Genomic DNA, 72,089 nt, shown 5'->3' with positions numbered 1-72,089 from the left:
TCAAAAAACTGGAAATAGAACTGCCATATGATCCAGCAATCGCACTCCTGGGCATACACACCGAGGAAACCAGAATTGAAAGAGACACATGTACTCCAACGTTCATTGCAGCACTGTTTATAATAGCGAGGACATGGAAGCAACCTAGATGTCCATCTGCAGACGAATGGATAAGAAAGCTTTGGTACATATACACAGTGGAGTATTATTCAGCCATTAAAAAGCATACATTTGAATCAGTTCTAATGAGGTGGATGAAATTGGAGCCAATTATACAGAGTGAAGTAAGCCAGAAAGAAAAACACCAATACAGTATACTAACGCATTTATATGGAATTTAGAAAGATGGAAATGATAACCCTGTATATGAGACAGCAAAAGAGACACAGATGTATAGAGCAGTCTTTTGGACTCTGAGGGAGAGGGTGAGGGTGGGATGATTTGGGAGAATGGCATTGAAACATGTATGTTGTCATATGTGGGAAAAAAAAAAGAGATGTACAATATAAAAAAAAAAACAAAAAAACAGACATTACTTTGCCAACCAAGGTCCATCTAGTCAAGGCTATGGCTTTTCCCATGGTCATGTATGGATGTGAGAGTTGGACTGTGAAGAAAACTGAGTGCGGAAGAATTGATGCTTTCGAACTGTGGTGTTGGAGAAGACTCTTGAGAGTCCCTTGGACTGCAAGGAGATCCAAGCAGTCCATTCCAAAGGAGATCATTGGGTGTTCATTGGGAGGGCTGATGCTAAAGCTGAAACTGCAATACTTTGGCCACCTCATGCGAAGAGTTGACTCACTGGAAAAGACTCTGATGCTGGGAAGGTTTGGAGGTGGGAGGAGAAGGGGACGACAGAGAGTGAGATGGCTGGATGGCATCATCGACTTGATGGACATGAGTTTGAGTGAACTCAGGGATTTGGTGATGGACAGGGAGGCCTGGCGTGCTGTGATTCATGGGGTCGCAAAGAGTCGGACACGACTGAGCGACTGAACTGAACTGATGAGTCACTCTTTTTGTGAGGTTCTAAATAAGTAGACTTATTTTTTTCCTTATCTTTAGTGACAGAAGAATAAAACTGGTGGACTATGTCCCATTGTATGTCAATGTGAAAAAAACATTTTCTGGTCAATGATTTTGACTTCGTAGTTACAGAAAATCTTCAGAATCATCGCACAGTTGTTCTTCCTTGCTAGACTTGCATTTGACCCAAGATAAACATAGTTAGTATTCCTTGAGTATAAAACACATCTCAGAAGGGATGTTTAGGATCTTGGCTCTGGAAAAGTAGAATTAAACACATTTCCCTTTGCCTTTTCCGTTAAATGCACCAATGAACCAGGAACAAATTTCTGAATCAGCTCTTTGAGGACTCGATAAAGTAAACCGTAGTAAGTAACTTGAAGAAGAAGGCCAGAATCGGAAGTCCCACTGAGTTGGTGTTGAGTGTAAAGTTTTATTTTTCTTTTTGGATTTTCTAGCTGGGAATAGAGGCACCTAGAAACCCAGAAGTGGGCACTGATGGAGAAAGAGCCCAGTGGGGAGAGCCCCCTGGGTGTGAGGAGTGGGAAGGTGACTTCTTGGCAGGGCCAGCTGCCTGGGGGTGGGGTGCAAGTAAGTGAGACACAGAGGGAGGGCAGCCTCCTCTGCAAGGGAGGGGCACGGTACCAGAGAGGGGGCGACGGTCTCCGTGTTTCCATTGCTCAGTGCCAAAAGAATATGTAGTTTTGGGTCATTTATTTTTCTGGAATTGAGCTGCAGGAGCTGCTTGTATATTTTGGAGATTAATCCTTTATCAGTTGCTTCATTTGCTATTATTTTCTCCCATTCTGAAGGCTGTCTTTTCACCTTGCTTAGAGTTTCCTTTGCTGTGCAGAAGCTTTTGATTTTAATTAGGTCCCATTTGTTTATTTTTGCTTTTATTTCCAATATTCTGGGAGGTGGATCATGGAGGATCCTGCTGTGATTTATGTCGGAGAGTGTTTTGCCTACGTTCTCCTCTAGGAGTTTTATAGTTTCTGGTCTTACATTTAGCTCTCTAATCCATTTTGACTTTATTTTGGTGTATGGTGTTAGGAAGTGTTCTAGTTTCATTCTTTTACAAGTGGCTGACCAGTTTTCCCAGCACTACTTGTTAAAGAGACTGTCTTTTCTCCATTTTATATTCTTGCCTCCTTTGTCAAAGATGAGGTGTCCATAGGTGCGTGGATTTATCTCTGGGCTTTCTATTTTGTTCCATTGATCTATATTTCTGTCTTTATGCCAGTACTATACTGTCATGATGACTGTGGCTTTGTAGTAGAGCCTGAAGTCTGGCAGGTTAATTCCCCCAGTTCCATTTTTCTTCCTCAATATTGCTTTGGCTATTTGAGGTTTTTTGTATTTCCATACAAATTGTGAGATTATTTGTTCCAGTTCTGTGAAAAATATCGTTGGTAGCTTGATAGGGATTGCATTGAATGTATAAATTACTTTGGGTAGTATACTCATTTTTACAATATTTATTCTTCCAATCCATGAGCATGGTATATTTCTCCATCTATTAGTGTCCTCTTTGATTGCTTTCAGTAGTGTTTTATAGTTTTCTATGTACAAGTCTTTTGTTATGGGCCAAAGAACTAAACAGACATTTCTCCAAAGAAGACATACAGATGGCTAACAAACACATGAAAAAAATGCTCAACATCCCTCATAGTCAGAGAGATGCAAATCAAAACCACAATGAGATACCATTTCACACCTGTCAGAATGGCTGCTATCCAAAAGTCTACATGCAATAAATGCTGGAGAGGATGTGGAGAGAAAGGAACCCTCTTACACTGTTGGTGGGAATGCAAACTAGTACAGCCACTATGGAGAACAGTGTGGAGATTCCTCAAAAAACTGGAAATAGAACTGCCATATGATCCAGCAATCGCACTCCTGGGCATACACACCGAGGAAACCAGAATTGAAAGAGACACATGTACTCCAACGTTCATTGCAGCACTGTTTATAATAGCGAGGACATGGAAGCAACCTAGATGTCCATCTGCAGACGAATGGATAAGAAAGCTTTGGTACATATACACAGTGGAGTATTATTCAGCCATTAAAAAGCATACATTTGAATCAGTTCTAATGAGGTGGATGAAATTGGAGCCAATTATACAGAGTGAAGTAAGCCAGAAAGAAAAACACCAATACAGTATACTAACGCATTTATATGGAATTTAGAAAGATGGAAATGATAACCCTGTATATGAGACAGCAAAAGAGACACAGATGTATAGAGCAGTCTTTTGGACTCTGAGGGAGAGGGTGAGGGTGGGATGATTTGGGAGAATGGCATTGAAACATGTATGTTGTCATATGTGGGAAAAAAAAAAGAGATGTACAATATAAAAAAAAAAACAAAAAAACAGACATTACTTTGCCAACCAAGGTCCATCTAGTCAAGGCTATGGCTTTTCCCATGGTCATGTATGGATGTGAGAGTTGGACTGTGAAGAAAACTGAGTGCGGAAGAATTGATGCTTTCGAACTGTGGTGTTGGAGAAGACTCTTGAGAGTCCCTTGGACTGCAAGGAGATCCAAGCAGTCCATTCCAAAGGAGATCATTGGGTGTTCATTGGGAGGGCTGATGCTAAAGCTGAAACTGCAATACTTTGGCCACCTCATGCGAAGAGTTGACTCACTGGAAAAGACTCTGATGCTGGGAAGGTTTGGAGGTGGGAGGAGAAGGGGACGACAGAGAGTGAGATGGCTGGATGGCATCATCGACTTGATGGACATGAGTTTGAGTGAACTCAGGGATTTGGTGATGGACAGGGAGGCCTGGCGTGCTGTGATTCATGGGGTCGCAAAGAGTCGGACACGACTGAGCGACTGAACTGAACTGATGAGTCACTCTTTTTGTGAGGTTCTAAATAAGTAGACTTATTTTTTTCCTTATCTTTAGTGACAGAAGAATAAAACTGGTGGACTATGTCCCATTGTATGTCAATGTGAAAAAAACATTTTCTGGTCAATGATTTTGACTTCGTAGTTACAGAAAATCTTCAGAATCATCGCACAGTTGTTCTTCCTTGCTAGACTTGCATTTGACCCAAGATAAACATAGTTAGTATTCCTTGAGTATAAAACACATCTCAGAAGGGATGTTTAGGATCTTGGCTCTGGAAAAGTAGAATTAAACACATTTCCCTTTGCCTTTTCCGTTAAATGCACCAATGAACCAGGAACAAATTTCTGAATCAGCTCTTTGAGGACTCGATAAAGTAAACCGTAGTAAGTAACTTGAAGAAGAAGGCCAGAATCGGAAGTCCCACTGAGTTGGTGTTGAGTGTAAAGTTTTATTTTTCTTTTTGGATTTTCTAGCTGGGAATAGAGGCACCTAGAAACCCAGAAGTGGGCACTGATGGAGAAAGAGCCCAGTGGGGAGAGCCCCCTGGGTGTGAGGAGTGGGAAGGTGACTTCTTGGCAGGGCCAGCTGCCTGGGGGTGGGGTGCAAGTAAGTGAGACACAGAGGGAGGGCAGCCTCCTCTGCAAGGGAGGGGCACGGTACCAGAGAGGGGGCGACGGTCTCCGTGTTTCCATTGCTCAGTGCCAAAAGAATATGTAGTTTTGGGTCATTTATTTTTCTGGAATTGAGCTGCAGGAGCTGCTTGTATATTTTGGAGATTAATCCTTTATCAGTTGCTTCATTTGCTATTATTTTCTCCCATTCTGAAGGCTGTCTTTTCACCTTGCTTAGAGTTTCCTTTGCTGTGCAGAAGCTTTTGATTTTAATTAGGTCCCATTTGTTTATTTTTGCTTTTATTTCCAATATTCTGGGAGGTGGATCATGGAGGATCCTGCTGTGATTTATGTCGGAGAGTGTTTTGCCTACGTTCTCCTCTAGGAGTTTTATAGTTTCTGGTCTTACATTTAGCTCTCTAATCCATTTTGACTTTATTTTGGTGTATGGTGTTAGGAAGTGTTCTAGTTTCATTCTTTTACAAGTGGCTGACCAGTTTTCCCAGCACTACTTGTTAAAGAGACTGTCTTTTCTCCATTTTATATTCTTGCCTCCTTTGTCAAAGATGAGGTGTCCATAGGTGCGTGGATTTATCTCTGGGCTTTCTATTTTGTTCCATTGATCTATATTTCTGTCTTTATGCCAGTACTATACTGTCATGATGACTGTGGCTTTGTAGTAGAGCCTGAAGTCTGGCAGGTTAATTCCCCCAGTTCCATTTTTCTTCCTCAATATTGCTTTGGCTATTTGAGGTTTTTTGTATTTCCATACAAATTGTGAGATTATTTGTTCCAGTTCTGTGAAAAATATCGTTGGTAGCTTGATAGGGATTGCATTGAATGTATAAATTACTTTGGGTAGTATACTCATTTTTACAATATTTATTCTTCCAATCCATGAGCATGGTATATTTCTCCATCTATTAGTGTCCTCTTTGATTGCTTTCAGTAGTGTTTTATAGTTTTCTATGTACAAGTCTTTTGTTATGGGCCAAAGAACTAAACAGACATTTCTCCAAAGAAGACATACAGATGGCTAACAAACACATGAAAAAAATGCTCAACATCCCTCATAGTCAGAGAGATGCAAATCAAAACCACAATGAGATACCATTTCACACCTGTCAGAATGGCTGCTATCCAAAAGTCTACATGCAATAAATGCTGGAGAGGATGTGGAGAGAAAGGAACCCTCTTACACTGTTGGTGGGAATGCAAACTAGTACAGCCACTATGGAGAACAGTGTGGAGATTCCTCAAAAAACTGGAAATAGAACTGCCATATGATCCAGCAATCGCACTCCTGGGCATACACACCGAGGAAACCAGAATTGAAAGAGACACATGTACTCCAACGTTCATTGCAGCACTGTTTATAATAGCGAGGACATGGAAGCAACCTAGATGTCCATCTGCAGACGAATGGATAAGAAAGCTTTGGTACATATACACAGTGGAGTATTATTCAGCCATTAAAAAGCATACATTTGAATCAGTTCTAATGAGGTGGATGAAATTGGAGCCAATTATACAGAGTGAAGTAAGCCAGAAAGAAAAACACCAATACAGTATACTAACGCATTTATATGGAATTTAGAAAGATGGAAATGATAACCCTGTATATGAGACAGCAAAAGAGACACAGATGTATAGAGCAGTCTTTTGGACTCTGAGGGAGAGGGTGAGGGTGGGATGATTTGGGAGAATGGCATTGAAACATGTATGTTGTCATATGTGGGAAAAAAAAAAGAGATGTACAATATAAAAAAAAAAACAAAAAAACAGACATTACTTTGCCAACCAAGGTCCATCTAGTCAAGGCTATGGCTTTTCCCATGGTCATGTATGGATGTGAGAGTTGGACTGTGAAGAAAACTGAGTGCGGAAGAATTGATGCTTTCGAACTGTGGTGTTGGAGAAGACTCTTGAGAGTCCCTTGGACTGCAAGGAGATCCAAGCAGTCCATTCCAAAGGAGATCATTGGGTGTTCATTGGGAGGGCTGATGCTAAAGCTGAAACTGCAATACTTTGGCCACCTCATGCGAAGAGTTGACTCACTGGAAAAGACTCTGATGCTGGGAAGGTTTGGAGGTGGGAGGAGAAGGGGACGACAGAGAGTGAGATGGCTGGATGGCATCATCGACTTGATGGACATGAGTTTGAGTGAACTCAGGGATTTGGTGATGGACAGGGAGGCCTGGCGTGCTGTGATTCATGGGGTCGCAAAGAGTCGGACACGACTGAGCGACTGAACTGAACTGATGAGTCACTCTTTTTGTGAGGTTCTAAATAAGTAGACTTATTTTTTTCCTTATCTTTAGTGACAGAAGAATAAAACTGGTGGACTATGTCCCATTGTATGTCAATGTGAAAAAAACATTTTCTGGTCAATGATTTTGACTTCGTAGTTACAGAAAATCTTCAGAATCATCGCACAGTTGTTCTTCCTTGCTAGACTTGCATTTGACCCAAGATAAACATAGTTAGTATTCCTTGAGTATAAAACACATCTCAGAAGGGATGTTTAGGATCTTGGCTCTGGAAAAGTAGAATTAAACACATTTCCCTTTGCCTTTTCCGTTAAATGCACCAATGAACCAGGAACAAATTTCTGAATCAGCTCTTTGAGGACTCGATAAAGTAAACCGTAGTAAGTAACTTGAAGAAGAAGGCCAGAATCGGAAGTCCCACTGAGTTGGTGTTGAGTGTAAAGTTTTATTTTTCTTTTTGGATTTTCTAGCTGGGAATAGAGGCACCTAGAAACCCAGAAGTGGGCACTGATGGAGAAAGAGCCCAGTGGGGAGAGCCCCCTGGGTGTGAGGAGTGGGAAGGTGACTTCTTGGCAGGGCCAGCTGCCTGGGGGTGGGGTGCAAGTAAGTGAGACACAGAGGGAGGGCAGCCTCCTCTGCAAGGGAGGGGCACGGTACCAGAGAGGGGGCGACGGTCTCCGTGTTTCCATTGCTCAGTGCCAAAAGAATATGTAGTTTTGGGTCATTTATTTTTCTGGAATTGAGCTGCAGGAGCTGCTTGTATATTTTGGAGATTAATCCTTTATCAGTTGCTTCATTTGCTATTATTTTCTCCCATTCTGAAGGCTGTCTTTTCACCTTGCTTAGAGTTTCCTTTGCTGTGCAGAAGCTTTTGATTTTAATTAGGTCCCATTTGTTTATTTTTGCTTTTATTTCCAATATTCTGGGAGGTGGATCATGGAGGATCCTGCTGTGATTTATGTCGGAGAGTGTTTTGCCTACGTTCTCCTCTAGGAGTTTTATAGTTTCTGGTCTTACATTTAGCTCTCTAATCCATTTTGACTTTATTTTGGTGTATGGTGTTAGGAAGTGTTCTAGTTTCATTCTTTTACAAGTGGCTGACCAGTTTTCCCAGCACTACTTGTTAAAGAGACTGTCTTTTCTCCATTTTATATTCTTGCCTCCTTTGTCAAAGATGAGGTGTCCATAGGTGCGTGGATTTATCTCTGGGCTTTCTATTTTGTTCCATTGATCTATATTTCTGTCTTTATGCCAGTACTATACTGTCATGATGACTGTGGCTTTGTAGTAGAGCCTGAAGTCTGGCAGGTTAATTCCCCCAGTTCCATTTTTCTTCCTCAATATTGCTTTGGCTATTTGAGGTTTTTTGTATTTCCATACAAATTGTGAGATTATTTGTTCCAGTTCTGTGAAAAATATCGTTGGTAGCTTGATAGGGATTGCATTGAATGTATAAATTACTTTGGGTAGTATACTCATTTTTACAATATTTATTCTTCCAATCCATGAGCATGGTATATTTCTCCATCTATTAGTGTCCTCTTTGATTGCTTTCAGTAGTGTTTTATAGTTTTCTATGTACAAGTCTTTTGTTATGGGCCAAAGAACTAAACAGACATTTCTCCAAAGAAGACATACAGATGGCTAACAAACACATGAAAAAAATGCTCAACATCCCTCATAGTCAGAGAGATGCAAATCAAAACCACAATGAGATACCATTTCACACCTGTCAGAATGGCTGCTATCCAAAAGTCTACATGCAATAAATGCTGGAGAGGATGTGGAGAGAAAGGAACCCTCTTACACTGTTGGTGGGAATGCAAACTAGTACAGCCACTATGGAGAACAGTGTGGAGATTCCTCAAAAAACTGGAAATAGAACTGCCATATGATCCAGCAATCGCACTCCTGGGCATACACACCGAGGAAACCAGAATTGAAAGAGACACATGTACTCCAACGTTCACTGCAGCACTGTTTATAATAGCCAGGACATGGAAGCAACCTAGATGTCCATCTGCAGACGAATGGATAAGAAAGCTTTGGTACATATACACAGTGGAGTATTATTCAGCCATTAAAAAGCATACATTTGAATCAGTTCTAATGAGGTGGATGAAACTGGAGCCTATTATACAGAGTGAAGTAAGCCAGAAAGAAAAACACCAATACAGCATACTAACGCATATATATGGAATTTAGAAAGATGCAAATGATAACCCTGTATATGAGACAGCAAAAGAGACACAGATGTATAGATCAGTCTTTGGGACTCTGTGGGAGAGGGTGAGGGTGGGATGATCTGGGAGAATGGCATTGAAACACGTATGTTGTCATATGTGAAATGAATCACTAGTTCAGGGTCAATGCATGTTATAGGATGCTCGGGGCTGGCATGCGGGGATGACCCAGAAGGAGGATAAAGGGAGGAGGGAGGTGGGAGGGGGGTTCAGGAAGGGGAACTTATGTAAACCCGGGGCAAATTCATGTCAATGTATGGCAAAACCAACCAATATAATATTGTAAAATTAAAAAAAAAAGAAAAAAAAATAAACTAAAAAAAAAATTAAAAAAAAAAAAGAATATGTAGTTTTGAGAAAGGAGGCAGCACAGGATAAGTAAAGTTCCCAGTTTATAGGAGCAGCGGGGGAGCCCCAGGAAATGAGAAGGAGCCAGAGAGGGCATGGATGTTTTAGCCCCTGGCAGTCACCCTGAAACACTGTGTATGATCATCGGGGCTCATCAGAATGACACAGGCAGGAATGTGATCCTAGCTCGCAGTCCAACGACCCTGAGGAATGAGCTCTAGGGCAGCTTCCAGATCCTACAGCAAACCCTCGGAGATGCACCTCTGGGAAGATCTGAAAGGCACTGAAAAAACTTTGAAAACTGAACACAACTTTGGAACCTGAAGTTACCTCAGTTGGTGCCTGACTAAACCAAAACTACCCTCATTAAACAAGTTTCAGATTATACAGGATACAAGCTAAAGGTACTCATCGTAGGAAAAAACACAAATACTTCAGTTAGTTAAAAAAAAAAAAGAAAGAAAAAGTCAACTGACAGATCCCAATTAGCAGATGATACAGATGTTGCAATGATGGAACAAAGACTTTAAACCAGTTGTTATAAGAGTGTTAAAACAGCTACTGGAACATGATTGAAACAACATTAATTTAGAAAGCTTTGTCAAAAAAAATTTAAAGAAGATATCACAAATATGCAATTGCAATTTGGATATATAAAATGTGATAACAAAAATGGGATGAAATTGATAGAATATGTAAAAGGAAGGAAAAAACTAATAGAAATATTTTCAGTGTGAACAATTCTTGCCTTTCTGTTTAGCTCTATGATATTTCTCAAGAATACTGGTGCAGGTGCATTGCAAGCTGCCAGTAAGATATCATGAGCCTAACCCCCATATGTGAGGGTCTGAGTGATTTTGTCTTTATTACAAATCAATAATATGACACATTATTTTATAAAGTTAGAAAATGTACTGCAATTTCAGAGAAAATATTTCAAATACTGGTGCACAGTGAATGATCTTTCCTTTAAAAATATCACGACATCTCTAGGGAACAAATAAAATTTTATGCATACTTTCTGGACTTTTATAATCTCATAATCAATACTAGTTTGGGGCTGATGAATTCAGGATTAATCAAAAGGAAACAGATTATTAATGTCAGACATTCACCTTAGCCTCATAGTCCAACAGGATTCATTTTTGAGATGAGCAAATTAAAGATTAATTCCTATGGCAGTGAAATACCCAGTGAGGAGCCACGATCTATTTATATAGTGCACCTTTCCCTTTAGTCCAAAAGGCATGTAGATTAGCTAATGCCTTCAAGCATAGACCAAAAAGTCAAGTATCTAACTGCACCTTTTCCAATAACTCACTGGTATTCTATTATTTATCCTGGGCTAAATCTCACCAGTGGTAAAATATAGACCTAACAGTTCCCTTCTTATCCAGGGAAATATAGAGATAAGCAATTTTAGAAATTCCTATCTAAATGATGTACAAAATATATTCCTGTTTCCATTGTTCTAGCTCTTTGACTAGTGAGATGAACAGAATATTTTCAAAAGGACAGGATTAACATGTGCACTCAACAGGCTCTTTAAGACAATTTGTAATGTACTTAAGAGATGAACTAAATTTATTCTAATGAGACAGAATAGTTGGATAAATAGTGTATTGATCACAGTTCTCCAGAGAAATAGAACCAATAGGACATATATCCTCATATATATGAGGAGATTTATTATAGAAATTGGGTCACACAATTCTGGAGGCCAGGAAGTCCCATGGCCTGCCATCTGCAAGCTGAAGAACCAGAAAAGCTGGTGAAGTAATTCAATGAAACCCTCAGGCTAGTGACTTGGTGTGGGAAGTGGGTGGGCAATGACCTAAGTCTCAGTTTAAGTCTGAAGGCCCAGGACCCAGAATCACCTAAGCCTGAGGGCAGAAGAAGATGAACGTTGCAACTCAAGCAGAGAGCAAATCCATCCTCCATTTTTTTGTTCTATTCCCAAGATCACTGTATTGGCTGATGCCCACTTGCACGAGTGAGGACCATCTTCTTTACTTAGTTTACCAGCTCAGATGATGATCTCCCCCAGAAACACCCTCACAGACACATCCAGAAGTGATGTTTTACTGGCTGTCTAGATATTACTTAGCTAGATGGACAGAGAGTCACCCGGCTGTACACTGTGAGCTTCCATCCTTCCTAAAGCACTGGCAGTTACTGGTGGTCAGTGGTGGCTTTGAGAGGAAAGAACAACACTTATTACAGTCTTCATGGTTGCTGGGTACTTCCAACTCCATCACATCCTCTAACACATAACTCTAATGAGTTGACAGGTATCAATGATTTGGAAGAACTAATGCTGAAGCTGAAGCTCCAGTACTTTGGCTGCCTGATGAGAAAAGCCAACTCATTGGAAAAGACCCTGATGCTGGGAAAGACTGAGGGCAGGATAAGAAAGGGGCAACAGAGGATTAGTTGGTTGAATGGCATCACTGACTCAATGGACATGAGTTTGAGTAAACTCAGAGATAGTGAAAGACTGGGAAGCCTGGCATGCTCCAGTTCATGGGGTCACAAAGAGCTGGACACAACTTAGCAACTGAACAACAATAAAGAAAGGTCACACAATCCATCTAAGGTCACACTTGCAGTTGAGTGATCAGGTCTGGAACCTGTTTAAACCCCATCAGAAAGCTGTTGCTCCTTCTGCCCTATGGAATCATCTCTGTCTATTTGAGCAGATGACCCACCTGTATGACACAAAATCCAAGAGGTACAGTAAAATATAGGGAAAAAAACCTTTCCTTCCATGGCCCTATTCTCTCTGTTCCCTTCCCAGAGTTATACAATATTAATCAGTTGATTTTATATGTTACAGATACAAATCATGCAGGTATATTTACAAGTGTACTGACATACATAGGTTTTTTTTCCCCCCAAGCACAGTGAATCCAAACAATGACTCTTTTTCAAAATATCTTAGAGCTCAGGTCCATATATCAACAATTACGGAATTTTCTTGTTGCTCTTAATAGAGGGATAGAATTTCATTACAGAGATAGACCATAATTATTTAACTAGCTACTATAAATTTCTACTTGTTTCCAACTTTCCCTCTCTTTCTTTGAGTAAAAACAAAAAGAACTGCCTTTTAAACTTACCATTATGATGTGGTTGGAGGATAGAAGCAAAGGGGAGATAGAATAAGAGAGGCAATACCACCACTCATGACCTCCTCTGTGTGTATGTGTGTGTGTCTGTTAGTCGCTCAGTTGTGTCTGACCTTTGCAACTCCATGGACTGTAGCCTACCAGGCTCCTCTATCCATGGGATTCTCCAAGCAAGAATACTGGAGTGGGTTACCATTCCCTTCTCTACTTGATCTTCCCAGGGACTGAACCCACATCTCCTGCATTGGTAGGCAGATTCTTTACCACTGAGCCACCAGGGAAACCCTTATCTATGTGCGGTGGACATAAAAGTGTCAATAATATCCAGATGAATATTATTTTAAAAATGATTAATCAGAAGAAGCATCTGCATTCTGAGACATGTGACACAATGAAGGGGAGTAATGGTCTGAATAAAATGCATTAAAAAAGAGATAGAATGATTTAGGTGACACCTGGCTAAAATGTGTTCTTTTATTCAAGAGATAGGCTGTTTTGTTTTGCTTTTAATCGCATCTGAGTCAGTCACAATTAATTTGCAAGAAATATTTACACATTTATTTTTAAAGAAAATTATGCAATCCAAATTTCAGGATTTCACTCCCTAAGACAGTAGCAGTCAAGAAAGGAAATAGACAAATTACGGCATCTTTAGGGCTATCTGTGTAGTTAAGATAAAAGTCTGCATAGTTTAATCTTTGAGGAGGTGAGAGTTGGAGAGAGAAAGAGACAGAGATGAAGATGCAGATGGAAAGAAATAGGGAGGGCAAGGAACACCCAAGTAAGAAAATCATTCTGTTAACGTGGTCATCCACTTACCACTTGTGTTTATTTTGTAATGAATGTGTAGCACTCAGCTAGTTAGATTTCACTCTGGCTGTTGTTCCGTTCCTAAGTCATATCAGCTCTTTGTGATCCCATGGACTGTGGCCTGCCAGGCTCTTCTGTCCTCTACTGTTTCCCAACGTGTGCGTTATATCACTTTAGTCGTGTCTGATTCTGTGCGATGACCCCATGGACTGAAGCCCACCAGGCTCCTCTGTCCATGGGATTCTCCAGGCAAGAATACTGGAGTGGGTTGCCATGCCCTCCTCCAGGAGATCTTCCCGACCCAGGCATCGAACCCATGTTTCTTACATCGGCAAGTAGGTTCTTTACCACGAGCACCACCTACGAAGCCAAAGTTTGCTGGGATTCACGTTCATCAAGTCAGTAATGATATCTAACCATCTCATCCTCTGCTGCTCCCTTCTTATTTTGCCCTCAATCTTTCCCAGCATCAGCATCTTTTTCCAATGAGTCAGCTGTTCAGACCAAAGTATTGGAGCTTCAGCTTCAACCCTCTAATGAATATCCAGGGTTGATTTCCTTAAAGATTGACTGGTTTGATCTCCTTGCTGTCCAAGGGATTCTCAAGAGTCTTTTCCAGCACCACAATTCAAAAGCATCAATTCTCCAGTATTCAGCCTTCTCTATGGGCCAACTCTCATCCTACTCCCTGAAAGACAGTCACTCTGATGAGCTCTGTGTTTTTCCATGGAAATACTCACCATCATATAGGAAAGTATCATACAGTGAAGTATAGCATATGACTGTCAAGTGACTATTCCTGCTTAACATAATTTCTGTGCATAAACACTGCCTGATGCTGCTAGCCAGTAGGACCAGTTAATCCTAATAGCAGACTTTAGTGAATTCAGCTGTAGCCACAGAGCTATAATTATTTACGGCACAGAGGAAATTAGAAGATCAGTTGAGAAAGTGAAAGTACAGGAAAATATCCAGCATATTTCACCAATGAACAAGAAAACAATCTTTTTTTTTCTACATTACTATTGGTCACTGTGTTTTACATACACATTATTTCTTTGAGAGACTGCAAATGAACACTGCCCTGAAGATATAGCATTGCAGAGATGTAGCTAACATAATTCTCTGGCAACAAATTTAATTCAAAAGGATTAAGTATATTCATAGAATTTAAACCAATCAAATCACAAAGCCAATTTCTGAATTCATTTTCCAGCTAGCTTAATTATACAGCCCCAAGCTCTGACTTCTCATCAATTACCCGAGTTGTAAAAATCCAAGCCCAGTTCTACAAAGTATTAATCAACACACCTGATATAGGAAAGCAGACTTTACTATGGTCTCTGTGCTGAAAATCAAAGCAGTCACTACTGTTGATTTAGCCATAGTCAACTTAAAGAAGCATTAATACATAGATTACATACTTCTTCAAAGTTGCACTGGTTGAGCAGACGAAACAGCAAAGCAGTTAAGAAGCAAAAAATAAAATGTGCTAGTGACTGAGCACCCAACGAGACAATTTTTAAGAGCAAAAGCAAAATGTCAAGTAGAGGTTGCAATTAGAAGAGCTGTTTAAACGTGGTAAAGAAGATGTAAAGCCACAGTGGTTCATTAGGGACCCTCTCAAGAAAGACTCCACGAGGCCCCCTCCCCTGCCTCAGGTGATCTCAGAGCATTTGGTGCTCAGATGGAGTTAGACTAAACGTCAAAAGCTGGTCCAGTGTCAAGTGTCTATGTCATCTCATTAGGGAAATTTCCCACCAAATAGCTGAATGACCATGTGTTACGTGTGGATGTCAACCATACCTTCAGTCAGTTCAGTTCAGTCGCTCAGTCGTGTCCGACTCTTTGCGACCCCATGAATCCCAGCACACCAGGCCTCCCTGTCCATTACCAACTCCCGGAGTTCACTCAAACTCATGTCCATCAAGCCGGTGACGCCATCCAGCCATCTCATTCTCTGTCGTCCCCTTCTCCTCCTGCCTCCAATCCCTCCCAGCATCAGAGTCTTTTCCAGTGAGTCAACTCCTCGCATAAGGTGGCCAAAGTATTGCAGTTTCAGCTTTAGCATCAGTCCTTCCAATGAACATCCAGGATTGATCTCCTTTGGAATGGACTGGTTGGATCTCCTTGCAGTCCAAGGGACTCTCAGGAGTCTTCTCCAGCACCACAGTTCAAAAGCATCAATTCTTCGGCGATCAGCTTTCTTCACGGTCCAACTCTCACATCCATACATGACCACTGGAAAAACCATAGCCTTGACTAGACGGACCTTTGTTGGCAAAGTAATGTCTCTGCTTTTTAATATGCATCTAGGTTGGTCATAACTTTCCTTCCAAGGTTATTTCCTCTCATTATCATCTGAACGGTGCTTTAGGGAAGGCAGAATTCTGTTAGTACTAGAAAAACAATTTTTAAAAATGCGAACATTGGCGAGTGGGTACGCATGCGTGCTCAGTTGCTGTCATGTCCGACTCTTTGCAACCATGGGCTGTAGCCCACCAGGCTCCTCTGTCCATGGGATTCTCCAGCAAGAGTACCAGGGTGGGTTGCCCTTCCCCGTTCTAGGGGATCTTCTCCATCCAGGGATTGAACCCTCATCTCCTGCATGGGCAGGCAGATTCTTTACCACTGATCCACCCGGGGAGCCCCAGACATTTGTATATAACTATAAGTAATTTTGGAATTTAAATGATACATTATTAAATAAACGTATCTGATTACATAGTTGATAGGTTATGAAGGATACAGTTTATACCTTTCTTGTATTTTATAACTTACAAAAAGCATGAATGATTTTACTAGGAACTGAGAAAACATTATTTTTTAAAACATAGCTGTCTTGAAGGGCAAATTGTTCACTTTCTTAGTTGGTTCAAATCAAATCGAAGCTTTAGAATACACTTTTTAGTTGAAAAATTATTAAACTTTAATATTATGTATGAATATAAGTATGTCTGTTAAATTCAAAGAGATTTGAATGACTTTATCATATAGAATTTATACAGTGAATAATATGAAGGACTATAAGTATCTTCAGACAACGATCTTTCACTTAATGTCAGCAATAGCTACTCACTGTTAGTTCCTTTATCTATAAAATGGAAATAATAAATCCTCATAAGATTACTGGGATAATTCAGTGACTTTAACAGAGGTAATATGAGTGAAGAGATTAGTCAAGTATTTGGCATATTATAAACACTTATCATACAGAAGCTATTATTTTATAAAAAGTGAAAAAGCATTAGAGAAAGTTCTTCATTTATGAATATTATGGAATAGCTCTATAAGTCATCCAGTGATCTTTGCACAGGTTTCAGAAGAGTGAGTTAATTTTGGAGTATATAATTTCAGGGCTGGAAAAGACCCTGGAGATAGACTTTGGTAATTTCCAGTATATACGTGTGAGCCAATGGCTAGGCAGGTGATCATGGCCTCATACCAGAGAATCAAAACGTTTTGGGGTGGATACTTGCAATTTGAAAAGTATCTTCAATTTACTTACAGTTTATAAGAAATGATAGACTTAGAAGAGTCCCCATCACTTCCTACTCTTGTGTGTAAATGAGAAGCCCAAACAGACATGTGTGTTACAACCCAGGAATGGTAAGCAATGTATGTGCAGCCCCAGAACTCATTACAGGAACACGGAAAGAGCCCACTGGACTTAGGACTTGCGGTCTCCTCTGTCCCTCCGTCCTTTTAAAAGGACCAATGCATGACAGACTGTGATCACTTCCTTTTACTATCCACCGACACTGTTTGCACTACTCTTGCCAAGGGTTTATAGATGGCTTTGAAAAAAGATGGTTTTTACACAAAATTTGGCTTAAATGAGCCCACAGTACACCCTTTGCTCTGCTTTTCTAGGGTCGTGGCTGCGTCCTGACAACCACAGCGAAGACCTTGGTTCAACAGAGAAGAAGGACCATCTCTGATCTCAATGGGGAAGGTTCTTTCTAATCACCACTGGGAGTGATTTCAAACAGCAGGTATTTTTAGCTTTATCTGAAAGCTAGAAGTGTGTGCTGCATGCCTGTGTGTAGGTGGGGTATATGTGTGTGTGTGTGTATCTGCGTAGGTGGGGTGTGTGTGTGTGTCTATGTGCATGTAAGTGTGTATCGTGTATGAGAGAGAGAGAGAAGGACCTGGGTATTATATGTGTTTACTTCACTTGATCTATTTTTATGCATCTGTATCCTATAGTCTGGACTTTCCAGGTGGTGTTAGCCATAAGGAAGTTGCCTGCAGTGCAGGAGACAGAGATGCAGGTTTGATTCCTGGGTAGGAAAGATCCCCCTGAGGAGGGCATTGCAACCCACTCCAGTGTTCTCACTTGGAGAATCCCATGGACAGGGGAGCCTGACAGGCTACAGTTCACAGGGTCGCAGAGTCGGATATGACTGAAGTGACTGAGCACGCACACACATATTGTATAATCTGCCAGATTACACAACAAATAGTGCAGGAGGTAAACAACGGAGAAAACTAAAATAGCCTTTTTATTAATTAAGGTGATTGCTTCAATGTATCCTCTTAGGTTGGAGAAGGAAATGGCAACCCACTCCAGTGTTCTTGCCTGGAGAATCCCAGGGACGGGGGAGCCTGGTGGGCTGCCGTCTATGGGGTCACACAGAGTCGGACACGACTGAAGTGACTTAGCAGCAGTAGCAGCAGCATCCTCTTAGGTATTAACACGAGATAATATGAAAAAAAACTATCAGGGGAAAAAACTTGTGAACTGAATTCAAGCTATATGTCTGCTCTGGGAAAAGATTGTCTTTTCCAAATTAGATTAACTACCAGTAAATGCTCTTTTTATTCAAATAACACTTGAATACTTTTCTGTTTCCTCATTTCCTGAAAAATAGATTTTAAAAATGCATTAGGCTCCCTTCCAGCAACAGGAACTCATAGGAAGAGAAACAGTCCCAGTAATAAACTGGTTGGAAAAGTGACCGCTCTGCAAGGGGCTGCCTTCTGGTGCAAAGCTCCCCTCCCCATAGGCAGGTAGAACAGAGCAGGTGGAGCTGGCTCTGTACTCAGGGAGGAGGGACAGAGTCCTGTTACCTCTGTGCAGACGCTCACCTCTCAGGACTCACCGACTCTTCCACTGTGCAGTTAGTATTTAATTGGATTTCTAAGAAGTTGTGAGTATCTCACCCATAAGACTGCATGATTTTATTAACAAGAAGAGACAACCTTTAAGGAAAATGAAACAAAAAGTAAAAAAGCAGAACAAACAAAAAACACATACACTTTACCCACTGGGTGAGAGAGGAAACTCCTCTTGTTTGACCCTTTAGTAATCTGCTGATAAAAATATAGAAGAAAAATCTCCTTGCTGCAGTTTACAAAAGCTTGCTGCTTCTGCTGCTAAGTCGCTTCAGTCGTGTACAACTCTGTGTGACGCTATGGACAGAAGCCCACCAGGCTCCTCTGTCCACGGGATTTTCTAGGCAAGAATACTGGAGTGGGTTGCCATTTCCTTCTCCCTTCAGTTCAGTTCAGTTCAGTTCAGTCGCTCAGTCGTGTCCGACTCTTTGCAACCCCATGAATCCCAGCACACAAGGCCTCCCTGTCCATCACCAACTCCCAGAGCTCACCCAAACTCATGTCCATCAAGTCAGTGATGCCATCCAGCCATCTCATTCTCTGTCATCCCCTTCTCCTCCTGCCCCAAATCCCTACCAGCATCAGAGTCTTTTCCAGTGAGTCAACTCGTTGCATGAGGTGGCCAAAGTATTGGAGTTTCAGCTTTAGCATCTGTCCTTCCAATGAACACCCAGGACTGATCTCCTTTAGAATGGACTGGTTGGATATCCTTGTAGTCCAAGGGACTCTCAAGAGTCTTCTCCAGCACCACAGTTCAAAAGCATCAATTCTTTGGCACTCAGTTTTCTTCACAGTCCAACTCTCACATCCATATGTGACCATGGGAAAAACCATAGCCTTGACTAGACGGATATTTGTTGGCAAAGTAATGTCTCTGCTTTTTAATATACTATCTAGGTTGGTCATAACTTTCCTTCCAATGAGTAAGCTCTTTTAATTTCATGGCTGCAATCAGCATCTGCAGGGAACATTTCATGCAAAGATGGGCTCGATAAAGGACAGAAATGGTATGGACCTAACAGAAGCAGAAGATATTAAGAAGAGGTGGTAAGAATACACAGAAGAACTGTACAAAAAAGATCTTCACGACCAAGATAATCACGATAGTGTGATCACTCACCTAGAGCCAGACATCCTGGAATGTGAAGTCAAGTGGGTCTTAGAAAGCATCACTACGAACAAAGCTAGTGGAGGTGATGGAATTCCAATTAAGCTCTTTCAAATCCTGAAAGATGATGCTGTGAAAGTGCTGCACTCAATATGCCAGCAAATTTGGAAAACTCAGCAGTGGCCACAGGACTGGAAAAGGTCAGTTTTCATTCCAGTCCCAAAGAAAGGCAATGCCAAAGAATGCTCAAACTGCCTCACCTTCTCCCTCACAACAGCTTAATTGTCCGCAAAGCTGTTTAAAAGGGATTGGGATCAGTCCTTGTTTCCATCCCCAGCAAAGCTACTTTCTAACAAGCGATCTGGGATGAGTTGCTGGATGTTTCAAGGTTCAGTTTCTTCATCTGTGTAACAGAGTGATTTGCAGGAATGACTTTCCAGGCAGTGTTTTGCTGGAGTCCAGCTTCTGGATGTTCCCAGAGCCACCATGAGCATCTCTTCCAGACTGCCTTCAGTGGTGTCACACCAGGGAACTCTGCCTTTGGTTGGGATTTTCATACCATAGAAATTGGCAGATACCAATTTTTTTCTAAAGATCTGTAGTTAAACATTTGCCTGATTTAAAGGTTGTGATAAGTTATAAATGATGAAAATTTAGCATAGGTTTAATGATTTATGTGCCTAGTTACTCAGTCGTGTCCAGCTGTTTGCGACCCCACGGATTATAGCCCGCCAGGCTCCACAGTCCATGGGGATTCTCCAGGCAAGAATACTGGAGTGAGTTGCCATGCTCTCCTCCAGGGGATTTTCCCAACCCAGGGATCAAACCCAGGTCTCTCACATAGTAGGCGGATTCTTTACCAGCTGAGCTACAACTGCCACTTTTTGCCCTGATGAAATTAGCACTCATTCTCTCTCCTCTTCTCTAAACAACCTTCAGGTTTTAATCTGATGGCTATATAGCTATCACTACAGAGAAACTAAAAGGATTTGAGTCAAGGGGGAAAGGGGTACAAGAAAAATCTCAGGTACACACTTAAGGTGTATATGATGTGACCACAAAAAATTTTCGCCCTGCTGAATCTGTGTTTCCTCATCTGAGAAATAAATAGGTAAATACTTCCTCGCAAAATTTCTGTAAAGAAAACTGAAAAGCAAAATTAAAGGTCCTAGAATGCAAAGCATTTAAGGAAAACAATTTAATTTCCCTGCCTTTTTGACCTGGAGATTCCAGGAACTTCAAATAACTATAATGACAAAACACAATGCATTCCTTCGTACTCAATCCCGGAGATGCCTGTTAGGATGCTATGTGTGTGTGCTCAGTCACTAAGTTATATCCTACTCTTTGCTATGCCATGGACTGTAGTCCACCAGGCTCCTCTGTTCACGAGATTTCCAGGCAAGAATACTGGAGTGGGTTGCCATTTCTTCCTCTAGGGGATCTTCCCGACCCGAGGATAGAACCCCGGTCTCCAGGAAACATCACAGCTCTCAGGTAACTCTTGTTCAGGTAAGTACTCTGTTCACCTGTTCAGTTCAGTTCAGTCACTCAGTTGTGTCTGATTCTTTGTGACCCCATGAATCCCAGCACGCAAGGCCTCCCTGTCCATCACCAATTCCCAGAATTTACCCAAACTCATGTCCATCGAGTCGGTGATGCCATCCAGCCATCTCATTCTCTGTCGTCCTGGTCTCCTCCTGCCCCCAATCCCTCCCAGCATCTGGGTCTTTTCCAGTGGGTCAACTCTTCGCATGAGATGGCCAAAGTATTGGAGTTTCAGCTTTAGCATCAGTCCTTCCAATGAACACCCAGGATTGATCCCCTTTAGAATGGACTGGTTGGATCTCCTTGCAGTCCAAGGGACTCTCAAGAGTCTTCTCCAGCACCACAGTTCAAAAACATTAATTCTTTGGCGCTCAGCTTTCTTCACAGTCCAACTCTCACATCCATACATGACCATGGGAAAAACCATAGCCTTGACTAGATGGACCTTGGTTGGCAAAGTAATGTCTCTGCTTTTTAATATGTTATCGAGGTTGGTCATAACTTTCCTTCCAAGGAGTAAGCATCTTTTAATTTCGTGGCTGCAATCAGCATCTGCAGTGATTTTGGAGCCCCCCAAAATAAAGTCTGACACTGTTTCCACTGTTTCCCCATCTATTTCCCATGAAGTGATGGGACCAGATGCCATGATCTTAGTTTTCTGAATGTTGAGCTTTAAGCCAACTTTTTCACTCTCCTCTTTCACTTTCATCAAGAGGCTTTTTAGTTCCTCTTCACTTTCTGCCATAAAGGTGGTGTCATCTGCATATCTGAGGTTATTGATATTTCTCCCAGCAATCTTGATTCCAGCTTGTGCTTCTTCCAGCCCAGCGTTCCTCATGATGTACTCTGCATATAAGTTAAATAAGCAAGATGACAATATACAGCCTTGACGTACTCCTTTTCCTATTTGGAACCAGTCTGTTGTTCCATGTCCAGTTCTAACTGTTGCTTCCTGACCTGCATATAGTTTTCTCAAGAGGCAGGTCAGGTGGTCTGGGATTCCCATCTCTTTCAGAATTTTCCACAGTTTATTGTGATCCACACAGTCAAAGGCTTTGGCATAGTCAATAAAGCAGAAATAGATGTTTTTCTGGAACTTTCTTGCTTTTTCCATGATCCAGCGAATGCTGGCAATTTGACCTCTGGTTCCTCTGCCTTTTCTAAAACCAGCTTGAACATCTGGAATTTCACGTTTCACGTATTGCTGAAGCCTGGCTTGGAGAATTTTAAGCATTACTTTACTAGAGTGTGAGATGAGTGCAATTGTGCGGTAGTTTGAGCAATCTTTGGCATTGCCTTTCTTTGATATTGGATTGAAAACTGACCTTTTCCAGTCCTGTGGCCACTGCTGAGTTTTCCAAATTTGCTGGCATATTGAGTGCAGCACTTTCACAGCATCATCTTTCAGGATTTGAAAGAGCCCAACTGGAATTCCATCACCTCCACTAGCTTTGTTCATAGTGATGCTTTCTAAGGCCCACTTGACTTCACATTCCAGGATGTCTGGCTCTAGGTGAGTGATCACACCATCGTGATTATCTTGGTCATGTTGTACAGTTCTTCTGTGTATTCTTGCCACCTCTTCTTAATATCTTCTGCTTCTGTTAGGTCCATACCATTTCTGTCCTTTATCAAGCCAATCTTTGCATGAAATATTCCCTTGCTATCTCTAATTTTCTTGAAGAGATCTCTAGTCTTTCCCATTCTGTTGTTTTCCTTTATTTCTTGTTCACCTGAGCACTCTGCAAATATGAGGAAGTGCTAAGCAGACAAAACATCAGTTAAGACTTCCCTGAAGGGAGGAAGTGTTTGCAGAAAAATTTAACTCTTAACCTGCCGAATATCCACTTTACACACAGTAATAAAGAAAAGCAATCAAATACTGGCTATTATGACTTAATTACAATAGAAAGAAATTTAAATTTGCTTCTCAGTGATGCAAAAGATCGTGTTATGGTCTTTGGTAAATAAAACTCCATACATCAGAAGAATATGCTCTGTAAATACTGAATGGAAACTAATCAGTGATTTCTGGGGTACACGTTGCTTTAGGTTAAATATCTTTCATAATAGTAATTTGAGCTTATAATTTTTTTGCCCCGACTTGCAAAATATGTGTTCTGTTTGCAGATGAAGTCCTAGATGTGCACAGAAGTCATCTTATGTACAATTCCCGGACTGTTTTAAATTTTAGTTTGGGTCTTATGTGCTGTCACCCAGCCCACTCACTGCTTATTCGTCAAGAACTATTTACAGAAAAATAAGGGGCTACAGAGAATATACATCCTATTGGAAATTTGTAATAAAACAATCTAATTTACAAAGTCTTTTTCTCTTATGAAGGCATTTGGGGTGCAACATAATGAAAAGACTGCATTAAAATAAGAGTATGTATTCTAATCTCATTTGAAAAGTTAGCTGAGATCTTAACATAATAGCTGTGTTATTTTTATAGTTTTTCTATTCTTGTTTTTCTTCATACATTCTATAGTCTCCTCAATGATTTCTAGTCATTTCTTTGTACTGTTAAATGTAGAGTGTTTCTCAATGTCTACATAAAGGACTGTTTGAGAAGGGTCATGCCGTGCAGTAAATGACCATGCATGTGTCAAGTAAGGATTGAAACGAACCCTACTGCTTAACTTGAACAACCATCAAGAGAGGTTTTTTATTTTTTTCATTTTGCCCAAACAAGTTGAAAAAAGAAAAAATCAAATTGTTTTATATCAATCCTAAATAGTCACTCATTTATTTCCCATTGTATATACCAGTAACTGAGCCCCACCCCCACTCCCAATTCCCAAAGGACAGCATCCAGCAGATTCATGACCTCTTTCTGAGTCCCAGGAAGAATCCAGTGCAGGCACATAACATCACGGTAACCGTTACAAGGAAAAACTATGGAAGATATTGTTTAAAGTCATATTAAATAAAAACATGTTATTTAAAATTAGAAGTCACTTAGGAAGCTGCACAAGAAATAGAAAACACTACAGGGATTTAAATAGAAAATAATGATCTTAGAAAAAATTTGGTGGTTCAAAAAACGTTTTGCAAAAAAGTTTGGTGAGTTTCCAGGAATGAATTTCAGAGTGAGAAACACACCAGTGATCTCATTCAGGGAGACCACTACAAGAACTGTCATGTTCAAAGACCCAATCAGAACTCTGATCTAGGAAACAGGGCAGCTAGACACCAGCAGTGCGCACCGCAGGGGTCACTGCAGCAGCTGCCTCTGGTCACTCGGATGCTTGAATGTGACATTGCATGCCCTGCAGAAAGAATACTCACCTTGACAATGCTGCTAAAATCTCAGAAGCAGCTCAAGGCGGCAGGTAGACACCTCCACTTCTTTATTTCTGTGTTCACATCGTGACAGCATCCAGAACTCAGTTGCAAAGGGAACTGAGTCCAGTTTTGGCTTTCTAATCTTCGCAGTAACCAGTAGGATGGGGATGGAAGGGATTGGAATTGATCAGCTGAGGCATAGCATCCACACACCCTTTCCCTGGTTCAGCACAAGAGCGTTCACATGTATCAGATCTAATCTTCACAGACCTCCCTGTACTTGGAAACATCCCCTAGATATTCAGTTCAGTTTAGTCGCTCAGTCGTTTCTGACTCTTTGTGACTCTGTGGGCTGCAGCACAGCAGGCTTCCCTGTCCATCACCAATGCCCGGACTTTTCCCAGATACTGGGAATGAGGAAATGAGATTTGGCAAAAAAGATGGCGGGCAGATTATGTTTACTGAACACTTACCTATGCCAGACACAGTTCTAGATGCTTTATATCCATTATAAATCACAAGGATTTCCTTAATCCTTCTAATAGTTTAATAGTTATAAAATAGCAAGATTATACAGACGATACTGAGGCTGAAAGAGGTAAAATATAATTACCTGTGTAACACACAATCAAATGTTTGTTGTCTGACAGTAAAACCCATAATCTTTTCATCAATACATTTTTAAAGATACTTTAAAAAATGCTATTGGTGTTCCTTTGTTGTTAAGCATACCATGAAGTGATCAAAATAACACATCGATTTATTGATAATAACTTCCTGAATAACTGCTCTTGAGTAAGAACATGGCTTTGTTCACTGTGTGTTAGAAAACACACTGTCTAAATAAATTGTGTGTGTGGGATTGTAATTTTTATACAAATACACACATGTTGCAGTATGTGCTCTCCTGCCATTTTATCTTATACTCTGAGAATTGTTGTTGTTGTTTAGTCACTAAATTGTGTCCAACTCTTTTTTGACCCATGGACTGCAGCCCACCAAGCTCCTCTGTCCATGGGATTCCCAAAACCACTGGCATAGGTAACCATTTTCTTCTCCAGGGGATCTTCCCAACCCAGGGATCAAACCGGCATCTCCAGCTTTGTAGGCAGGGTCTTTATGAGCTACCTAGGAAGCCCATACACTGAGAACTTTTAAAATATTGCCTTTATTTTACCAATAATTCTCAATTTTTTACAGCAACTAAATAGAGTTAGATTATTGAAGTCCAGGAAAATATGTGCCAGATTTTATGTAGCCAAAGAATAATTTTATTTCAGCAGCATCACTCTTACAGTGAGAAATGACTCTTCCAACCCTGATGGCAGAAGACTGAGAATGAGGAGATGTGACTTTATCTTGAAAACACACGTCTGACTTACAGAGAGAACAACATAGGTCCCTAAGTACCTCTTCCTCTAAGAAAGCATCAGCATCATTTCCTCTCTGGCCTTTGTGCGCTCAGCACACAGGTTTTGTGGTGAAACAAGTGTGTGTGTGTGTGTGTGTGTGTGTGGTCATGTCTGACACTTTGTGACCCCGTGGACTGAGGCTCACCAGATTCCTCTGTCCATGGGATTTTCCAGGCAAGAATACTGGCGTGGGTTGCCATTTCCTTATCTAGGTGATCTTCCTGATGCAGGGATCGAACCTGCATCTCCTGCATTGACAGGCGGGTTTTTTACCACTGAGCCACCACAGAAGGTCTTCAAAAGAATATAGATGAGATTAATGGATTGAGACATTTAGCCTCTATAAAAAATTTAAACAAACAAATAAACCAAAAGCAAACTTTGACAACTGACTGGGGATTTTATCTGGAAGGCCAGGACCCACAAACACGATATTCTGACAAGACAGTATTTTTGTGAAAGAACAAAGGTGAATGACCCATGAAATACGCAATCTGGACTGCCAGGAGCCCAGAGACCTGGCTGAGAAGATATTAACACCCTTTCCCAGGCAAGCTGCCAACTGAGTCTAACAAGGAGAACCTTTTTTTCTTTTCAGTTTCATCATAGAGCAGAACTATTAACCACATTGACAACTAGAAACAGTCTGTTTTCCTGATAACTAGCCTAGGTGTTAAGTTAGAGATGTCTAATCATAAAAGCAGGTAGTTGTGTCACGGGAGAAAGATGGGCAAGATCTGTAGCTGCACAGGAAGTGGTACCAGACCACTCCCGGTTACAGAGAACAGAAGCAGCCTGAGTTCTAATCCCAAGCACCTTTCCTTGCGCAAAGATTGGAGATCTGTTTTTCCTTGGAAGAAGCTTTCTTTTATGTTTTTCTGTTCCATACCACCACCCACCTCAGCCCCACAGCATGCTCCAAAAAAATTCTTTGCCATAAGAAGTTCAGTGTTCTTCTTATGCATGCAGTTTTGGAAATAATTAAGTCATATTATCTTAAGGTTCTCCAGAGACATGAAAGCTTGAACTTACGTATATATGTGAAGAGGGGGCTCCCAGGTGGTATAGTAGTAAAGAATCCATCTGCCAATGCAGGACACCCAGGTTCAGTCCCTGGGTTGGGAAGATCTCCTGGAGAAGGAAATGGCAACCCACTCCAGTATTCTTGCCTGGAGAATCCCACAGACAGAGGAGCCTGGTGGGCTACAGTCCATGGGGCCACAAAGAGTCGGACACGACTGAGCGACTAAGTGTACACACACAAATGTATGTGAGTGAAGGGGAGGGGCTGACTCTAAGAAACTGGCTCACATGATTATGGAGACGGGCAAATCCAAGTTCTGCAGGGTGTCCAGCAGATTGGAAACTCCGGACAGCAGTGATCTGTCGATGTTTCAGGCAGGCAGAAGCCCCCCTTGCTGGTGGGAGAAGGGGGTCAGTCTGTTCTCTTTGAGCCCATAACTGATTGGATGGGTCCCCCGACACACCATAGAGTACAATCTGCTTTACACAAAGCTCACCAATTTAAATGTTAATCATGTTCAAAACATCCTCGCAGAAATGTCCAGACTAATGTTTTACCAAATGTCTGGGCACTGTGGCCCAGCCAAGCTGACACATAAAATTACCCACCACACATGCTACCAATAAGAATATTTTTGATAGCAAAACTGGGTTAGAGTAATATTTGCATGAAAAAGTAGCTACTTTAGGGTAAAATGAAAATATATGCAAAAGGAATTAGCACATTTCTTAGATTACTGAACCCAGTGAGGAATAGAGCAGTGGTTGGTAGCTGGGTCACCATGCTGGCAAGCAAAATCGGTCCCATGTTCATCGAGCTGTTGACTGGCAAAAATGAAGAAAAAATCATGAAATACTATATAAAAATAGTTAATTTTTTTAAAAGAGCTCATTAGGCAAGAATGCTTTGTTTAAATAGAAAAGATTAAAATCTTGTTTCTTTAAACCCTTTTCAAACTGCCCTGAACTTTTTTGGACCTTCTGTAACTGAAGCTATTTTTATAGACTCATTCCACAGAGCCAGCAGAAGAGAAATACAGTTATGTAAATATAGATCAAGGTAGTGAAAATTGTTGACTGTGAACATTGGAACAGCCTTACATAATACATAAGCTGAATCCCTTCTTCTTATAAATGAAGAGTAAAAAGTCCATACAGGTGAAATGACTTATTGTAGGTTATATAACCAGATAATTTTAATTATACTGATTCCTAGTTTGTACTTTCTTCATTAAACCTGAGTTTTTACAAATAAATCTCCAAATGGAGTATTTTAAAATAATAATTCAGACACTATTCCAGGTAAATTGATTGAAGGAACCTGTATCATTGCCTCTCCTTCCCTGATACCTGACAAAATGAACAAAAATCAAACCAATAGGATCCAGTAAAATACTATAAGAAAATGAAGGGAGTGGAAATCAATGATCTTTAGAAAACTCTGCCAAAGAAGAAACAATTTTGATGTGGCTCAGTATTATTTCTTCCTTCTCCCATTTTAAAATCTATTCTGTTGGAAAGATAAAATGTGAAAAATCTTGAACTTTGAAAGACAGGGGGAAGGAAGAGCAGGAAAGGGAGGAAGAAGAGGAAGAAGCAAAAGAAGGGAAACAGGGAGGGGAAGAAGAAGGGAGAGGGGAGGGGGAGGGGAGGGGGAGGGGAGAGGGAGGGGAGGGAGAGGGGAGGGGAGGGGAGGGGGAGGGGAGGGGGAGGGGAAGAAGAGGAAGATTCCAAGCTCCAAAGTTTTCCCTTGAGAAGTTCAGATGAGGCAGGGACTACCTGAGAGCCTTATTCCTTGCCAGGTCATCTAGCTGAAATGGGAAATAATCAAAACTCTGAAGGTATTCTCATGGGCTTAGGTGAGGCTCACAGCTCTGAGGATTGAATTTTGACAAAATGTATTGAAAAGAATCTCAGAGGGAGAAAGTAAACTATATACTATCAAGAGCTGCTGCTCAGATTGCCAACCTCAACCCCTTCAAGTGTGTATTGAGAGGGAACCAGAAAATGATGCGGAAAAAAACTGCACCATATCAAAGAATGGCTGGAGAAGGCTAGACAAATGAAATGACCATATGCACACTGGCCAGAGAGGAACAGAGTGTATTTGTTTTATTCAGCTAAATGCCTGGAGTCTCTCCCAATTGATCCTTTTAATTTGGTTCCCACTCCTGTAGTTCTTATACTGTCAGAATTTTTCCTCTAAACATTTAAATTATTAGGTGCTTTGCTATCATAGACTTACAATCTTCAATCAGCAAGTCAGACCCCAAATAACCCAGATGGGGACTACAGAGGAGATGATCAGATGGCATCACCGACTCAAGGGACGTGAGTTTGAGTAAATTCCAGGGGTTGGTGATGGATAGGAAGGCCTGGCGTGCTGCAGTCCATGGGGTTGCAAAGTCGGACACAACTGAGCGACTGAACTGACTGAAAATCTTCATACATTTTTCTGGTAAAGTTTTAAGCCCCTACGACTCCAACACACATAAATATACACTTATACATAACACACATACACTCACAAATACACACATATATACACTCATGCATAACACACACATGCACACACATACACACATACATGCACATGCACACACACAGACTCGCACATACACACTCACACACTCCCACTCCCATCATGGTCACATGTATTGGCAGTGCCTTCAGGACAGGAAACCACAGCTTCATAATTGTTACCTTTTCTACTTGGTTTTTCAAATTATGCCTTCCTCTATCTTGGGTATGCTTTTGGAATTTTACCAGTTACTGTAAATCAGCAGGTTGGAATTTTTTTAATACACTTGGAAAATTCCAGCCAAGATTCTTTCAATCATTTTTATGCCCCATTTCTCTAGGATGGTAATTTGAATTTTTTAGGCAACTTCCAATTCTTTCTTGAAGTTCTCCATTTCTTCACTCATTTTACCTATCTTTTTAACATCTGGGTTACTTGGGGTCTGACTTGCTGATTCACTGATTTTTCTCTTAGCTAGGAGCTACATTGTATTTCTTCTTCATATTTCTCAAAAGTCTTGATCGCATGCTGGGCCTTATCTCTGAAAGCACAGTAGAATTAGCAGCAGAAAAAAGCATTGAAATCATTAGCAATATGCATATTTTAATGATCTTTATCATTCATTCAATGGATATTTATTTAAACCTCATGATGTGAAGTTCCCTTCATATAACAACATTCCAGCTATTCAATGTCCGTTGTCAGAAATAAGAGTCTCAGGACTCCCCTAGTGGTCCTGTGGTTACAAATCCGCCTGCCAATGCAGGAGACACGAGTTCAATTCCTGGTCCAGGAAGATCCCACCTGCCTCGGGGCAATTAAGCCTGTGCATCATAGCTACTGACTCCACATGCCCCAGAGCCTGTTCTCCACGACAAGAGAAGCCACCACAATGAGAATCCCTTGCACCGCAACAAGGAATATTCCCTGCTCTCCATAACTAGAGAGAGCCCACACACAGCAGCGAAGACCCAACACAGCCAAAAATAAATAAATAAAACTGCTTTTTTTAAAAAAAGGAACGTTGGACTCCAAAGAAATATTAAAAAGGAAAGAAATGTGTGTTTCCAGTGTAGGTGAACAAGGAGCTGCAAATGCCTTAGAGGGGACTTCAGAGACTCAGAGGAAATTGTGTGGCACTTATTTAAGTGCATCAACATTCCTGTGTATCATCACCAGCTTACTCATGTCCAACTCTTTGCAATACCATGGACTGTAGCCCACCAGGCTCCTCCATCCTCGGGGATTCTTCAGGCAAGAATACTGGAGTGGGTTGCCATGCCCTCCTCCAGGGGAATCTTCCCCACCCAGGCATCAAACTCAGGTCTCCTGCATTGCAGGTGGATTCTTTACTGTCTGAACCACCAAGAAAGCCCAAAAACACTGGAGTGGGTAGTCTGTCCCTTCTCCAGGGGATCTTCCCCACCGAGGAATCAACGCGGGGTCTCCTGCATTGCAGGTGGATTCTTTACCAACTGAGCTACCGGGGAAGCCCCTTTTAAGCATCAGGCTATCTTAAATCAGGAAGCACCTCCACATAAAACTATGTTTAAGTGTATAATTCACAAAATGTGAGAAAGGCACATTTAGTACTACCTCTAACCTGAACTCTGGTTGTAGAGCACAGGGCTCTTTAAGGAAGGAATCATCGATATCAGCAATGTTTTGTTAAAAGTTAGACTGGCCCAGGACTTCCCTGGTAGTCTAGTGGTTGGAAATCCACTTGCCAGTGTGGAGGACACAGGTTTGATCTCAGCTCAAGGAAGGTTCCACATGCTGTGGGGCAACTAAGCTCACAGCTACTGAGCCCACACACCGCAATTACTGAAGCCCATGGGCTCCAGAGTCCACGTGCCACAACTACTGAAGCCTGTGTGCCCTAGAGCCCCTTCTCCACAACAAGAGAAGCCACGGTGATGAGAAGCCTGCTCAGCCCAACTAGAAAGTAGTCCCCACACGCTGCAACTAAAGAAAGCCCATATGCAGCAACAAAGACCCAGGGCAGCCAAGCTTAAACAAAATTAAAATATTTTTTAAATTAGATGTGTCCCCATTTGTGTGGAAAGTAAAATTCAATTTCCTATTAAAAAATGCCCAAAATATTTCAATGAATTAATATTTTTTGTCTATAGTATTACGAGTTGAGGTGTTTTACTACTAAAACCAGAGACTAAAAAGAAAAAAAAAAAAATCAAAATCTGTCCTGTAGGTTAACACTTTAGCTTTCACAGATTTCAAGAGATCTTTAATCCAAAGAAGCAATCTAAGTGGGAACAGAGTACCATTTTATGATGAATCCATAAAAATAAATCTCTAGTATGTTTGCACGATTGGACACTGGGCTTTTCCTTGAACTCCAAACTCAAATGGTAGGTCTCATGATACTGTTCAACCTCATGAGAAAAGAAGAACAAAGAGAAGCAAAGAGAAAATGAAAGATGACTCTCAGTAGAAAACAGTTCCATAGTCTACCAGCTGTTGTTAAAGTAACTGCTTTTTATTTTCCCTAAATTTCTCTTGTATACATTTACCTACCTAGTATTAATAATCTGAAATTTATGTTACATTTTTCTTTAATCGGTTTACTCAAAAATTTTCCAATCAAAACTAAACCAACTATTTATTAAAAATCTAAGGGATGAAGTACACTTTAATGACCATTACCTTAAAGTATTATAAGATAGTTCAAAATATGTTAAAATCAAAAGTTCTATGAATTTTGATTTGTACAAGATACTAAAGATAATGAGTAATTTGTGCAAGTGCTTGTATATAGATATAAAACTGCCTTTCCAAAATACTTTTTACTCAGACCTGACAATGTTTGGCTATGTATATGATGTTTACAGAGAAAGTCTTAACTTATATATTAATATAGAATTAGGTTGACACATATGAAACACATTTTAATGCATATTCTAATTTCAAGGAGGATAGAAGAATCATTATTTCCTAGCAAACAAAAGTACTTTTCCAAGATTTCGCATTATTTTGAACAAGGAAAGAGTCTGTCAAACTTAAGGAATGTTTCTCAAAGCATAGATAGACATGGCAGATGTCATTCATGTTCAAGGAAGGTGTGAGCTTAACAAATTACCAAAATAGCACCCTGCTTGAGTATGTTATGTGTATAAAATGCATAGACAGTGGTAGTAGTGTCTGAAGAATTTTATCAACAGTCTGAGTTGAAGCAAATGCTCCCCATATTGTTATCTCAAGGAAACAGAAGTAAACCTTTCTGAAATTAACGTGCCTTCACATGCATTGAGCAGTATGTGTACTGGAGAATGAGGAGAACTTGTCTTTCTTTCTGTATTAGTGGGGTCTGTTTACTTGGAGACACATTCATGCCAATCAAACGTGTCTGTCGTTCAAGTCACCGTGAAAGAGGAATTGCAGTTGCTCATTTTGTACTCAGAAATCACCCCTGTGGTGCCAGCTTCTGAAAGAAGCAGGCTAGGTTTTTGGCTTATTCCAAAGAGAGCAATTGTTCAAAGAAAAACTTTAATGCAGAGAATTTAGGGTAATGTTATGTAAATAAGTAGTAAGACTGGAGTTCTGGCTCTTTTTCTCCTCATTTCCTTAGCTCTGTGATTTTCGCCTTGAAAGTTTTTAATTCAAGTTTCATATAGCCTCATTATTTTTCCTTGGCATTTTCCTTAAGACACACAGCAGCTGCACAGTATTGATAAACTCTAAGAAGGATAGACTATACTACATCGCCATGGCTTCAATCTAAATGGACCATATATAGGAACTCTGAATTTGCCCTATTTGTGTTGCAAAATCTTCACCTCTATTTTATATTTTAAAAATTCAGGGTCTAAAATCTCTACACAGTAGTCTCAGAGTGTCTTTATTCTAATGTAATAATCTCCACATTTAGTATATTACAGTTGAATTGGATAATAAAATTTCAGTCACAGAAATGATTAATAAGTAGTCAAGATGGGTCTAAAAAATTTTCTTCCTCAATGATGTCATTCTTTTTTAAAGTTCTTTTGTTTTTCAAAATAAATCCAAACTGTCCATTGAGATCTTATTAAGAAAACCATATCAAGAAAGGGACAGAATTGCCAAGCATAAAATTATGGGTGACATCACAAAAGAAAAAGGAAATGATATAAATTTCCAAAGTGAAATCAAGAATAAGATTCATTTAAAAGAAACAACATCAATGAATAAGGAAGACCTGGGGAATATCTGAAACAAGTATTCAGAGGGAAATTGTGTTTTTTTTTAAATTGCTTTTAAAAGGAAACACACAAAAATGCTAATAGAAAAATGGACAAATGGGATGTCCAGCCAGTTTACAACAGAACAGGAAGCAGAAACAGCAGGTGTATAAAACCCTACAGAGTCGTCAATATTCAACGCCCTCTAAGTACTATTAGCCAACTGTACTGAGGTGCAGAAGGACAGATGCCATCGCCCCTGTCAGGGAGACCATCAGAATGATTTGTATATCCTTCTAGAGGAAAGCTGCTGATGAACATTACAAGCTTACCAAGATCATCCTGAATACGCGTGGCTTTACATAAGCCACATAACAACTCTGTGAGTTACTGACAATCTTACCTTTGTTGTACCTGTGATGAAACAGACACAGAAAAGGTTAAACTGTTGTCCAAGTCACAGGAGAAGGGGCCAACAGCAGGGACAAAGCTGGGCTTTAAATACAAGTCCTTGATTCCAGAACTCATGCTCTAAATTCCATGCTCAAATGCCTCTGAGAAGAAGCAGGAATGTGGGAGTGGGCTGGGGACAGTTTAGTAGAGTCAGATGGAAGGGCTTTTCAGAGATGGGCATCTCTCAGAAAAATCAGACAAGACAGATGCACTTCGCTGGGGTTTATGAGACAGTCAGTGGCTGCAAATTCCCAACCCAATCCACTTTTACTGGCACGCAGTTCAATTTTCAATTTTAAGGGTTTGCATTGTTTTCAATCTCAGGTGTTGACCTAACAGCCACGTTCTTTTATTAACAATGTTAACAATGCTCTACAGAATGAAGGAATGGGAGATGTGCTTGCTTACTACATCAATTTCATCAAGGTTTTCAGTTTAGTTCAGTCACTCTGTCGTATCTGACTCTTTGTGACCCCATGGACTGCAGCACGCCAGGCCTCCCTGTCCATCACCAACTCCCGAAGCTTAGTCAAACTCATGTCCATTGAGTCGGTGAGGCCATCCAACCATCTCATCCTCTGTCGTCCCCTTCTCCTCCTACCTTCAATCTTTCCCAGCATCAGGGTCTTTTCAAATGAGTCAGTTCTTCGCATCAGCATCAAGGATTTAGGCAATAATTATTTGTTATAATAATGAGCTCTTCCTGAAGCACTTGGATGTTTGTTGTATTTTTTTAATAAGATGTGTACTCCGGGAGGACAATGAGCCATTGCTCCTTCAGCTCCTCTGTCTTCACCCCCAGAAGAAAGGATGTCCTTAACAAGTTCACCCATCTTGGGGAAGTGGCCTATGCCTTGTACTCAAGGTGTTCTGCCTCATTAGAGTGGTGATCTTCAAATGTACACAGGACTTCACTGAAGACAGACCTGGCAGAGCAGTCCTGAGGGAGCCAAAGCCCTGGCAAAACTATTTAGGATAGAATTCCTTACTCAGCAGCAGCAGCAAGAATGAGGCACACAGGAAATGAAGGGACTTTTAAAAGCATCAAAGACATCTGATACCTTTGGCTAATGTCACTTGGGCGTCATGTCATTTTCAGTTCAGTTCAGTTCAGTCGCTCAGTCGTGTCCAACTCTTAGAGACCCCATGAATCACAGCACGCCAGGCCTCCCTGTCCATTACCAACTCCCGGAGTTCACTCAAACTCATGTCCATTGAGTTGGTGATGCCATCCAGCCATCTCATTCTCTGTCGTCCCCTTCTCCTTCTGCCCCCAATCCCTTCCAGCATCAGAGTCTTTTCCAGTGAGTCAACTCGTCGCATGAGGTGGCCAAAGTATTGGAGTTTCAGCTTTAGCATCAGTCCTTCCAATGAACACCCAGGACTGATCTCCTTTAGAATTTTACCTAGCAGCAAAAGTCTACCTAGTCATGTATTACTTGATATTGTAAACTATGCATGCCATTCAAATCAGAAAATAAGAATTCTATGAACAATAAATACACAGCGGGAGAGGTAGATGTGAATTGTGATGTTTCGAGTTCAGGGCATCTTGTTGACTGTTTACTGAACAGAATAGTCAAGATTTACCTTTTCACTTGTTTTATTTTTTTAATGTGTCCCTGGGAAAAGGAACTTCAAGCTTAACCATTTTCTTCTTATTTTAGAGAAGATGGAATATACATGCTTTTCATAGTCTCCTGAGAAGTGTAACTCGACTATCATTCTACAGCGTTAGTCAGTTAGCAAATCAGATCAATGGCAACCTCTCCTCACACACCTGCCCTCACACACCTGTTGCTATCTATGTTTGCGATTCAATGTTATATGGGTGTAATTTATCTGTTCATTTTTTAATCAAGTAACTACTGACTCTACATGCACTGTGTGTGGATACAGAAATCAAACACTTCCTCCCAAGTCCTCTTTCCAGGGCTCATTTTTAATCAAGGAAGTAATATAAACCATCTAATACAAGGCAGAAAGTAGCTTATGACATTGACTAATAAAGAATAACTTTGTGAGTATCAAGGAATTAAGAAGCTATAAAATCGTAAAGTCTACTTGACTGCTGAAACTGCATGTGGGCAGCACAGGCAAACCCCCATTTGTATTCACTGTGTGAATGAGTAACTTAATAGCAGGAAGGTGTTTTGAAAGACAGATGGAATAAAGTACATTAAAGCAGTCATGCAAAGCACATCGTAACTGTTTCAGAAGTGCATGCTCGTTTGTCTCCATCCATTTCATATTGCACATACTTTAAAACATGCTCCTAAACATAGTACTAGTAGATGCACTTAGACTTTTCATGCATTGAAGAAAATACTTCTGATTTGTAAAAATAGGTGTGCATTTCTTTGCACACCCCCATGAGAAAACAGAACTCTAATGATGCAATTTAATTTGCACTTACAATGTACTTACTGTATTGGCATTTATAGAAATTAGTACAGCTCATAAGGAATTAAGTGTAGATCATTGTTGTATTGACAGCCCCCAATCAAAACAAGGTGAATATTTGGTCTTTTTTAAAATTAAAGAATAGTTGATTTGTTAATGTTGTGTTAGTTTCGGCTGTACACTAAAGTGATTTAATTATATACATATTTATATATATTCTTTTTCATATTATTTTCCATTGTGGTTTATTACAGAATAGTGAATATAATTCCCTGTGCTGTACAGTTAAGGGTTTGTTGGTTATCTAGTTTATGTATAATACCAACCTGAAAAGTTTAGTCTTGAATGAAACCCCTTCATTGGCTCCCTGCATAAACTGAGGCTGATGACCAAGGCATATACAGGATTCCTTGGTGGTGGGCGCCCTAAGTGGGTTCCAGCCTTTAGAACTTTCTGACATTCTTCACACGTGTCAGGTGGCCACAGAGTTCTTCTTCCCATCTCAGGAAATCCCTCTGTCCTCTCTCCCCACAACCCTGTAACTCAATCTTCTAGTCAACACTCACCAAGTCTCTTATACTTGGATCAAAAGCTGCTTCATTCATGAAGACCCTTGCTCCAGATGTTTGATATCTGTAAACCCTTTCTTCTAAGAACATGCATCACTTTATTAAAAATGTGGGTTTAGAGCTTTCTTTTCCTTTCCCTTTGAAGGAGAGCTTACTTTGTGTTTCTCGTTTGTAGCTGCATTGCCTGTCGTGGGACCTGTGCATACAATATGCTCCGAGTAATAACTGAGATGAGTGGATGGACAAAGCAGTCAATGGATGATCAATCAGTGAATGAGGGCTTTCTGTGGCATGTGTAGAATGAAGCTGAGGTTGGGGAATGAGTGGGGGAGAAACGTGACCTTTTAGAGTCCACTGTAACAAGCTTTTCCAAATTTTGTTCTCAAAAAATGACGCAACACAGGATTTTAGGGCTAAATGGTGTGAATTTTGCATAAAGAATAAATTCATCCAAGTGGAAGAGGTGATGACAGACGTTTTCTAATCTTGACCATAGATATATTTCACAGAAAAATGCACCTTTATCAGATAATATTACTAAATCTTATCAAAGCAAAATTTACATGTAAATTTTACTCTAGTCATGAAATTAGTCAATTCAGAGAGGAGAAAATGAACCTAAATCATGAATCAGTGCAGCCCCGAGAAGGGCTGTCAGTGTAACAGGCTCCACGCTGCTGCGATGTATGTCATCTCTCTCTCTAAAACTTTCTAGCCATGTCTTAAAACTACATAATGACGAGCACTTAGCCCTGAAAAAGTGCCAGACCGTGTTCTAAGTGCTTGCTACATTTCACTCAACCTTGCAACAGCCTAATGAGATAGGCATTGTTAGACCCCAGAGTTAGATGCACGTGTAGAAATCCATGTTCGGAGAGAATGAACTGGCCCCCCCACAGTATGCGGAGGGAGCAGGGAGGCTCGTCTGTGAAACCAAGGTCTGAGCTCCTAGTCTCTGCCCTCAGCTCCTTGGTGACTCGCAGATCTGGTTGCCCTGGGTTTCATTTTTGTCATCTCTAACATGTAAGGGAACCAGGAATTTCAAAACTTCTCTTAAACACATTGTCTTCTGTTTGTTTTCTTTCTCCTCTGGAATGGAGACGGGCCAAAGTGGCCCTCACAGGAATACAGTAACTGAAGATAGACGCACATTTTTGTCATATATGAAAACACTCTCAGAAGTGGTCGCATTCTCAGACACTGTCATCATCTGTTTACACAGGATAGGGCTGATGAGGGTTTAACCTCGCTGTCAGGATAAAGATCTTTCATTGTCTCACCCTTAAAGCTGAAATTTGACTTGGTCTGTTTCATATTTTCAGGGAAACCTTCTCTGTGCCACTGGAGACGTGCTATGGTGACACTTAGTTTGGGAAGGCGAACTCATCAGAACACCATGGTCAGCATCAACAATGGTGGTTTTGAAAAAAGGTGCAATGATATGACTCTCATTACCAGAATTTGTGTATCATATAATTCAATTAAAATATGAAATTCATTAAATGTTATGTCTGAATTATGGTAACAGCTGTGAAAATTATCTCTCTGTCTTCACCCTTGTGTCTTTCTAATTCATTCATGAGACTGTGGAAAAAATTATCTTTTATAATGCAAATATAGCCATTCCATTCCTGTGTTTAAAATGTTTGAATAAATTTTACTGTCTTCAAAGTTGTCTAAACTTCTCAGCAAGACCTAAACGTCCATCAAGACCTGCATTTCTATTTTTATGTTTTAAGAAAGCTCCAGACTGTTCTCCATAGTGACTGTACCAATTTACATCCCCATCAAGAGTGTAAGAGGGTTCCGTTTCACCCACACCTTCTCCATACTCTGTTGTTTGTAGATTTTTTGGACAATGGCCACTCTGACTTCTTCCAGGTGATTCCTCATTGTAGTTTTGATTTGTATTTCTCTAATACTTAGTGATGTTGAACATCTTTTCATGTGCTTTTTGACCATCTGTATGTCTTCTTTGAAGAAATGTCTATTTAGATCATCTACCCATTTTTTATTGGGTTCCTTGTTTTTTTTTTTTATACTGAACTGTATGTGCTGTTTGTATATTTGGAGATTAATCACTTATGAGTTGCTTCATTTTCAAATATTTTCTTCAGTTCTATAGGATGTTTTTTTGTTTTGTTTACAGTTTCCATTGCTTTGCAAAAGCTTTTAAGCCCCAGCAATCCTACTCTTAAGCATGTACCCAGAGAAAACCATAATTTGAAGATGCATGCACCTCAATGTTCATTGCAGTACTATTTACAATAGCCAGCACATGAAAGCAACCTAAATGTCTATCAACAGGGAATGGATAAAGGAGATGTGGTACAGATATACAATGGAATATTATTCAGCCATGAAAAAGAAAAACGAATGCCATTTGCAGCAACATGGCTGGACCTAGTCATACTTACAGACTAAAGTAAGTCAGACACAGAAAGACAAATATCACAATATCTTTCATATATGGAATACAAAAAAAAAGGGTACAAATGAACTTGTTTACAAAAAAGAAGTAGAATCACAGATGTAGAAAAAAGGGGGAGGGATAAACTTGGATATTGAGGCTGGCAGATGCAAACTCCTATGTATAAAATAGATAACAAGAACTGACTATATAGCACAGGAAACTTCACTCAATACTCTGTAATGGCTTAAATGGGAAAAGAACCCCAAAGCATGGATCCATGTATATAAATAACTGATTCATTTTGCTGTACACCTGAAATTAACACAACATTGTAAATCAACTCTACTTCAACACAAAATTTTTTGAAAAGACCTGCATTTCTACTTGCTTTGCATGGCCCTTTGCCTCCGTGTACCTGGTATCCAGGAATCCTGATTGGTGTTTCTCCAACACTTCAGTCTCAGCCTTGCTCTACTATCTGCTCGGAACCTCCCCCTACATGCTCATGCAGGACCAATTCCTACATGAGAAAAAAAGCAGAAGAAAAATATAATTTAATAAAACTCATGACCATATCTGAAAAACTTTGAAACTATGTTAGTAGATATAATCCAGAAATATGTACCTGTGCTAAGTTGCTTCTGCTCAACTCTTTGTGACCCTATGGCACCCACCAGGTTCCTCTGTCCATGGAATTCTCTAGGCGAGAACACTGGAATGGGTTGCCATTCCCCTCTCCATAAGCCTTTTTTTAAAAAATAATCAAATAAACAAAAAACATATCCATTGATTGGAGGACTCCTTGTAAAAATGCCAGTTCTTCCAAAAACTTGTTTGAAAAATTAATTTTTTCATGAAACTTGAAAAGTGCCATGTTTAGTTATATAGAACTTGCAGAAGTGCCCATTTATTGAGTCAGGCGGAAGGAATCACTCTCCTTAACATCATGATTTATTATAAAAATGTAATATTGAAGATGGTGTGGGCTGTCACAGACTTACAGAAAAAAATCAGAGCAGAAAGAAACACTATACACAGCCCTGAAAGAAAAACAGACCCATTTCTGAATTAATGAGAAAGTACTCTTCAATTAACAGGACAAGGACCGTGATCCATATGCTTTTAAAAAGTAAAATAGATCCTGATTCCACCTCTTACCTTCTCCCCCAAATTAATCCCAAATGGATCACAGAATTAAACTCAAAGGCAAATTTTTAAAAAATGTTTGATGGGAAGTGACAGAATATTTTCATGTCCCCAAAGAAAGAAACTCTTAAATCTGAAATGTCCAACCCATAAGGAAAGCAAGAAATTATTAGCTTGTATTACATTAAAATTAATAAAATATATTTAACAAAAGACAATGTGAATACACTGACACTGGGGAGAAGATATTTGCAAAACATATTTTTAAAAAATTGTTCATTTTTCATAATACAGTAAAAAATACTGGTAAGAATGAGAAAAGGGCATGTACGCACACACACAAAATTAGATAAAACAAGCAAAGGTTTGAGTTTGCCAATATCCACTGGATCATGGAGAAAGCAAGAGAGTTCCAGAAAACCATCTATTTCTGTTTCATTGACTATGCCAAAGCCTTTGACTGTGTGGATCACAATAAACTGTGGAACATTCTGAAAGAGATGGGAATACCAGACCACCTGACCTGTCTCTTGAGAAACCTGTATGCAGGTCAGGAAGCAACAGTTAGAACTGGACATGGAACAACAGACTGGTTCCAAATAGGAAAAGGTGTACGTCAAGGTTGTATATTGTCACCTTGCTTATTTAACTTATATGCAGAGTACATCATGAGGAACGCTGGGCTTGAAGAAGCACAAGCTGGAATCAAGATTGCCGGGAGAAATATCAATAACCTCAGATATGCAGATGACACTACCCTTATGGCAGAAAGTGAAGAGGAACTAAAAAGCCTCCTGATGAAAGTGAAAGAAGAGAGTGAAAAGGTTGGCTTGAAACTCAACATTCAGAAAACAAAGATCATGGCATCTGGTCCCATCACTTCATGGGAAATAGATGGGGAAACAGTGGAAACAGTGTCAAACTTTATTTTTGGGTGCTCTAAAATCACTGCGGATGCTGATTGCAGCCATGAAATTAAAAGATGCTTACTCCTTGGAAGGAAAGTTATGACCAACCTTGATAGTATATTAAAAAGCAGAGACATTACTTTGCCAACAAAGATCCGTCTAGTCAAGGCTATGGTTTATCCCGTGGTCATGTATGGATGTGCGAGTTGGACTGTGAAGAAGGCTGATTGCCGAAGAACTGATGCTTTTGAACTGTGGTGCTGGAGAAGACTCTTGAGAGTCCCTTGGACTGCAAGGAGATCCAACCAGTCCATTCTAAAGGAGATCAATCCTGGGTGTTCTTTGGAAGGACTGATGCTAAAGTTGAAACTGCAATACTTTGGCCATCTCATGCGACGAGTTGACTCACTGGAAAAGACTCTGATGCTAGGAAAGTTTGGGGGCGGGAGGAGAAGGGGACGACCGAGAATGAGATGGCTGGATGGTATCACCGACTCTGTGGACATGAGTTTGAGTGAACTCCGGGAGTTGCTGATGAACAGGGAAGCCTGGCGTGCTGTGATTCATGGGGTCACGGAGAGTTGGACACGACTGAGCGACTGAACTGAACTGAACTGAACTGAAGGGAAAACAGAAATATCCATTAAAATATGGAAATAGACTCAACCATTCTAAGTAATCGTGAAAAGGATGAATAAAAGCACAATGAGATAACACTTCACAATCGGTAGTATCATTTCAGTTCAGTTCAGTTCAGTCTCTCAGTCTTGTCCGATTCTGTGACCCCAAGGACTGCAGCACGCCAGGCTTCCCGGATCACCAACTCCCAGAGTTCACTCAAACTCATGTCCATTGAGTCGGTGATGCCATCCAGCCATTTCATCTTCTGTTTTCCCCTTCTCCTCCTACCAGCAGTATAAAATAGTTTTAAAGTGCTTTGGCATTTCTTAGAAATGATGGAATGCACACATGCATTTCCACTCCTAGGCGTAAGCCCTGGAAAATTTGCTGTATGATGCAAAAAGCTCAAATCCAGGGCTCTGTGACAACATAGAGAGGTGAGGTGGGCTGGGAGGTGGGAACGAGGTTCAAGAAAGAAGGAACATCTGTATACCTATGGCTGCTTCACGCTGATACATGTCAGAAACCAGCACAACACTGTAAAGCAATTATCCTCCAGTTAAAGATAAATTTAAATAAAAAAGTAAAATGTGACGAATTGTTAAAAAAAAAAAAAAAAGGAACTAGATGATCAGCATGAGGAGACCTGCGTCTGTTGTGGGCCATTGCCGCCCACCCCCGCATCCCCACTTCCTTGCCTGCTTTGTGTGAAGGGGGACGGGTCCGGCACAGTCCTCTCTGGCAGCTGGCTGCAGATGGGCTCCGTCCACGGGGAGAACGAGAGAAGGCGGAGGCTGTCCAGACGTGGCAGAGAAAGGGTGTCTTTCCCAGGTTCTCTCTGGCTGTGTTTACCCGGCAGCCCGCAGGTTAGCAAGCCAGACCTGGCAGCCCACACCTCTGTAGCCCTCAGGAGCCAGCTTTATCCTGAACCTCCCCAGCGAACCCTTCACCCCCTGGAGATGACTGTCTCCCTGGAGCTCTGCCCGCATCTTCCTGCAAGCATCCTGCTCATGCCAAATGCTGCCTCCCGGCTACCACGCCTTCTCCAGAGGCCAGGGTCCCAGCCTTGCTCTCCCTGGTCTTCCCCTCTGAGCAGTAGCTGCAGTCTGCCTTTGCACCTGCTCTTCTCCTTCCCATCCTTCCTTACCCTTCTTTTGTAGTGAAGAGAATTTTACCAGTTACCAAGTCTTTGTATTAAATGTTCACAGTTCTCCCTAGTGGATCTCAGCTGAATCCTAATGTTTACATGCTTAACAATGTTTATAGCAGCCTGTTTTATAGATGAAAATATATTGGAAAAACAAATATTTGTCAGTGGTAGATTATATAATTAAATTTTCTACACATATGCAAAATAAAGCATAGAGCAGTGAAAATAAACCATAGCTATACACATAAACATGTATGCATGCTAAATCGCTTCAGTCGTGTCTGACTCTTTGTGACCACATGGACTGTAGCCCACCAGGCTCCTCTGTCAATGGGATTTCCCACGCAAGAGTCCTGGAATGGGTTTCTGTGCCCTCCTCCAAGGGATCTTCCCAAACCAAGGATGGAACCCGCCTCTCCTGTGGCTCCTGATTGGCAGATAGATTCATTTCTTGCTGAGCCACCAGGGAAGCCCACACATAAACATAAGTAAAACTAAAGAGTATCATGTTGATTTAAAAAAAAAAAAAAACAAAGATTTCACAGAGACTATTCATACAGGTACATTTTAAAAACTGGCAAAGTCAAGTAACATTTTACTTAGAGATATATCCCTCTTTGTAAACTAAAATAATAAGAAGGAAACCCTAAACAGAAAATCACTCATCACGTCTACCCTCTGGGGACAAAATGACAAATGTGCTCAACTGAGTGGCGCCAATATTATTCAGCTTCTTAAGATAGGCTGATTACATAGCGTTTCTTGTTTTAATATTGTGCTTTTAAAGCATGTCTATACATATATATATGGATATATATACTAATTCATCTTTTTATTTTAAATGTGTGTAAATAGGGCAAGATTTGCTAAGTCTAAAAGATTTTTCTAGAGAAGGTATCACAAGTTATAATAACACCAAAGCTAAGGCTTAGATTTCCAAATCAACAGGCAAATATATTACAACTATGAGCAGTAAATTAATAGATAAAAATTATAGAGACTATATGATGAATATAAATGCAAGATAAGTAAAACAATATAATTACAACTTATATCAATAGGTGATTAATAAATGAGTCAAGTGTTTGAAAATAAAAGTAAAAAATTAATGCTAGAGATCACATCAATACTAATTGATACAATAGCTTATGTTCCTTTACTTAGTTACATTTTAAATAAATGAAATTGGCCTGATGCCAGGCCGGTAAGTATTTGGATTGAAATTGTGTCTGTTGGAAGTATATTACTACATCTTCTTATCTGACAATGCTGCTGCTGCTGCTGCTAAGTCACTTCAGTCATGTCCGACTCTGTGTGACCCCATAGACAGAAGCCCTCCAGGGTCCCCCGTCCCTGGGATTCTCCAGGCAAGAACACTGGAGTGGGTTGCCATTTCCTTCTCCAATGTGTGAAAGTGAAATGTGAAAGTAAAGTAGCTCAGTCGTGTCCGATCCCCAGCAACCCCACGGACCGCAGCCCACCAGGCTCCTCCATCCATGGGATTTTCCAGGCAAGGGTACTGGAGTGGCTTGCCATTGCCTTCTCCGTATCTGACAATAGTTACCAGGAATTTTAAAAATATAGAACTTTTCCTTCAATAAATCAATTGCTAACATAATGGTTTCTATGCAAACATTTAGAAATAATACACATAATAGCCCAAACCAGAAACCTCCAAAAGGTGCAATGTAAGTGGCTTACGTAACTGTGGTATATCCATATAATGAAATAACAGAATTGCTCAGAATGTTGTTGATGAAAAATATTTAATGATGTGGAAAATAATTATGATACAACGCTGATCACATAGCATTTTAGCACGCACATGTGATTATACATATTAAAAAAGAGACATTGCCAAAATGTTGATTGTCTTGGTTCAAAATGAAGAGATTTTGGAGTGACATTTTTCCTTCTGTCACTGATTTGTATTACTTATCATCAATGCTTTTTTGTGTCTTCCAAGCATCCTTACCTTTGGTGTTCTTTACTTTGACAATTAATTGAAATAAAGTAAAACAAATCAGAGAAGGCAATGGCAAGCCACTCCAGTACAATTGCCTAGAAAATCCCATGGATGGAGGAGCCTGGTAGGCTGCAGTCCATGGGGTCGCTAAGAGTTGGACACGACTGAGCAACTTCACTTTCACTTTTCACTTTCACACATTGGAGAAGGAAATGGCAACCCACTCCAGTGTTCTTGCCTGGAGAGTCCCAGGGACGGGGGAGCCTAGTGGGCTTCCGTCTATGGGGTCACACAGAGTCGGACACGACTGAAGTGACTTAGCAGCAGCAAAACAAATAATGCCAGTATCAGCACAAGTGGACATTTTTCTGTGGACATATATCAAACAAGAGTAGAATTAATATTTTGTTCACCATGAGTACATAAGGATTTCCAGTTTAGTTATGAAGAGAGAGCGAGGACTCTATGGCCACAAGCTTCTTCCATTCATGCATTCATGGAAGGTTTACCTAAAAGAGAATTGCTACATTTAAACTATTTGCAGTGGGGAATCCATTCCTTTCCCTTGCCCCATGTAACTTCCTCTTAAAACCTGTCTTAGTCCTTCAATTGTGGGTGCAGTTCATGTACATCACCAAATGGAGACATCCTGGAGCAAAAGATCTTTGTGCAGCAAGTCAGAACTCAGCTCACAAGTTTCAGATTACTGCACGTGCATTTATACCTGACTGAGCCGCACTGGTTTTTAAGCATGAATTTTCAGCTTTGTGGAAAGTGGAAAAACAGGGGACTCCAGTGATTGCTACCTGGGTCTTTGTTCCAATTTGAATTTTGTACAGGTCTTTTGTTTTGAAAAATGTCCTCTGATATAGGTCAGGCTTCCCGGGAGTCTGGAGACTGGTGTAGGCTCTTATTTTTTCTTACAAACCTAGAACTATTTCCATCACTACAGGGAACCTGGAGGGCCACCTTGTACAACAGTTCCAAATGTGAATAGTGACCAGAAGTTCTGGGAAGACAAAAAATAAAAATCCCAAGAACATCAGCTAGATAATTGAATAGGTGTTCAGCCCACTTTGGAAACCATCTTGGGAAATTTCCACATTTTCTGATCAGCAAACACCTCCAGGTCTAGTAACACGGTTGGTGCAAGGTGAATTCCACTGGGTTGTGCTCTCATGTTTTTAATGCAGGAGTGGCTGGGATACAGGCTGCAGTACTTAAAATTTTGACATTTAACACAGCAGTGAGGCCATTTGGTGCATGGTTGGGTAGGGAGCGCCCCCACAGCTCAGCCTGGAGTCAACCATTCTGCACATCTAATGTCTTTTATGAAAAGTCTTTTCTGCTTGGAGTAGACAGAGAGGTTTCATTGTTGCAACAGAGAGTTCTGTCCAAGAAAGAAACTGGCCAAGCCAACTGCATGCAGAGATAAGGGGCACAGGGAATATTACTCTGGGGGAATTTTCCCCTCCATTCCCATGGAGCATAGTAAAGGCATTCATTCAGAAATTAAGCAAAAATTTTAAAAACATATCATCACTTTCTTCCTTTATTTCTTCCCTTCTTATTTCCTTCTTTCATCTTGACTCTTTTTCTTTCTTTCTTCCCATCTTCCTTCCTTCTTTCCTCCTTTCTTTTTTCTTTCTCCCTCTATTCTTTCTTCCATCATTCCTTTTTTCGTTTTACACGAGAACCACAAATTCAGAAGTCCACAAATAACAGAAAAGCTGAATACCCAGGGCCAGGCTAGATTCTGGAGACCGACTTCAGTGAACGCTAATACATAGGGAAACCAGTTTTCAAACAAGAGCCTATGTTACGCCGTCAGTGTTCTTTCTCAAGTGGAGTGGCCAGGATCTGGCATCCCAGCTGGGTGAGCAGGCGTGCTCTCCACACCTGCTTCAAGGTCAGGGAAGGTGCTGAGCCAGAGGCACTTGGAGACAGGACTCACACTGGCTCTTTTCAGGCCCTGAGGCAGCTGCCACCTCACAGCCCTGTGTCTGCCTAGGGCACAGGGGTGCTCGGCTTGTAAGCCCTGTTCCAGCAGTAGGTGTGCAAGTTACAGCTTCTCAGTCTAACCAGGAGCAGCAGGCACACGCGGAAAACTGAAGAAATCGGACAGTAAAGCTTCCAGTTCCTTCAGGCATAAAAATGGGAGATAAGGAGCCTGAAATTCCTTTTCTTACCTCTCTCACTGTGGGCAAACTGCAAGGTGTCGGCTGTATTTCACAATCTTCTTCTTTTAGATTACACATTTTCCTGCATGAACTTTTCTATTGTAAGTTTCTATATTTAGAGTCTGACTTTGGATTGAGATGCCTTGGGCAAAGAGAGAGAATAAAACCCACTTCTTAGGTTTTCTAGCTAGAATTCACTTCAGTTCTCTAAGTCTGCCTTTTCCCAGCTGTGAACGGCATACCCAACTTCATTCAGGTGTGCAGAGCCTGTGAGACGACCCATATCTGACAGCTGGCATAAAATCAGGGCTCAGCCAATGTGTAGGATTTCATAACCATGTTTAATTCTGTATATAGAACAGTAGCTTTTCTGTACATATTTGTATGCTCATTAATTTAACACTTAACTTCTAGAAGGATGGGAGTGCTGTGGAAAGGCTGTTGGAGGGCACAGGAGATTTTAATCTAGAATTAAAGTCTTCAAGGAGGCACAGAAGCAGCGGACTATAGACTCAGATGGGCAAGCAGTGATGGTGAAATATCATTCTTCCTCTGGGGACTGCAACCACTTCAGCTTCCACTATCCCAGGACAAGTGAGGAGCCACAGACCCTCTGGAGGGAGGCTGAGGAAAATGAAGGAGGTGAATTAGAAAATGTTACAGTCTTACATGAGTTTGAGTGAACTCCGGGAGTTGGAGATGGACAGGGAAGCCTGGCGTGCTGTGATTCATGGGGTCGCAGAGAGTCGGACACGACTGAGCGACTGAACTGAACTGAACTGAACAGTCTGACAGCCTCGAATGGAGGTTCAATTCAGTTCAGTTCAGTTCAGTCACTCAGTCATGTCCGAATGGAGGTTACCTGATAGCAAATTGACTGCTGCTGCTAAGTCACTTCAGTCATGTCTGACTCTGTGTGACCCCATAGATGGAAGCCCACCAGGCTCCCCCATCCCTGGGATTCTCCAGGCAAGAACACTGGAGTGGGTTGCCATTTCCTTCTCCAAATTGACTGCTAAGACTGTACTATTTGCTACTGGTGTTAATTCCTAAGCACAGATGAGTGTCAAAGCTTCAAAGCCTGCACCTTTTCTTCTTCTAAGTAGCATGCCAGTGTGATGCACAGACTAATCTACTTAGTTTACACACTTGTGAAAGAGATCTGAGACTGTTCAGTTCAGTTCAGTCGCTCAGTCATGTCCGACTCTCTGAGACCCCATGAACCACAGCATGCCAGGCCTCCCTGTCCATCACCAACTCCCGGAGTTCACTCAAACTCATGTCCATCGAGTCGGTGATGCCATCCAGCCTTCTCATTCTCTGTCGTCCCCTTCTCCTCCTACCCCCAATCCCTCCTAACATCAGACTCTTTTCCATTGAGTCAACTCATCGCATGAGGTGGCCAAAGTATTGCAGTTTCAGCCTTAGCATAAGTCCTTCCAATGAACACCCAGGACTGATCTCCTTTAGAATGGATTGGTTGGATCTCCTTGCAGTCCAAGGGACTCTCAAAAGTCTTCTCCAGCACCAGAGTTCAAAAGCATCAATTCTTCGGCAATCAGCTTTCTTCACAGTCCAACTCTCACATCCATACATGACCACTGGAAAAACCATAGCCTTGACTAGACGGACCTTGGTTGGCAAAGTAATGTCTCTGCTTTTTAATATGCTATCTAGGCTGGTCATAACTTTCCTTCCAAGGAGTAAGCGTCTTTTAATGTCATTTCTTTTAAAATCAGCATCCGCAGTGATCTTGGAGCCCAAAAAAATAAAGTCTGACACTTTCCACTATTTCCCCATCTATTTGCCATGAAATGATGGGACCAGATGCCATGATCTTCGTTTTCTGAATGTTGAGCTTCAAGCCAACCTTTTCACTCTCCTCTTTCACTTTCATCAAGAGGTCTTTGAGTTCCTCTTCACTTTCTGCCATAAGGGTGGTGTCATCTGCATATATGAGGTTATTGATATTTGTCCCGGCAATCTTGATTCCAGCTTGTGCTTCTTCCAGCCCAGCATTCCTCATGATGTACTCTGCATATAAGTAAAATAAGCAGGGTGACAATATACAACCTTGACGTACTCCTTTTCCTATTTGGAACCAGTCTGTTGTTCCATGTTCAGTTCTAACTATTGCTTCCTGACCTGCATACAGGTTTCTCAAGAGGCAGGTCAGGTGGTCTGGAATTTTCCACAGTGTATTGTGATCCACACAGTCAAAGGCTTTGGCATAGTCAATGAAGCAGAAATAGATGTTTTTCTGGAACTGTCTTGCTTTCTCCATGATCCAGCGGATGTTGGCAATTTGATCTCTGGTGCCTCTGTCTTTTCTAAAACCTGCTTGAACATCTGGAAGTTCACGATTCACATATTGCTGAAGCCTAGCTTGGAGAATTTTGAGCATGACTTTACTAGCGTGTGAGATGAGTGTAATTATGCGGTAGTTTGAGCATTCTTTGTCATTCCCTTTCTACTGAAACTGTTATTCTGTCACTAAGCTGTGTCCAACTCTTTGCAACCCCATGGACTGCAGCACACCAGGCTTCCCTGTCCTTCACAATCTCCTAGAGTTGGCTCAGACTCATGTCCATTGAGTCAGTAATGCCATCCAACCATCTTATCCTCTGTCACTCCCTTCTCCTCTTTTCTTCAATCTTTCCCAGCATCAGGGTCTTTTCCAATGAGACTGTTTAGACCCTTTTATTAACTTTTAAGTAAAGCTGATTTCTCATTCTTGTAACAGTCTATAAATGACTATGGTCTATAAATGACTCTCAGAGTCTCTTGTTAGCCCATCTCTCCACATGTATCTCGTGGGGAAAACAAAATTTAGAAAGATGAAGAAATGGGGAACAATGACTTCCTCAAGTGATTCAAAGGCAGAAAACTTGATTGAGAATTATCCTAATTATCTCCCTGACCACACTGCACTGTACCCTGTAGGTGGAGAGATATCAGCTGTAGCAACTTCTCAGACTAAAGAGACTGAAGTGTGATTTTTCACATTCGGGTCAAGTTTCGGTAGATGTTTTTAGGATGCTGATGTTGGACCAGCAGTGAGCAAAGGGCGCTCCAAAGAAATCCACTGACCTCTGTCCCCTTGGTGGATTTATTTGTGTGCATCTCAGACAGGAAAGCAATGGATTCCATCTGGGTTTGTCCACATTGAAAATGTACTGGGATTTGGTTTGGCATGGAGAATACCTTCCTTGTCTGTGTTGCTTTTCGGTTTCTGCCTACACAGATTCCCGTTCCTCCAAATTCTGAGGGATCGTTCACTGTTAACTGCATGGGAGAGAACTATCAGAGTACTGCATGCTGATTAAAACTGTGTATTTTTACAGAGTAATAAGACACCAACCAATTGCATATTTTTAATGCAACATCTCAGGAATTTTTATGTGAGGGTTTCCAATGAAGAAGATAAACAGATTGATTATGTAGTGGTCACATCCCTAGGAAAAGAAACAACAAACATCAGTTACGATATTATCAGAAAGGGTTCCTTCTAGAGGGATGCTTGATCTGTGGTTTGAGAACAGACTGGCTGTGGCATCACTTTTTAGAGAGCTTGAAAAAGTAGGGAAGGAGCCAAATAGAAAAGGCAGAGTGATGATAGCACATGGCTTCTCAGGAAACTGAGAAATCCATTCATTAATCCAGAGCAGAGTATGTGAGAAAGAGGGTTGGGAACCGAGAAGGATGAGGAGATCCTGGTCAGAGAGATGTAAGTGGCTGCTGCTGCTGCTAAGTCACTTCAGTCGTGTCCGACTCTGTGCGACCCCACAGACGGCAGCCCACCAGGCTCCCCCATCCCTGGGATTCTCCAGGCAAAAACACTGGAGTGGGTTGCCATTTCCTTCTCCAATGCATGGAACTGAAAGGTGAAAGTGAAGTCGCTCAGTCGTGTCCGACCCTTAGCGACCCCTCAGACTGCAGCCTACCAGGCTCCTCCATCCATGGGATTTTCCAGGCAAGAGTACTGGGGTGGGGTGCCACTGCCTTCTCTGGATGTAAGTGAGTCCCCTGAACTGTTAGAACCACTGAAAGACTCTTCAGTGCAGACACAGCTGAGACTGAGCAGAAGGGATATGTGTCTCAGCCGCTCAGTCGTGTCAGACTCTTTGCTACCCCGTGGACTGTAGCCTGCCAGGCTCCTCCATCCATGAAATTCTCCAGGCAAGAATACTGGAGTGGGTAGCCATTCCCTACTCCAGGGGATCTTCCGGACCCAGAGATCGAACCCGGGTCTCTGGCATTGCAGGCAGATTCTTTTCCATCTAAGCCACCAGGGAAGCCCAGAAAAGGATAATCATGACTAAATAATAAATGCATGCCAGATTCACTCTGGGCCTCAGGGATTCATGTCTTAAATAATGAAAAGACCTCCAGGTGAAAACCCCTGTAAGGATTAGAAGAATAGAGTACATATAAAAATGTTGAACTAGGCAGCCATTGTTCAAATGCATTCATTTCTCAATGTGATAAGTGCTAAGTCTGAATTAATTAATTTCCCAGAACCATTTGCTACCAGAAGCAAGTGTCTGATGATACTGAAGTATGACCTAATGATGCCTGTAACAAAGGTTAAACCAAGACTGAAGCTGCTGGAAGGATTAAAGTATGAGATGAGTGACAATAATTCCCATAAACAGGCTTGCCTGTAGCTATATTGATCCTCAGACCAGTCCCTTAGGAAAGGAGCTAAAGAATGGCCCCTGTGTTGAATATTTCCCCAAGAAAAAGAATTTGAAGTGGTCTGTATTCTCTTGCTGGTCTCCTCCTTCCAAATATTTTTCTAAATGTTTGGTATCTATTCAGTAAATATTTATGCAGGACTGACAGTTTATTTGGATACTGTGAGTGGGATGAACGGCAACATACAAGATTGTCCTCACATTCAAGAGCTTAAACATCTACTGAGAGAAGCAGAGCCTACATAAATAGATCCACTGTATTACATCATAGGTAGCATAGCACCGAGCCCGGGATGGAGGAGCTGGGTCATAGGTGCTAAAGACCATTGCTTAATTCTTCTCTTACAAATCCACCTTCCTCTCCCAGAAGAAAGGAGAGGCTTATTATCCACAACAACACATCTCAGTGGTCCATAAACTCCAGTGATTTTCCTCTGCCACAATTTGGTTTCAGTTCCTTTCAAAAAAAAAAATATTGTATGCAAGGTGTATTCTCGTGATGTTATAATGAAGTACAAAATGTATCACTGTGTAAGTTTGATCACCCTAATGACTTTGAGATTTTCTGTTCTTTTACCCACTTGGTCATCTTTTATTCATAACAGACTAGTTGCTATGGTGTTGGGTGATCAATCTTGGCAATGGTTTGCTGGTATTAACCGGTGAAGAATGGTTAATAGGTAGCTAATTCTGAAGGACAGATTAATAAAATAGTGCTCCTAATGTCTCCTAGCAATCCCACAGTTAAAGAAAAGATGCAAGCTTTTTGCTCTCTAAATCTGCATTTTTAATTTATGCCATAATCCGCCCTCTGACTTATATGCTAGCTCATTACATTTGAAAGTACTAAAGCGTTAAAATAAAAATTGCCTAATTTACCAGCCTGAATGGGCATCAGTGCCAAATCCAGCTTCTGCCTGACAGTATCTGGGTAAGCCTATTCTAGAGTGGTAAATTCAAGACACAAGACACTAAAATACTATAGAACTGCACTATTTTTTAAATGAAATATTTGATATCTATCAAATAAGACACACTACATCTGTGTATGCTATGAAGCAGAATGCTTAAGTATAAAATTGTATTTAGAAATTTTAAATATAGCATACTGTCAATAAATATAAAGTTCTGTTCATGAGAAAAACAGAAACAGACCAAAATAAGAGAAAATGCCTAAGTAAGTTTGCGTTAACATTTCTAACTAAATTTATCTTTTCTCCATCAGAGCAGAAAGAGAATGTTTTTGTGCAAACGTCTAACTAATTCTAATCATTATTTCCTTTCATTAACATGACCAGATTATTCTTAAAGATTTGCCTTTAAAGCTTGTAAATACACAATGATCAAAATGCATATTAACAGGCTTGAAAAATCTTAGCAATTGTTAATGTTTCCCAAAATAACAGTTTTTAATGCTAAGTAAAAATGCTTTAAAAACTGGATACTGTACATATGGATCAAATATTTGGATAAAGTATTCTTTCACTACAAAGTGCAAATGTATCAAGCTGGAGGATACCTTAGGGTCCAAGAAAGATTTAACTTTTTTGCAATAAGTTTTCTTGGGACCTCAGAAGCATAGCCATTACATCAAATAAGGTAGAAACCTTTTACTTCCAGATGACCAAAATATTTGGTTTAGAACCTCCAAGAACATGAAATAAGGGGTAAGGCTAGGAGTCAAAAAATAAGCAAGAACTCAGAGTGAGACAGGTATAGTGATGGTTAAAAGCTTGCATACAGAAAGCAGCTAGACCCCTGGGAACTGGGATCTGGTTCTTGGGTGACGTTTCCAGGTTGATTACACACCTCGAGAAGCCTGTAGGATAGGGATGCTGATTTTCAGCTCACAGGGTGAAGAGAGAGTGTGTGTGCTTAACCACTCCAGCCCTAGGTGGGTACATGTTAAACTGCTTCAGTCGTGTCTGATTCTTTGCAACCTTACGGAGGATAGCCTACCAGGCTCCTCTGTCCACAGGATTTTCCAGGCAAGAATAGTGGAGTGGGTGGCCATTTCCTTCTCCGCCAGCACTAGGTATGCGATGGCTTTTATGTCCACTCTAGGGAAGCATTGCAGTCCCAGCTTGCACGACCAAGCAGAGGCCATCAGAAATCTGAAGCGTGGGGGACCGTGGGCTTCATGTGTGTCTTCTGGCCACAAGCCCACATCTGCTAGTATTCTGGAATGAGGCAAAGAGGACAGGAATTTGGCCCCTAAGTTGTGTTTTGACTATATTCTCCTATAAGCAGGTCATGAGTCCCTTACGGGTATGATAGCATGTATTATAATACTTCACTAAGTCTGGATATAACACGTGCAGGACACCTGGTACAGGGCTTGTCCAGGGGCAGCATGCAGGTGGCATTACCATCATTATAGGGACTGGCTCAGCATCAGCTCTGAAAGCACCTCAACCCCTAGCGGAGGTGGTTAACAAAGCAGGAACTTACACGGAAGCTACGTGACCTACCACAAATCCTGCCCACGTGGTAATGGTGAACCTGAACTACTTTAAAAAAGGTTCCATACCCTGATTGTGGTATCAGTACTTACAGAGCAGAGCCCTGAAGTTCAAAGTCAAGGTTCGACAACACAAAGATGATTGCCCGGATTATGACGGCAGACTCGATCACTGGCTAAAGACATGAGTGGGTGATGATGTGAGGAAGAGATGCGCGGGGAGGTGGATTAGAAAAGGTACGCGGGGGCGAGGCGGCCAGTGATGTAAGGGTGCACCCCGATCAGGACAGCAACCAGCTGCCAGCCGCTGGCCAGGCGTACCAGGTGGCATCCGGTACAGCTGCAGAGGACGTTCAGAGGAAATCGGCAAAATCAAGGTGGTGACAAAAGGGGAAAATGCCATCCAACCAGGTTCACAGGGGAAGAGAAAGGGAAATGAGCTCAAAAATTGAGTCCTGTAATTGAATTCAGTAATTTCGCCAGTGCATGGATGTTGGGCTCAGACCACTGCTTGATACCATTCCACCTGTCAGGACCCACTCGCCTAGTGTATGTAAGACACATAATCAACAGGAAACGCTACACAATATTCTGTGATAATCTCTATGGAAAAGGAATCAGGAAAAGAATCAATATAGGAGTATATAAAATTGAATCACTTTATTCTACACCTGAAACTAGCACAGCATTGTAAACCAACTACAATCCACAAAAGTTTTAGAGAAATAGAGTAGGTCTCATCCTTAATTCCCTTGTTTATAAGACGAGGCTAATAATCAGCATCTTATGTTTGGTTGTGGGAACTGAAAATGATTAGCCGGCTCCGGTGGGGCAGACGCAAGAGATGCCGAATCCGGTGCAACCAACCACACACAGAAGCGTGGCTGAGAGGAGCTACCCCACGCCCAAGGTCAGGGCGGTGGCCAAGAGGAGCTGCCCCAGGTCCAAGAGGCGGTGGCTGCGTGGGCGCAGGAGGGCCGAGAGGAGCTACTCCACGTTCAAGGTCAGGAGGGGCGGCCTTGAGGAGATACCCCTCGTCCAAGGTAAGGTGTAGTGGCTGCGCTCTGCTGCAGCGGCCGTGAAGAGATACCCCATGACCAAGGTAAGAGAAACCCAAATAGACGGTAGGTATTGCCAGGAGGCATCAGAGGGCAGACACAGTGAAATCATAATCACAGAAAAATAGTCGATCATATCACACGGACCACAGCCCTGTCTAACTCAATGAAACTAAGCCATGCCACCCAGGACGGGCAGGTCATGGTGGAGAGGTCAGACAGATTGTGGTCCACTGGAGAAGGGAATGGCAAACCACTTCAGTATACTTGACTTGAGAACCCCATGAACAGTATTTAAAGACAAAATGATAGGATATTAAATGAGGAATTCCCCAGGTGGGCAGGTGCCCAGTATGCTGCTGGAGATCAGTGGAGAAATAACTCCAGAAAGAATGAAGGGATGGAGCCAAAGCGAAACCAATACCCAGTTGTGGATGTGACCGGTGATAGAAGCAAGCTCCAATGCTGTAAACAGCAATATTGCATAGGAACCTGGAATGTTAGGTTCATGAATCAAGGCAAATTGGAAGTGGTCAAACAGGAGATGGCAAGGGTGAATGTAGACATTCTAGGAATCAGTGAACTAAAATGGACTGGAATGGTGAATTTAACTCCGATGACCATTATATCTACTACTGTGGGCAGGAATCCCTTAGAAGAAACAGAGTAGCCATCATGGTCAAAAAAGAGTCCGAAATGCAGTACTTGGATGCAATCTTAAAAACGACAGAATGATTTCTGTTCGTTTCCAAGGCAAACCATTCATATTACAGTAATCCAAGGCTATGCCCCAACAAGTAACGCTGAAGAAGCCAAAGTTGAACGGTTCTATGAAGACCTACAAGACCTTTTAGAACGAACACCCAAAAAAGATGTCCTTTTCATTATAGGGGACTGGAATGCAAAAGTAGGAAGTCAAGAAACACCTGGAGTAACAGGCAAATTTGGCATTGGAGCACGGAATGAAGCAGGGCAAAGGCTAATACAGTTTTGCCAAGAGAACGCACTGGTCATAGCAAACACCCTCTTCCAACAACACAAGAGAAGACTCTACATATGACATCACCAGATTGTCAACACCGAAATCAGTTTGATTATATTCTTTGCAGCCAAAGATGGAGAAGCTGTATACAGTTAGCAAAAACAAGACCAGGAGCTGACTGTGGCTCAGATCATGAACTCCTTAATGCCAAATTCAGACTTAAATTGAAGAAAGTAGGGAAAACCACTAGACCATTCAAATATGACCTAAATCAAATCCCTTATGATTATACAGTGGAAGTGAGAAATAGATTTAAGGGTCTAGATCTGATAGAGTGCCTGATGAACTCTGGATGGAGATTCGTGACATTGTACAGGAGACAGGGACCAAGACCATCCCCATGGAAAAGAAATGCAAAAAAGCACAATGGCTGTCTGAGGAGGCCTTACAAATAGCCATGAAAAGAAGAGAAGCGAAAAGCAAAGGAGAAAAGGAAAGATATAAGCATCTGAATGCAGAGTTCCAAAGAATAGCAAGGAGAGATAAGAAAGCCTTCCTCAGCGATCAGTGCAAAGAAATAGAGGAAAGCAACAGAATAGGAAAAAAAAAAGAGATCTCTTCAAGAAAATTAGAGATATCAAGGGAACATTTCATGCAAAGATGGGCTCGATAAAGGACAGAAATGGTATGGACCTAACAGAAGCAGAAGATATTAAGAAGAGGTGGCAAGAATACACAGAAGAACTGTACAAAAAAGATCTTCACAACCAAGATAATCACGATGGTGTGATCACTCACCTAGAGCCAGACATCTTGCAATGTGAAGTTAAGTGGGCCTTAGAAAATATCACTACGAACAAAGCTAGTGGAGGTGATGGAATTCCAATTGAGCTCTTTCAAATCCTGAAAGATGATGCTGTGAAAGTGCTGCACTCAATATACCAGCAAATTTGGAAAACTCAGCAGTGGCCACAGGACTGGAAAAGGTCAGTCTTCATTCCAATCCCAAAGAAAGGCAATGCCAAAGAATGCTCAAACTACTGCACAATTGCACTCCTCTCACACGCTAGAAAAGTCATGCTCAAAATTCTCCAAGCCAGGCTTCAGCAGTATGTGAACCGTGAACTTCCAGATGTTCAAGCAGGTTTTAGAAAAGGCAGAGGCACCAGAGATCAAATTGCCAACATCCACTGGATCATGGAGAAAGCAAGAGAATTCCAGAAAAACATCTATTTCTGCTTCATTGACTATGCCAAAGCCTTTGACTGTGTGGATCACAATAAACTGAGGAAAATTCTGAAAGAGATGGGAATCCCAGACCACCTGACCTGCCTCTTGAGAAACCTGTATGCAGGTCAGGAAGCAACAGTTAGAACTGAACATGGAACAACAGACTGGTTCCAAATAGAAAAAGGAGTACGTCAAGGTTGTATTTTGTCACCCTGCTTATTTAACTTATATGCAGAGTACATCATGAGGAACGCTGGGCTGGAAGAAGCACAAGCTGGAATCAAGATTGCCGGGAGAAATATCAATAACCTCAGATATGCAGATGACACCACCCTTATGGCAGAAAGTGAAGAGGAACTAAAAAGTCTCTTGATGAAAGTGAAAGAGGAGAGTGAAAAGGTTGGCTTGAAGCTCAACATTCAGAAAACTAAGATCATGGCTTCTGGTCCCATCACTTCATGGGAAATAGATAGGGAAACAGTGGATACAGTGTCAGACTTTATTTTTTTGGGCTCCAAGATCACTGCGGATGCTGATTGAAGCCATGAAATTAAAAGATGCTTACTCCTAGGAAGGAAAGTTTTGACCAACCTAGATAGTATATTAAAAGCAGAGACATTACTTTGCCAACCAAGGTCCGTCTAGTCAAGGCTATGGTTTTTCCCGTGGTCATATATGGATATGAGAGTTGGACTATAAAGAAAGCTGATCGCTGAAGAACTGGTGCTTTTGAATTGTGGTGTTGGAGAAGACTCTTGAGAATCCCTTGGACTGCAAGGAGATCCAACCAGTCCATTCTAAAGGAGATCAATCCTGGGTATTCGTTGGAAGGACTGATGCTAATACTGAAACTCCAATACTTTGGCCACCTCATGCGAAGAGTTGACTCACTGGAAAAGTCTCTGATGCTGGGAAGGATTGGTAGTGGGAGAAGAAGGGGACGACAGAGGATGGCTGGATGGCATCACCGACTCAATGGACATGAGTTTGAGTGAACTCCGGTAGTTGGTGATGGACAGGGAGGCCTGGCGTGCTGTGATTCATGGGGTCGCAAAAAGTCGGTCACGACTGAGTGACTGAGCTGAACTGAACTGATGCATATAAAGAAGCAGCTGTGGCTACTACATATAGCAGGTCCCCTAATTGTCACTTTAAAACCGATAAATTTCTAAAGTGAAATACATTTTGCGTTCTCTCTGCCCCCCTACACTCCAAATCTGTATGGCCTAAAATAATCCAATATTTCTGGACAAACTGTGATTTTATTGATGAGAACAGCAGTAATGCATGAAATGCTGATCTTCAAACACTAGCCATATTATTGCAAACAGGAAAATGTTGGAATAATCTTTAAGCAAGTAAGGCAAGAGGCCAAGATTTAAACATTAATCCAAAAATTCTAACTTATAAAAATAGTTTCTATCATCAGTATTAAATCTTCTGTAACAACAAAGTTCCAGTAACTTGACATGATTTCATTTTCTATTTGTTTGTCATTCTTAAATGACATAGACACTTGTTTTTACACACAGACAGTAAAATGTGTATCTTTTTGTGTTTTACTGATATGATTTAGCGTTGTGTTTTTTAGAATCACCAACAAACAAGACAACGTGAGAAAGTGATTTAACCCAGAACAGCAAATGAACTATTTTAAAATATGAACCAAATTAGAAGGCAAAGAAACACTCCTTTAATTAACATACTACTCAGATGTATAACATGATAGTATTTATCTGTCCTCCTGCCTTTTTTCTTTTTGGTGTACATTTTCCCATTTTCAGGACAACCTATGTGGAGTCAGCACAAATGGAAGGAAGTAAAATCAGATGGAGGCCTGGGCTTCATGTTTTGCAACTCCAGGAAACAAGGCGTGATACCCGGGGAGACAGGCAGGCGGACGTTACCGCTGTGACCTTGCAGCCATAAGGCGTTCTGAATGCCATCAATAAATCACTCCCTAATAACATTCCCAAAGAGCAGAGTGCAGTACATCTGGCTACGTTTAGGGTAAAATCACCATAAAAGAATGGGCATAATCAGAGCTATGTTGGAAAAAATTTGGCGTATACAGCGGTAGATGCAGTAATGGTTCCAATAGTCAACTGTAGACATTAGCAACACTTTAAACTGTATGTATATGGAAACTTACACGAGTGCCAATGAAATCCACCAGCAGCTGTGAAGTATATTATTTAAAAAAAAAAGGAAAACAACAACAGAATAACACACTTGAAAGAACTCTTGTGTGACTGAAAGGCACTGATTGTACCTGATAAATTCTCACCTTTCCATGTTACTTTATATATATGAGCCTCAGTTTCTAAGCTTTAATTTCATATGAAAATGATGCCTATCTCATATTACAATTAAGAATACTAACTGAAAAAATATTTTAGAAAAATGTTTTAAATTCTATACACATATTTAATATTGTCTTAAATAATTTATACAACCATAGGTTATTTATTTATTTTGTTTATTTCATCTTTAATAGAGCATCTCATCGTAAGAAATATATAAAAATATGTTTAGTGTAGACTGTACTTCCTGAAATAGTTATGTGGTAAAGGAATGATAATGAATGAGGGGGTTATTTCAGTACTTCTCTCTATACATTTTGCTGCAATACTCAGTTGTGTAATAATTTTAGCTCTGTAAGAATTAATGCAGAAACAGAAAGCGTGGTGAGCTTCCCCGGTGGCTCTGTGGTAAAGAATCTACTTCCCAATGCAGGAGATGTGGGTTTGATCCATGGGTTGGGAAGATCCCTTAGAGAAGGAAATGGCAACCCACTCCAGTATTCTTGCCTGGAAAATCCCATGGACAGAGGAGCCTGGTGGACTACAGTTTATGGGATCGCAAAGAGTCAGACATGACTTAGCGACTAAACAACAAAATAAGACTTATTGATTCAGAATGTCCCCCATTTGCTTGATCTCAATTTTTGTACCAGGGGTCTATTTTGACTAATTCATGGTAAAAAAATAAATAAATAAGGGCTTCCCTTGTGGCACAGAACTTCCAGACGTTCAAGCAGGTTTTAGAAAAGACAGAGGCACCAGAGATCAAATTGCCAACATCCGCTGGATCATGGAGAAAGCAAGAGAGTTCCAGAAAAACATCTATTTCTGCTTCATTGACTATGCCAAAGCCTTTGACTGTGTGGATCACAATACACTGAGGAAAATTCTGAAAGAGATGGGAATACCAGACCACCTGACCTGCCTCTTGAGAAACCTGTATGCAGGTCAGGAAGCAACAGTTAGAACTGGACATGGAACAACAGACTGGTTCCAAATAGGAAAAGGAGTACGTCAAGGTTGTATATTGTCACCCTGCTTATTTAACTTCTATGCAGAGTACATCATGAGGAACGCTGGGCTGGAAGAAGCACAAGCTGGAATCAAGATTGCTGGGAGAAATATCAATCACCTCAGATATGCAGATGACACCACCCTTATGTCAGAAAGTGAAGAGGAACTCAAAGGCCTCTTGATGAAAGTGAAAGAGGAGAGTGAAAAGGTTGGCTTGAAGCTCAACATTCAGAAAACAAAGATCATGGCATCTGGTCCCATCACTTCATGGGAAAGAGATGGGGAAACAGTGGAAACCGTGTCAGACTTTATTTTGGGGGGCTCCAAAATCACTGCAGATACTGATTGCAGCCATGAAATTAAAAGACGTTTACTCCTTGGAAGGAAAGTTATGACCAACCTAGACAGCATATTAAAAAGCAGAGACATTACTTTGCCAACCAAGGTCCATCTAGTCAAGGCAATGGTTTTTCCCGTGGTCATGTATGGATGTGAAAGTTGGACTGTGAAGAAAGCTGATCGCTGAAGAATTGATGCTTTTGAACTGTGGTGCTGGAGAAGACTCTTGAGAGTCCCTTGGACTGCAACGAGATCTAACCAGTCCATTCTAAAGGAGATCAATCCTGGATGTTCATTGGAAGGACTGATGCTAACGCTGAAACTCCAATACTTTGGCCACCTCATGCGATGAGTTGACTCAATGGAAAAGAGTCTGATGCTGGGAGGGATTGAGGGTGGGAGGTGATGGGGATGACAGAAAATGAGATGGCTGGATGGCATCACCGACTCGATGGACATGAGTTTGAGTGAACTCCGGTAGTTGGTGATGGACAGGGAGGCCTGGCGTGCTGTGATTCATGGGGTCGCCAAGAGTCAGACACGACTGAGCGACTGAACTGAACTGAACTGAACTGGTAAAATAACAGTTAAACAGGTTGAATCCAATGAAGTACAGAATTTTTAAAAGGTCATTTTTCATTTGTTTTTGTTTTTTAACGAACTGAGTTTTCTTTTTTTTTTAATTTTTTTAAATTTTTTATTGGAGGCTAATTATTTTACAATATTATATTGGTTGGTTTTGCCATACATTGACATGAATCCACCCCGGGTGTACATGAGTTCCCCTTCCTGAACCCCCTTCCCACCTCTCTCCTCCCTTTATCCTCCCTCTGGGTCATCCCCGCACACCGTCCCCGAGTATCCTGTAACATGCATCGACCCTGAACTGGTGATTCATTTCACATATGACAACATACCTGTTTCAAAGCCATTGTCCCAAATCATCCCACCCTCACCCTCTCCCACAGAGTCCAAAAGACTGTTCTATACATCTGTGTCTCTTTGGCTGTCTCGTATACAGGGTTATCATTTGCATCTTTCTAAATTCCACATATATGCGTTAGTATACTGTATTGGTGTTTTTCTTTCTGGCTTACTTCACTCTGTATAATAGGCTCCAGTTTCATCCACCTCATTAGAACAAGTTCAAGTGCATTCTTTTTAATGGCTGAGTAATACTCCATTGTGTATATGTACCACAGTTTTCTTATCCATTCGTCTGCAGATGGACATCTAGGTTGCTTCCATGTCCTGGCTATTATAAACAGTGCTGCAATGAACATTGGAGTACATGTGTCTCTTTCAATTCTGGTTTCCTCGGTGTGTATGCCCAGGATTGCCATTACTGGATCATATGGCAGTTCTATTTCCAGTTTTTTGAGGAATCTCCACACTGTTCTCCATAGTGGCTGTACTAGTTTGCATTCCCACCAACAGTGTAAGAGGGTTCCCTCTCTCCACACCCTCTCCAGCATTTATTGCATGTAGACTTTTGGATAGCAGCTATTCTGACTGGTGTGAAATGGTATCTCATTGTGGTTTTGATTTGCATTTCTCTGATTATGAGGGATGTTGAGCATTTTTTCATGTGGTTGTTAGCCATCTTTCTGTCTTCTTTCGAGAAATGTCTGTTTAGTTCTTTGGCCCATTTTTTTGATTGGGTCATTTATTTTTCTGGAATTGAGCTGCAGGAGCTGCTTGTATATTTTGGAGATTAATCCTTTGTCCGTTGCTTCATTTGCTATTATTTTCTCCCATTCTGAAGGCTGTCTTTTCACCTTACTTATAGTTTCCTTTGCTGTGTAGAATATTTTTATTTTAATTAGGTCCCATTTGTTTATTTTTGCTTTTATTTCCAATATTCTGGGAGATGGGTCTTGGAGGATCCTGATACTCCTGCCTAACCAGGGAACCTTGACAAGTCACTCGTCCAACCCCACACACAGCGAGGAAACTACATAATAAAGAGAACTCCACAAACGGCCAGAAGAGGGAAAGGCCGCCCCAAGCACAGCAGTATAAGCAAGATGAAGAGGCAGAGAAATACCCAGCAAGTAAAGGAACAAGATAATTGCCCACCAACACAAACAAAAGAGGAAGATATAGGGAATCTACCTGATAAAGAATTTCAAATTTTGATGGTGAAAATGATTCAAAATCTTGAAAGCAAACTGGAGTTACAGATAAATAACCTGGAGAAAAGGATTGAGAAGATGGAGGAAAGGTTTAATAAGGACTTAGAGGAAATAAAAGAGTCAATTTACAATGAATAATGCAATAGATGAGATCAGAAACACTCTGGAGGGAAAAAACAGTAGAATAACAGAGGCAGAAGACAGGATAAACGAGCTAGAAGATAGAATTGTAGAAATAAATGAAACAGAGAGGAAAAAAGAAAAAAGAATTAAAAGAAATGAGGACAATATTAGAGACCTCTGGGACAATGTTAAACGCTCCAACATTCAAATCATAGGAGTCCCAGAAGAAGAAGACAAAAAGAAAGACCATGAGAGAATACTTGAGGAGATAATAGTTGAAAACTTCCCTAAAATGGGGAAAGAAATAATCACCCAAGTCCAAGAAACCCAGAGAGTCCCCAACAGGATAAACCCAAGGCGAAATACTCCAAGACACATATTAATCAAATTAACAAAGATCAAACACAAAGAACAAATATTAAAAGCAGCAAGGGAAAAGCAGCAAATAACACACAAGGGGATTCCCACAAGGATAACAGCTGATCTTTCAACAGAAACTCTTCAGGCCAGGAGGGAATGGCAAGACATACTTAAAGTGATGAAAGAAAATAACCTATAGCCCAGATTACTGTACCCAGCAACGATCTCATTCAAATATGAAGGAGAAATCAAAAGCTTTACAGAAAAGCAAAAGCTGAGGGAATTCAGCATCACCAAATCAGCTCTCCAACAAATGCTAAAGGACCTTCTCTAGACAGGAAACACAGAAAGGGTGTATAAACTTGAACCCAAAGCAATAAAGAAAATGGCTACGGGATCGTACTTATCAATAATTACCTTAAACGTAAATGGGTTGAATGCCCCAACCAAAAGACAAAGGCTGGCTGAATGGATACAAAAACAAGACCCCCATATATGTTGTCTACAAGAGACCCATCTCAAAAGAAGGGACACATACAGGCTGAAACTGAAGGGTTGGAAAAAGATATTCCATGCAAATAGAGACCAAAACGAACTGAGTTTTCTAATTCTTTTTCATCGAACCAGAAAAGGTAGAACACTTGAAACTCACTAAACAAAAACATCATCAGTGGTAGATCAATTTAAACTGCATCCAGATGTGTCATTAGAATTGTGTACCATGGAGGAATAGTGACTCACAGAGAAAATTGAAGAATTTCAGATGCTTAGCTGGGAAAGAGGATTCTCAAGGTTTGGGCAAATATCAGAAAGACCATGGGTTGGGTAACCTGCACTTATTTACAAGTAACCTGAGAACTCACCTGTGGAAGAATACTTAGATGAAAAATGTTGGGAACAAGGATACAGGAAAATAAGCCTGACTCATTTTAAATTGTTTTCATGGGACAGAATAAACTAATGGCCTGGCATGGGATTTATGTTGCTAAACAGCAGTATATCCAAATACAGGGTCTTATAAACTGAGTGACTTCGGATGAGTTACTCAAGTTCTGACTTTTACTTCCTTACAGGTGAAACAGTGTGAAAAGTGGCATCTGTAAAATATCCAATAGGATTAAAAAAGAAATTATATATAAAATACTGAGCAAAAAGACTGACACAAAGAAAGCACTCTGTAGAAACTGGCTGTAAAATTAGACCTGAAAATAATACCTCAGTTCAGTTCAGTTCAGTCGCTCAGTCATGTCCGACTCTTAGCGACCCCATGAACCACAGCACGCAAGGCCTCCCTATCCATCACCAACTCCCGGAGTTCACTCAAACTCATGTCCATCGAGTCGGTGATGCCATCCAGCCACCTCATTCTCTGTCGTCCCCGTCTCCTCCTACCCCCAATCGCTCCCAGCATCAGAGTCTTTTCCAGTGAGTCAACTCGTCGCATGAGGTGGCCAAAATATTGGAGTTACAGCTTTAGCATCAGTCCTTCCAATGAACACCCAGGATTAATCTCCTTTAAAATGGACTGCTTGGATCTCCTTGCAGTGCAAGGGACTCTCAAGAGTCTTTTCCAGCATCACAGTTCAAAAGCATCAATTCTTCGGCGATCAGCTTTCTTCACAGTCCAACTCTCACATCCATACATGACCACGGGAAAAACCATTGCCTTGACTAGATGGACCTTGGTTGGCAAAGTAATGTCTCTGCTTTTTAATATACTATCAAGGTTGGTCATAACTTTCCTTCCTAGGAGTAAGCGTCTTTTAATTTCATGGCTGCAATCAGCATCCACAGTGATTTTGGAGCCCAAAAAAATAAAGTCTGACACGGTTTCCACTGTTTCCCCATCTCTTTCCCATGAAGTGATGGGACCAGATGCCATGATCTTTGTTTTCTGAATGTTGAGCTTCAAGCCAACCTTTTCACTCTCCTCTTTCACTTTCATCAGGAGGCCTTTGAGTTCCTCTTCACTTTCTGCCATAAGGGTGGTGTCATCTGCATATCTGAGGTTATTGATATTTCTCCCAGCAATCTTGATTCCAGCTTGTGCTTCTTCCAGCCCAGCATTCCTCATGATGTACTCTGCATAGAAGTTAAATAAGCAGGGTGACAATATACAACCTTGACATACTCCTTTTTCTATTTGGAACCAGTCTGTTGTTCCATGTCCAGTTCTAACTGTTGCTTCCTGACCTGCATACAGGTTTCTCAAGAGGCAGGTCAGGTGGTCTGGGATTCCCATCTCTTTCAGAATTTTCCTCAGTGTATTGTGATCCACACAGTCAAAGGCCTTGGCATAGTCAATGAAGCAGAAATAGATGTTTTTCTGGAACTCTCTTGCTTTCTCCATAATCCAGCAGATGTTGGCAATTTGATCTCTGGTGCCTCTGTCTTTTCTAAAACCTGCTTGAACATCTGGGAGTTCACGGTTTACATACTGCTGAAGTCTGGCTTGGAGAATTTTGAGCATGACTTTACTAGCGTGTGAGAGGAGTGCAATTGTGTGGTAGTTTGAACATTCTTTGGCATTGCCTTTCTTTGGGATTGGAATGAAGACTGACCTTTTCCAGTCCTGTGGCCACTGCGGAGTTTTCCAAATTTGCTGGCATATTGAGTGCAGCACTTTCACAGCATCATCTTTCAGGATTTGAAAGAGCTCAATTGGAATTCCATCACCACCACTAGCTTTGTTCGTCATGATGCTCTGTAAGGCCCACTTGACTTCACATTCCACGATGTCTGGTTCCAGGTGAGTGATCACGCCATTGTGATTATCTTCATCGTGAAGATCTTTTTTGTACAGTTCTTCTGTGTATTCTTGCCACCTCTTCTTAATATCTTCTGCTTCTGTTAGGTCCATACTATTTCTGTCCTTTATCGAGCCCATCTTTGCATGAAATGTTCCCTTGATATCTCTAATTTTCTTGAAAAGATCTCTTGTTTTTCCTATTCTGTTGTTTTCCTCTATTTCTTTGCACTGATCGCTGAGGAAGGCTTTCTTATCTCTCCTTGCTATTCTTTGGAACTCTGAATTCAGATGCTTATATCTTTCCTTTCCTCCTTTACTTTTCACTTCTCTTCTTTTCATGGCTATTTGTAAGGCCTCCTCAGACAGCCATTGTGCTTTTTTGCATTTCTTTTCCATGGGGATGGTCTTGGTCCCTGTCTCCTGTACGATGTCACGAACCGCCATCCAGAGTTCATCAGGCACTCTATCAGATCTAGACCCTTAAATCTATTTCTCACTTCCACTGTATAATCATAAGGGATTTGACTTAGGTCATATCTGAATGGTCTAGTGGTTTTCCCTACTTTCTTCAATTTCAGTCTGAATTTCGCAATAAGGAGTTCATGATCTGAGCCACAGTCAGCTCCTGGTCTTGTTTTTGCTAACTGCATAGAGCTTCTCCATCTTTTGCTGCAAAGAATATAATCAATCTGATTTTGGTGTTGACCATCTGGTGATGTCCATGTGTAGAGTCCTCTCTTGTGTTGTTGGAAGAGGGTGTTTGCTATGACCAGTGCATTCTCTTGGCAAAACTCTATTAGCCTTTGCCCTGCTTCATTTCGTGCTCCCAGGCCAAATTTACCTGTTACTCCAGGTGTTTCTTGACTTCCTACTTTTGCATTCCAGTCCCCTAAAATGAAAAGGACATCTTTTTTGGGTGTTAGTTCTAAAAGGTCTTCTGGGTCTTCATAGAACTGTTCAACTTCGGCTTCTTCAGCATTACTGGTTGGGGCATAGACTTGGATTACTGTAATATTGAATGGTTTGCCTTGGAAACGAACAGAAATCATTCTGTCATTTTTAAGATTGCATCCAAGTACTGCATTTCGGACTCTTTTGTTGACCATGATGGCTACTCCATTTCTTCTAAGGGATTCCTGCCCACAGTAGTAGATATAATGGTCATCTGAGTTAAATTCACCCATTCCAGTCCATTTTAGTTCAGTGATTCCTAGAATGTCGACGTTCACCCTTGCCATCTCCTGTTTGACCACTTCCAATTTGCCTTGATTCATGAACCTAACATTCCAGGTTCCTATGCAATATTGCTCTTTACAGCATCGGACCTTGCTTCTATCACCAGTCACATCCACAACTGGGTATTTGTTTTACTTTGACTCCATCCCTTCATTCTTTCTGGAGTTATTTCTCCACTGATCTCCAGTAGCATACTGGGCACCTACCAACCTAGGGAATCCCTCATTCACTATCCTATCATTTTTTCTTTTGATTCTGTTCTTGGGGTTCTCAAGGCAAGTATACTGAAGTGGTTTGCCATTCCCTTCTCCAGTGGACCACATTCTGTCAGACCTCTCCACCATGACCCATCCGTCTTGGGTGGCCCCACACGGCATGGCTTAGCTTCATTGAGTTAGACAGGACTGTGGTCCACATGATCAGATCAACTAGTTTTTTGTGATCACTCTTAATATAGGTATTAAATATGTATTTTTTTTCTTTTTTTTTTATTGGAGGCTAATTATTTTACAATATTATATTGGTTGGTTTTGCCATACATTGACATGGCGCCCTGGGTGTACATGAGTTCCCCTTCGTGAACCCCCCTCCCACCTCCCTAAATATGTATTATTTTTAAATAAAATCTTCCCTGGTAGCTCAGCTTGTAAAGAATCCACCTGCAATGCAGGAGACTCTGTTTTGATTCCTGGGTTGGGAAGATCCCCTGGAGAAGGAAATGACAACACACTCTAGTATTTTTGCCTGGAAAATCACATGGACAGAGGAGCCTAGCAGGCTACAGTCCTTGGGGTCACAAAAGTCAGACATGACTTAGAGACTGAACAACAACAAAGTATCTCTGAATACAGTCATAACAATAAGTAGAGCCACATTATTGACTATTGTATTTTCGTTCATTCTGTAGCTGTTTAAATTATAATAAGAGAATCTGCATCTATATTCATAAAGCATTTTTTTTCTTATTATGTCTTTATCTGGTTTGAGTGTCAAGGTAAAGTTGAACTCATGGAATTAGTGTAAAATTATTCCTTCTTAATCAGTTTTCTGCAGTAGTTTGGGTAGCGTTTGTGTTGTTTCTTGCTTAAATACCAGTGACAGCAGATATGTGTCAAAAAAATTTTAAGGAGAAATTTTAAACTACACTTTTAACATTTAAATAGAAAACTGCTGAGCTAATCTGTTTCTTTTGGAGAAAACTTTGGACATTTGTTTCTTTCAAGGAATTAGTCTGTTTTACCTAGGCTGTTAAATTTATTACTATAAAGTTGTTCACAATATTTATTATTCTTTTAACATCTATAGAACTTGTATGCTTCCTCTTTTATTCTTGGTATTAATTCTAAGTTTTATATTATTTTATCTTATAGGACTAGCTAAAATTTGTTAATGCTAATAACTTCGCAGAAGAAACAAATTTTGGTTTCATTGTTTTCATCACTTGCTTTTACTTTTATATTTCACTGATTTTTGCACTTTTTCTTTTTATCCTGCTTATTTTGGATTTTTAAGTTGGAAGTGGAAGCCATTGATTTGAGTTCCTTAGTATGATAAATTCCTATTTAAACACTATTAACACCCATGACAATTTTTGATACGTGTTTCCATTTCTATTCTTTCAAATATATTTTCTGATTTGTTCATTGGTCTACATGTTATTTAAAAATGTGTCTTTGAGTTTCTAGAAATTTGGGAGTTTTGCAAATATAGATCTTTAATTTTCAACTTAATTTTGTTGTGCAATAAACAAATAAATATATTAATAAATAAAATTCATATGATTTGAAACTTTATTTATTGAGAATTGTTTTATGATCCAGAATACAGTGTATCTTTGTTCAAACTTGTAAAGATTATGTATTCTGGGTTGGGTTTAGGTTTTCTATAAATGTCTACCAGGTCAATTTGATTAATGATGCTGCTCAGATCTTAAATATCCTTAATGAATGTCTATTTAGTTCTTCTATCAGGTAATGATATAGGGATGTTGAAATGTCTGACCTTAATTGTGGGCTTGTCTATTTCTTTCTCCTTGCTTTTGATGTATGTATTTAGAAACTCTGATAATAAGATGCATAATCATTTTGTGCCATTATGCCCTCTTGATGTTATCACTTATTTATCATTCTGAAATTACCATGTTAAATAAGATTTTTGCTCTGAAGTCCACCTTGTCTGATTAATGTAGTAACTTAAATTTTATTTCATTCAGATTAATGTAAATGTTTTCTTTGGTTCTTTTATTTCAACCTATATTTTATGTCATCATTTATATCTTTCATAGTATTCTTGTCAGCAGTATACAGTTGAGTCTTATTTTTGTTTTTTTAATCCAATCTGATAATCTTTTAATACAATTTAAAAAGTTTAATCCAATCTGATAATTTGGAAAACTCAGCAGTGGCCACTGGACTGGAAAAGGTCAGTCTTCATTCCAATCCCAAAGAAAGGCAATGCCAAAGAATGCTCAAACTACCACACAATTGCACTCATCTCATAGGCTAGTAAAGTAACGATCAAAATTCTCCAAGCCAGGCTTCAACAGTACATGAACCATGAACTTCCAGATGTTCAGGCTGGATTTCGAAAAGGCAGAGGAACCAGAGATCAAATTACCAGCATCTGTTGGATCATTGAAAAAGCAAGAGAGTTCCAGAAAAACATCTGCTTTATTGACTACGCAAAAAGCTTTTGACTATGTGGATCACAACAAACTATGGAAAATTCTTCAAGAGTTGGGAATACCAGACCACCTTACAAGCCTCCTGAGAAATCTGTATGCAGGTCAAAAAACAACAGTTAGAACTGGACATGGAACAACAGACTGTTTACAAAACGGGAAAGGAGTATGTCAAGGCTGTATATTGTCACCCTGCTTATTTAACTTATATACAGACACAAGCTAGAATCAAGATTGCCAGGAGAAATATCAATAACCTCAGATATGCAGATGACACCACCCTTATGGCAGAGAGGGAAGAAGAACTAAGAGCCTCTTGATGAAAGTGAAAGAGGAGAGTGAAAAAGTTGGCTTAACATTCAACATTCAGAAAACTAAGATCATGGCATCTGGTCCCATCACTTCATGGCAAATAGATGGTGAAAACAGTGACAGACTATTTTGGGGGGCTCCAAAATCACTGCAGATGGTGACTCTAGTCATGAAATTAAAAGACGCTTGCTCCTTGGAAGAAAAGTTATGACCAACCTAGACAGCTTATTAAAAAGCAGAGCCATTACTTTGCCAACATAGATCTGTCTAGTCAAAGCTATGGTTTTTCTGGTAGTCATGTATAGATGTGAGAGTTTTACTATAAAGAAAGCTGAGCACCAAAGAATCTATGCTTTTGAAGTGTGGTCTTAGAGAAGACTTTTAAGAGCCCCTTGGACTGCAAGGAGATCAAACCAGTCCATCCTAAAGGAAATCAGTCCTGAGTATTCATTGGAAGGACTGATGCTGAAGCTGAAACTCCGATACTTTGGACACCTGATGCGAAGAGCTGACTCATTTGAAAAGACCCTGATGGTGGGAAAGATTGAAGGCAGGAAGAGAAGGGGACAACAAAGGATAAGATGGTTGGATGGTATCACCAACTCAATGGACATGAGTTTGAGTGAGCTATGGGAGTTGTGGACATGAGTTTGAGTGAACTCCGGGAGTTGGTGATGGACAGGGAGGCCTGGCGTGCTGTGATTCATGGGGTCGCGGAGAGTCGGACACGACTGAGCGACTGAACTGAACTGAACTGAACTGATGGACAGGGAAGATTGGCATGCTGCAGTCCATGGGGTTGCAGAGTCAGACACGACTGAGCGACTGAACTGAACTGAACTGAACTACATCTGAGCTTTGTTATAGAGCATACTTACTTTTAAACCATTCGACTCGTTTTGGGTCTTTTTTAAAAAGCATCTCTTATTAGACTGTGTTGATTCACTGCAACATTCAGTCTGGAGATAATCATTCAACAGTAGTGAGGCAAGATGCTTCTTCGTTTGCGTCCAGTGTTGTGTGAATGATGGAGCTTTCCAGTCTGCCCGGGAGCAACAGGCACTGCACAGTCAGCAAATGTCGTCCCCTATAATGCCTACGGCTGTGTG

The sequence above is a fragment of the Moschus berezovskii genome, chromosome 11 (genome assembly GCF_049115385.1).
Source record: "Moschus berezovskii isolate FMDL1 chromosome 11, NW_MosBer_1.0, whole genome shotgun sequence".
NCBI classification, from domain to species: Eukaryota; Metazoa; Chordata; class Mammalia; order Artiodactyla; family Moschidae; genus Moschus; species Moschus berezovskii.
The sequence above is the reverse complement of the archived record's forward strand: the minus strand, read 5'-3'. Positions refer to the sequence as shown.